The 52434-nt window shown below is 36.8% G+C and overlaps 1 protein-coding gene across 5 annotated transcripts; it reads right to left on the reverse strand.

The window, feature by feature from the left end:
* Positions 1–1600: 1600 nt before the first annotated feature.
* YTHDC1 (YTH N6-methyladenosine RNA binding protein C1) lies at positions 1601–40869 on the reverse strand. 5 transcript variants are annotated; one of them, XM_061145858.1, is made up of 17 exons: positions 40499–40869; positions 29553–29654; positions 29060–29181; positions 28297–28723; positions 23111–23200; positions 22595–22648; positions 21901–21995; positions 19669–19777; positions 19441–19558; positions 11551–11635; positions 10216–10382; positions 7605–7687; positions 6409–6445; positions 6273–6336; positions 6105–6167; positions 4432–4566; positions 1601–2599 (listed from the first exon to the last, which is right to left on the reverse strand). In XM_061145858.1, exons 1-17 carry the CDS (start codon positions 40524–40526, stop codon positions 2375–2377), a joined length of 2004 nt encoding a protein of 667 aa, XP_061001841.1. In that variant the 5' UTR covers positions 40527–40869; the 3' UTR covers positions 1601–2374. The 5 variants fall into 5 exon arrangements, with proteins under 5 accessions (XP_061001841.1, XP_061001838.1, XP_061001837.1 ...); XM_061145855.1 differs by having other exon boundaries at positions 6273–6312; positions 28853–29181; positions 40499–40868; XM_061145854.1 differs by having other exon boundaries at positions 28853–29181; positions 40499–40868.
* Between the last annotated feature and the right edge of the window lie 11565 nt (positions 40870–52434).

Genomic DNA, 52434 nt, shown 5'->3' on the forward strand with positions numbered 1-52434 from the left:
CAGCTCATCAATCTGGTGAGCATACTTCTTGGATGCAATGTTTTGCCGGGATCCAGAAAGCTGTAGTGGATCAGACTGACAACAGACCACCAGTAACCATGACCTTTTGGGGGTACAAGTTGGCTTTGGGAAGTGTTTTCGAGCTTCTTGGTCCAACCAAAGCTGATCGTCGCATAAAAGCCATGTTGAACTCAAGTTAGAAAATCGCTTGAATTTGCTTTTTGTCTAACATTTCTCTAGTCTAAATTAAACAGCAGTAAGTCTTTAGCAAAAACATAAAGCGAGAAATGTGCTAAAATGATGTATAACATGACCACATTTATTTAAGGATATATTTCAATATCAAACGACAAAGTTCAACAATGCAAAACCACAATTACTTTTGCACCAACCTAAATACTAATTGGGAGCGCATGGAAAAACATTATAAATGTCAGTAAGAATATGAAAGCAGCAAACTGACAGTTTTAAAAATTGTTCAACAGCAAAGTTCTTGTGTTCTTTTGACACTAATAAAATTATAAACATGATCTAGCACAGAATTATGACAGTGTATGAAAATGGAAAAATGTGATCAAACATGCAAATATCCCAAGTATTTAAATATTCAACATAACAAAGGCCAGAACGGTAACTTAAAATACAGCTGTTTCAGCCATCTTGGGTCCTGTGGAGGCCTGCTGGGAATAAGATGTCTAAAACGACAGATATGTCTGGAAGGCTGTGGTACAAGGCCATTTTGCTGGCTAAAGGCAGGGTCTATGGAACCATAGGGAGCACACAGCTCTGCTGAAAATTGTATATGCTTGGGATGAATTCTATCCAGGCAAGAGATGTGCTTATGTGTACAAAGCAGAGAACACCACAGTACCTCCTGACAGATAACCTAACAAAACCAGAGTAATCTGGAGAAAGATAACTCACGCTCATAGAAACAGTGGCATGGTTCATGCCAAATTCCAAAGCAACCTTCCTGCTACTGGACACAGAATCTGTGTGATGTTGCATCCTTCAAGTATTTAAACTTACTGAAAAGTAAATAAATAAAACGTGTGGATTTATGAAAAAAATTTTAAAATCTCTTACAGACTAGATTTTATACAGCTTGTTACTACTGAGAGGGATTAACGATCAACTTAAGTAACTATATGAGGGTTAATTTTAAAGGTGTATTTTAAAAGTAAAATAGGAAATAGATAACTTATCAAAGATGAACACAAAACCTGAAAAAACAAAATAATCCTGTAACCAAAGTAGATCCAAAAATGCTACCAAATGAATAAATATCTTAACCAAAATATCAATGAAATTCCACTGTGTACCATTAGTTCTTACATTAGAAACAAAAGTAAGCATTCATATATAATTGACTTAGGTTAAATCACTTTCGATAAAATATGCAAAAAAGACAAATGGGGTTCCCACAATTCTAAGCACAAAGCATTCTTTTATGTCCACTAATAGGTTGGTCAAAAAGTTCATTTGGGTCTTTCCATAATATCATATGGGAACACCCAAACAAACTTTTTAGCCAACCCATACATCATACACAAGAAAACAAACTTGCGTTCAGACAAGAATGAAACACAAGAGATAAGTGTCAATCTTTACCAATTTATTTTATACAAAACAGTAGCAATGTAGAATATGGGAATTATCTTCCGCTGCCACACACGCAAGTTGTGAACATTCCAAGCCAATGTATACAGTTTGGAGGAGAAGGCTAAACCAATAGCATCAACCATGCTACTGAACATAGGAATTTTTCCTATCTAAAAAGATTAAAAATTAGATAGCAATGTCTTCTTAATATTGCTCTCATCATTGAAGACGAAGAAAAATAAAAAGTGACTTAAGATTAAAAAAAGAGGGAAAGGAAGAAACCAAGAGGCTGCTACAACACTGCCATAGAGTCAAACCATCATACTTCAATATTTGCATACTTGATAGCAGCATTATTTTTACTGAACCGTGTGCAACTACATTTAGAAATACATCAAAGCAAAATATCATGGCAGTCATCAATCAAGATCCGAAAGAAAGAAAATGAACAAAAAATAACTCTAGGATGAACACCCTATAAGCAGATGAAGATTTACAGAGACTGAATCAGTATCTACATTCTTGGACTGTTCCATTCTGTCCCAATAAAAGTGTCAACTCAAATTGTCAACTTTGCATTTTTGGAGGATTTGAGTTTTTCCAGTTCTTATTATACTGCATGCTTGGAACAAAGAGGGTCATAATAAATCCTTCTACACAATGAACTTTAAGTAGACAGTTGAAAATAAATTTACTACTTGTAAACACACACAAAAAGAAAAATACAAGATTCTGTATCTTTAAACAATCAGTGCTTCCTTCCAAAAGCGCATTATCTCCTATATCTACCTCTCTCCCCTCGGTCTCTGTCCCGATCACATAATCGCTCTCTTTCTCTTTCTCTATCACGTCCTCTATCTCTCTCTCTGTCTCTTCTGTTATCTCTAGGGCGGTCTCGTTCTCGCTCCCGATCTCTTTCACGGGGTCTACTTCTCCGGCCACTGACAACAGCCTGTGTTCGACGAAGGAAATCATCCACCCTCATATCATAATCATGCTAGAAAAGGTAAGAAATGGATAAGGTATGTCAAAAATCAAACGGAATTTATAAGTCCATTTACGGTAATTATTGTCTGGTAGAGAGAAGAATCTAAAGAAATACCTTAATGCATTAATTCACAGAAAGCAATTTTGACACTGTTTAGAAAAAGGATTCTGATGTCATTAATTAGACACAACAGATGATTTACTCAGATCTCATTAAAAAAATCATTTCTTACAGTCAGTTTTCTATTTAATTTCTCTACCCAATCTCTTTACTAAGACTTATGCCAAAATAAACACCTAATGATGACCTTCAACCACATGATCAATAACGTCAATACATGCAGCCACCTATGCTAAATGTTTTTCTGCAACAGGTGGATTCTACTTAATTTTTCCTCCTTTGAGTTTACAAACTAAAGCAAACCAACTCCGCCCTCTAAAGGTGAAATTAGGAATTCTTCCATTCCTGATTTTCTTTCAAACTAAATCACTGTTAACAATTTATGGAACTTGACAGAATTTTTTTAAAAATATGCACTGCAGTTAAGATTGTGAAGTCTACTTCACACAGAGCCAATAATACACATAAGGCTGAGGAGGACAGTGAAGGGTAAGATAAGCAACTAAGTGAGGTGCAAGGCTGTCACGTGGCTACTACTAAGCTTGACCCCTGCTCTAGAGTTCCTCTTTCAGTTCTCAACTCATCTTTACTTACAGAACTTTGTTTCTTCAAAAGTCAGCTCTTATAGTTCAAATTTTCACACTACCTTTCATATATTTTCAAAATAAACGATTAAATAAATACTAAATATATTATACATATATATTAACCAGAAAGCTACTATATGATGGTGCATGAAGCACAACCTGTTAAAAAGGACAAAAATATTTTGGTAAAAGAGTCTCAGAAAAACTTCCTTTTTTGAAAATAATGTGATCATTTAAAAAAGGCATTTTTAAAAACACCACAACCTAGCTATTCCACTAAGATTTCATCATATATTGGCTGTGTACTTCTTTGAGTGGTGGGAAAAAAGAACAAACACTGCTAAAAGTCTAATGCTGTTCAGTTGTGAAGTCACGTCCAACTCCTTTTGTGACTCCATGAACTGCATGCAGCCTGCCAGGCTCCTCTGTCTACAGGCTTTTCCAGGCTAGAATACTGCAGTGGGCTGCCATTTACTTCTCCAGAAGTCTGTTAGAATTCTCAGATTGTTACTAAATATTAATGGTCCTAGTGTGACTTTATTTTGAAGGATTAATAACTTAATGAGATAAGGAAATAAATGACAGATGCAAGTATCTAAAAGATAGGAAACTACTGCTCTGATTGGTTCTCAGACATGCATGTTCTTCATCATGTGGGAAGATAAAAAGAAGTTTATGTGGCCCAGCAGAGTCATCATGTGTGTAGCATTTAATAAACAAACTCAGCCCAACTATTATATTGAAGACCCAGAAATATTAACTCAAAAATAATCCACTTAAATAACCAAAGGGATTAGCCTAAACAATCTGCAGTAGCAATATGAAACCATTATCTGTTAATCAACATAATCTGGCTGTTGTTCAGTCAGTAAGTCATGTCAGACTCTTTTTGACCCCATAGACTGCAGCATACCAGGCTTCCCTGTCCTTCACTATCTCCAGGAGCTTGCTCAAACTCATGTCCATTGAGTTGGGATGCCTTCCAACTATCTCATGCTCTGTCGCCCTTTTTCTCTTGCTCTCCAATTCTTCCCAATATCAGGGTCTTTTCCAGTAAGTCGGTGTCCCCCACATTTAAATTATCTACAGAATTGTAAGCAGCGCCCTCGCGCTTCTGCCTTCGCGTGCACTTACTACTCGCTTATCTCGGTATCTCGCCTCGTGCGGCACTGGGTGGTGTCCTGAGTAAGGGGGGTGCGCTTGAGGAGGCGGGGCATGGTGCTGATAGTACGGATGGTGTGGAGGCTGCTCCATTCCAGGATAAGGAGTCTAAAAAAGAGGACCATTTCCATAAGCATCTAAAAAACATCCTGTAACAAATCATTCTTAGAATTCCCCTATGCAAACCACCCATCCCAAAGAAAGAATCTACTCTGTTGAAGCTGTTTACTTTGATGACATTAACATTCTTTAAGACACCCTCTTTATTTGCTTGTTGAAAGAAAATGTGTGTAATCAACTCCTGAATACTTAAACTCCATCATCTAACATTTAACGTTTATACTTACATACCATATAAATACCACTAGAAATCAAAAGCCTATCCTATACAGTGATTACTATTGTCCAGGCACAGTCCTAAGCACAAGTCTCATTTAATCCCCACAGCAACCCTACAGATAGTAATAGAATTACAGGTAATAGTATTATTATCCCCACAGCAACCCTAAGATAGGTACTAATAGAATTATAGGTAATAGTATTATTATGTAATCCTAGTTTATAAAAAGGGAAATTGAAGCACCAAATAGTTAGGTCACTTGCTCAAATTCACACTGCTACTAAAGGGGGTAGAAGTTAGACACAACATCAGACATTCTGACTCTAGAATCAGTCATCTTAATACTATGCACAAATGTATTTAAAGAGCTAATGACTTTAAATGCAATTATAAAATGAATGATGGAAAATCAAGGTAGTTCTCCCTCTAGTTAGGGCCAAGATATTACTATTAAATATTTTTTAAATTTCATACTCTAGAGGAAAGAAAGAATTCATCTGTCTATATACAGTACCTTAAGTGAAACAAAAGTCAGATGAAAAGGCCACATTACAGGCAGCATTTTAAGATAAAAAGGTAAGAAACAATCAGAACAAATTAAACTTCCAAGTTGTTTTATTAGGAATTAATGCTTCAGCTATCTTTAATACCTTAAAATATACTCTAAGAAGAACATCCAGTTTTCTTAGAGAAAGAAAAAAATTAAAGTTTAGGAATAAGCTTTAGTTAACCTTATTTAATATAGAGAATTTACTGAATATCAGGGTCAGGCACTATGCTGAATTTAACATGTATTTTGCAAACTTAGCTTCTTGACAGTCCTACAAGGCTGACACTATTCCACTGCATTTTAAACTATACAAGCACAGGCATACGGTCCGATTTATTCACCAATGTGCACCCAGAGCAAACAGTGCCGTGCAAAGAGCAGGTGCTAAATAGTCTGATGAGTCAAAGAATGAATGGATGCCCGAATTTCACAGATAAGGAAAACTAAGACAAAAATGTATTATGAAACTTATCTAAAGTCAGAGTTGAGAAGGGAAGGTATTTGAACCCTGAAGTTTACACTACTAGCCACCACAATAATAAATCATAACATTTATCAACTAAGCCTCCACGATACAAATCCAACCATTCATAAGCCTTTACTTTAAAAACAGCATGCAATTTTACTTATCACCAAAGACATGTATTTTAAGTCTCTTAATGGGTAACTATAACAATCATACTCTAAGTAAGCATTCAAAACGTATGGAACTGCCAATGAAGTTATATAACTTGCAAAAACAGAATTAATACAAACCATTCCTTGCCAAGGTGGTGGTGGTCCCATGTTATGAAATTCCCTCACATAATCATTGTAGGACTAAAATGAAAGATGATAATGTCAATAAATAAAAAACCCAGAACTTACAAAATAAATCAGATACTGATTTTATGTGCATTAAATAAAAAAAAATTAAATGCTTACCCCATTTAAAAATACATCTCGGCGAACTCCTGAAAACCGTCTGTTGGGAATAAGATTTGTGAAACTAAATTCAGGTGGTTCATAAACTAGTTCCAAGAATGTAATTCAAAACTGAACAAAAATGAACCCAACTTACCTATCTACTTCCTGGTATCGTGGATCCTTTAAATACCCTGTTCAAACATCAAGCATTTTAGTATATCAAACTTATATTTTTTATTATGGCATCATAATTAAACCTTCCTTACCACTCATTTCAATTCTTCCCATGATATAATAGTGATGCTATTAAATGATGCTATTATCATACTGTTCCATTTTCAGATTTTCTTCTCAGATTACATGATAATTAGAAAGTAACTAAATAACTTACTGATATCACAGAATTATAAACTGTTAGAGGTTTGCATATGGATCTTCTAAATCCACACCCCAATTCTTGCTAGACAGAAATTTCTTCATGCTGCACCATAAGAAGGTAAGGACAGAGGAATTATCTTGAGGACACTGTAATAGGTCTTCCTTAAAACAAATGTTTACCTTCCACCTTGAGTATACATAAGCCTTGCTAAGTCAACCAAAGCTTTAAAAAATGCAAACTTAAGGGGAGAAAAACAAAATTAACAAAGGTTGTAAAAAGTAAAATATATACATTTTAAATGAAAGAACCATGGTAATCAGAGAAATATTCTCCCCTCTTCTTCTCATAAGGACTTAGTAAATTAAAATGTGAAAAAGTCTAAGTGGCCAAGTTACTAGGGAAAAATTTTACTTCTTCAGAATATCTCAGTTTGGAGAAGAATGAGGCTTATCAAGCCATCTGTCATGTAACAATGCTGTAATGCTCACTAACACCAACTTCCAAATGGTCTTATTTTTGTAAGTGTATTACTGACTTTTAAATAAATACCTTCTCTTGACTACAGTGTGCCTTTTTCAACTCCAGTAAGGGAAAGGTTAACTGAAAAGCTGTTTTTAGATTACAAACCAAGCATTTCCCATTCCTCTCTAAAAATATGAAAGTCAAACATGTTGTTATTTAGAAAAATATAGCATAATTTCAGTTTCCAATTAAAGCTTTCTACCACAGGAAATACTAAGTATCAAAGAGAATAAAAATCCTAGTAATAGTGTAAGATCATTGCTTTCCCTAACTACATTTAATCTTAAAACACAAGTGCAGTTTTCCATTTCTTGCAATTTCAGGTAATTAATAGCTGCATCCTAAAGTTTTCTCACTTTTAAAACTATAGGGTCATGACAGAAGATTCTGTGCTGCTGTTGTTTTTAATAATTTCAAGTCAAATATCTGCAGGATTATAAAATATTAACCTGGTCTCTGATGAAACTCAGGGGCATAGTCAATCCTTGGTTTCTTTCTGCTGTTATGAATATCATAATCTTCTGGTCGACGCCTACATAAATTAGACACATTAGAAATTAAACCAAAAACTGCTAGGAGAACAGCAAAGCAAGAGTTTCTGACAGAAATACGTACAAAGAAAAGCTCATTATTTCCTTTAAAATAACAGCCTCGTCTTTGGTGGACAAACATCTTAAAATCTCTAAATTTTAATTCCTCAAATTATCATACACCAATCCTTAGATGTATTGCTAGAAACATATTCTCTAATCCTTGTGTTATGATCAGACACTTAAAAGTAATCTGCTCAAAATACGTAAATAACATTTTAGTAATCTAAACAAAAGTAAATGAGCTACCCTTTTAAAGCTAATATAAATATCCAGTTTAACAATTAAAGCACTTTTCTGAATAAAGTCTTCATTCAGGTAAAAGAAAGGGGAAAAAAACCTCTCATCATTACACAACATGTAACCCTAAAATCTATATATTTAAACTTATTAATGTCATTTTAGGTTAAATCTAAAGAAAATTATGTATTTCTTAAATATTTTTCTTCTGCTTTGTACAAAATTATACTTTTCACATGATCATACAGAAAATTTGATACTTATTAAAAGTTGTTTTACAGGAAAGTTTTTAAAATGTTTAAATACTTTGAAAAACTAATTTCTAAAATTAATAACATTTACAAATTGTGGGAATTTTTTCCCAGAAACAATGCCTTAAAATAAACTGGCGAATAATGGGGCAGTTTTAACAGAGTTTCATAATACAAATTCAAAATGTATTCTTTAGAAGGTGAAATTTTACTATCTGCAGCAGGCTGCTCTTCACTATCTTTCATCTCAATGGTTAATGTAACTATTAAGGTTAACGTATATACATCATGAAATACACTTCATTTTACTTAGCATTTAATAAAGAGCTACACAAAATAAAAAACAAAATTTCAAGTTTTTTAAGGTAATAATAAATATATCTCTTTAACCTTACTGTCAACATCTCTGTAATAACCTGGGCGTCACTAGCTTTCCAGTTATTTCTGAATGTTTACTGCTTTCATAAACTTCTGCAACACAAGTTCACTCAAACTACAAAGCTGCAATAAACCCAAGCCCCCCAACATAATAAAAACAGTTGCATCTACAATAAATAAGACTAAGAAAATTAAAAACTGGTTTAAAAAATAAACATACCGCTTTCCTGTAGTTTGGGGAGTGCATTTACGACCGGTATAAAACATGATAGTAACAGTTCATAAAGTAGTCCAACTACTGACTGTAAGCTGTAAGCCACATACAAATATGGAGGCCCTGGCAGGCTTGAGAGGAGGAGTGGTGTAATAAGTATAGTTTACAGTCCATTGCAAATCTGAGGTAAAAACTTCACTTGTATGTGCTGTATTGCACTGGAAATCTCTTAGCTTAAAACTTCAAAAGACATCTTGGTGATCAGTCCTTTTAGGCCAAAAGTAAGGGGGCTCTGCCAGGTTTCCTCCTACCTACTTGACAGTGTCCTTCTTAAGCTCAAAGAAATGGGGACTCTTGTTGGATTATCTGTACCTACCACAGGATGTTTCCACCAAAAGGAAACTTAACCAAAGGTTTCATCCCATCAACCACACATCCAACAGTCTTTAGCAGAATATTTTAGATTTAGCTGTATGCAAATCTACTCAGGGGAAGGTGTTGGGTGAAGGGCTTAAATCAGTCCTTTGCAAAGACTTCTCCAATTCTGTAACAAGTTAAAACCCCTTTTCCTGGAAAATGCTGTTTAGTTCATAAAGTAGTGATCAACAACCATGGCGATCCTCTAAAAAACACTTTTAAGTCCACAGGTACTGCCAGCATCTGGAAAAGCTGTAAACAGACACAGCAACAGCCCTTCTTTTTGGTTTGTTGCCGGGTCTCCCAGGGCCACTTGATCCCCTTTGGAAAGAACCTACTGTTTTCAGAAGCTCAGCAAGATGTGTGAATTCACGGGGTACATGTTAGACAATATTGAGAATGGGGTTAACACATCACGATGATAAAATCTGAGATAGTCCCAACAATGCTCCTCTTGAATATCAAAATAACTTAAAATATTTTATCCTCTAATAAATGAGGCGTCATCTTCTGAAAAAATAATAGTGATCCTTTATAAAAGTCCCATATCTGATAAGGCTTATCCAGAGACACACCTGAAAGAAAAGGCTTTTTACAAAATATTAACAATTTTTGCAAATAAAGACTTCCTCCTCTTCCTCCTTTCTAGCCTGTTCTTAGCAACAAAGGCCTACCTTATTTCAATGGTATACATTGTATTATCAGATTACTATCTAATCTAAACTGGTTATCGCTCTTTAGCAGATAATTTTTTCTGCATAAGGAAAGATCCCCATTTTCCTCTTGAAAAATGACTGAGACCAAGGTGACCATCTGAAATCCTCAATGAAGCCACAAACTAGTCCATGCAGCTTGATTTGAGGATTTTCTCTTTCTTCTTTACCGCAGGACAAACTTTTGACGAATCACATTCCTCCATCATGTTATTCTGATATATGTGCCTATTATCAGTCCAAAGAACGTTTCTAACCTTCCCACATCCCGGACTGGTTCTCGACGGGATGGTCGTCCTCTTGATCGGGGCTGAGAATGCATTCTTCTCTTGTGACGCATTTTATGAATGACCTGATACAAGTCAATACTTTCATCAGGGGGAAATAGAAGACAAAGCTGGGTTCCACATTCAAGTTCAATTTCCTAGAATAAGAAAGCAGTAATTTAAAAAATGAAAAAAAGGAGAAACTTTTGATAGACTTTTTGTATTTTCCTGATGTACAGAACAAAAACAGGCTGACTTGGAGGTTTCCTTCCCAAGGCTGATGATCCCATGAGATTCCAATCAACTTCCTTGAAAGACTTTAAAAAACTTTTTTCAAAAGTGTTTCATGTATTTATGTAAGGGGAAAAATGGTTTCCCTGGTGGCTCAGATGGTAAAGAATCCGTTTGCAATGCAGGAGACCCGGGTTTGATCCCTGGGTTGGGAAAATACCCTGAAGGAGGGCATGGCAATTCCAGTATTCTTGCCCGGCGAATTCCCATGGAGAGAGGAACCTGGTGGGCTACAGTCCATGGGGTTGCAATCAGTGGGACACAACTGAGCGACTAAGCATAGCACAGAATCTCCAAGATTCTGTCACAGAATCTGTGACAGTCACCCTCTGTAACAAAGGAATATTTCTTTGTGCAAAATACATTAAGTACCAGGACGAAGTCATCCATCTTAATACAATGGAGAAAAAATGTTTAGTGTGTGTCAACAATTTTCAAGGTTATGAATTGCTAAATGCACTGAAATATATAAACAAGGGCAAACTAATCTATGGGCTTGGTATAATTTTTATTTTAAATTACCAATATTTTCACTTATGAGCAATAAAAACTGCGTTCAAAATTACATTTAGAAAACTAAGGGTCACAGGCCTAGGTTTATTTTAAATCACTGCACATTTTCAATTTCATTTGCAGACTCGACAACCTGCGTATACACATACTCATCTCCTTTTAATAAAGTTTTCCTCTATTCAGAAAACTTCAGTAAAGATATTAAGTGGCACTTCTAAAATGTATCAGAATCTGTTAAACAGCAATAATACAATGAAAAACCTAAACCTGATTTTTAAAATCATGCCAGTTCTCTTCAAAAACTTTTCCTTCAATTGTATAAATCAAGTACCATATAAATCTACCTTTCTACATTAATGGAGGTCATATCAGTCAGTCATAGTTACAGTAATCATAAACTCCAAATATTTTCCCCAATCATTCCCACAAATTCATTCAAAAATGGTTTTAAAATATCTTTCAATAAAGATTTCTGGAAGAGTGATTAAATATATGCTTTTAGAATCAATTAAAACAACAAACCTGTCCATCACGTCCAATCTTTACTGGCTTATGTTCATTCCAAGGATTGGTGAGATGAGCTGACTTAGTAAAGGGTAATTCACGCCTAAACACAAAGTGATATCAATTATATTCTTTTGCAGAATCCTTTAAAGATCTTATACTATGCTTTAGTAGTGAATTCCTATTAATCATGACTTGAATGCAACTAAATAAGATTGATAGAGATTATTTCCCAGAAACAAAGCCACATTCAGAGACACACTTAGCACATTCTCCTGTATTCTCAAAAAGGAAAAAAAAAAAGCTAGATATGCTTAAAAAAAATGAGCTAGGACACCAAGACAGTTCGGTCTCCCTCAACTTTTCTGAGCCTGAGTTTCTTCATCTTATAAATGTAAGGATAGCGCCACTCTCTTCAAACTTGTTTTAGGTAGCTTGCAAATGAAATAACTCATCAAATGTTTACATCTTACATCTATGTACTAAAAATCTTGTATTTTTTAATAACTGATCAATAAAGAGATGAACTTTAACCAGGCAGTTAATACCACATGAATACATGTCCCCTATCCTTGGTTCAAGACTGCTTTCCCAGATTCAAGTATCTTCCCCTTCTGCTAAAGCAGTATTCTCTACCACACATAGAACAGCTCTTGGTAATACAAAATTTTATACTTATAAATTTACATATTTGCATGTATTAATTATGCACTACCCCTCCTCTTACACTACAATGCTATACTTTATTTTTTAATTAATTAATTGGAGACTAATTACTTCACAATATTGTGGTTTTTGTCATACATCAACATGAATCAGCCACAGATGTACATGTCCTCCCAGCCTGAACCCACCTGCCACCTCCCTCCCCACCCCACCCCACCCCCTTCGGGTGGTCCGAGAGCACTTGCTTTGAGTACCCTCTTCATGTCTTCTATTTTACATATGGTAATATACATGTTTCAATGCTATTCTCTCAAATAATCCTGCCCTCCCCTTCTCCAACACAGACCAAAAGTCTGTTCTTTACACTGCTGCATCTTTTGCTGTCTTGCATATAGGGTCGTCATTACCATCTTTCGAAATTACATATATACACATTAATATACTGTATTGGTGTTTCTCTTTCTGACTTACTTCAGTCTATATTATAGGCTCCAGTTTCTGAGCCACAGGGCAAAATAGTCTTGCCAAGTTAAAAAAAAATACCCTTCATTTTTATATACCCTCCATTTTTATAGCACAACAATGAACATAAACATGACACGTAATAAATACCTGTTGCCAAAAAAATCAGAAATTAACATCATTCAATAATGTTTCATCTATTTGTGCATAAAGTAATGCCAAATTAAATAAATGCTTTAATTAAAGAACTATATCTACAATACAAATGAAACTGCTCAAAAGACATATAAAGATGAGTGAGATAAAAAACTTTCATTCCTAACCTTTTTTAAACAGCTTTCACCAAACAATAAATAAGCACATACAAGTATTTTGTAAAAAGAATGAGTACCATAAACAGAGTATAGAAATTTCACTTTTAATGTGAATGGTCATATTTATCTTGGCAAGCACGAAAGAAACAAATAAAAAATGTTTCCTGGAAAAGGTGGCATAAGGGATAAGCCTGAAAGAAAAGTGACTCGGGAAAAGTCATAGGTGGAAAGGTAAAGCAGAGACACTTCTGAAGCAATGAAAAGGACCTAAGCGAAGACATAATGGAGAAGAAAAATTACAAGCAAATGACCTGGTCCAGTGGACAAGCTATACAACCATTTACTTCTAGCCTCATGTGGATTTTCTTAAAGATGAATATTAAATACTCAAATTTTGGACTTTTTTAAACCTCAGAAAATATTTTTAAGATCTACTGGAAAAGATTAAAGTTACTTGGTGGGAATGCAAACTAGTACAGCCACTATGGAAAAGAGTGTGGAGATTTCTTAAAAAACTGGAAATAGAACTGCCATATGACCCAGCAATCCCACTTCTGGGCATACACACTGAGGAAACCAGATCTGAAAGAGACACGTGCACCCCAATGTTCATCGCAGCACTGTTTATAATAGCCAGGACATGGAAGCAACCTAGATGCCCATCAGCAGATGAATGGATAAGGAAGCTGTGGTACATATACACCATGGAATATTACTCAGCCGTTAAAAAGAATTCATTTGATTCAGTTCTAATGAGATGGATGAAACTGGAGCCCATTACACAGAGTGAAGTAAGCCAGAAAGATAAAGAACATTACAGCATACTAACACATATATGGAATTTAGAAAGATGGTAACGATAACCCTATATGCAAAACAGAAAAAGAGACACAGAAGTACAGAACAGACTTTTGGACTCTGTGGGAGAAGGTGAGGGTGGGATGTTTCGAAAGAACAGCATGTATACTATCTATGGTGAAACAGATCACCGGCCCAGGTGGGATGCACGAGACAAGTGCTCGGGCCTGGTGCACTGGGAAGACCCAGAGGAATCGCGTGGAGAGGGAGGTGGGAGGGGGGATCGGGATGGGGAACGCGTGTAACTCTATGGCTGATTCATATCAATGTATGACAAAACCCACTGAAATGTTGTGAAGTAATTAGCCTCCAACTAATAAAAAAATAAAAAAAAAAAAGAAAGATTAAAGTTACAAAGTGGCATGACATGTTGTGGTGGTGATGTGAATGTATGGGAGAAGTGAGCAATGAGTGGTGGAAATAAATGCCCACTAGGTACTACTAAAAGGCCTGAATCTTCATCTAAAAGACATCTTACCTCACACATCAAGAGTGGTTCAAGAGTGTATACAAACAAAAATATGTGTGTGCATATATACATCTATATACACAACCCCACCCTGCCACTTCAAGGAGGGCTGGGAGGAAACAGATCATTATTAAGCTAGGTTAAATCCATACCAAAGCCTAGAATATCCAGACACAGATCTATAGTTAAAAACTGTATTTTAATAGTTTCTTATATTTTTCTTCTGAATTGCCAGTTAAAAAGTTACAGAAAGGAATAACCTACAACCTTCCCTGGTGGCTCAGATGGTTGAGTCCACCTGCAATGCAGGAGACCCAGCTGGATTCTATCCCTGAGTCAGGAAGATTCCCTGCAGAAGGGAATGGCAACCTACTCCAATATTCTTGCCTGGAGTTCCTTGGACAGAGGAGCTTGGAGGGCTACAGTACATGGGGTTACAAACAGTTGGACACAACAGAGCAACTAACACTTTCACTTTCAACTACCCAAAGCACAGGAAGGTTGTTAAGTTATTACTGCACAGAATTATCACTGTTGTTTAAACATTAGCCATGGATTACCCTTGGTCCCAAAAAAAAGGCATTATGTTGAGTTGGTTGAGTCACTTGTGGTTAAAATTCTTTGGTGGCTCTTTGATGGCACTGGTTCTAACTAGATTCCAGAGACGTGTGCCCACTGTTTTGACAGATTAGTTAATCTCAGCCTGAATATCACAGGGAACTATGAGGCCTTAGGTAAAACAGGGCTCAGGTTAAAACTAAGAGAAATTGTACATCTGTGGTTATCACGATTATAGAGCAGGCATCCTGAAAGCTAGCTTTTGAGCAGACATGTAATGAAGAGGCCTACAGATGACTATCTCTACTGTGAGTATTCTAGGTAACATGGCAGTGATTCTCTACTTTAAGGAACTTAGTAAATGGGGCATATTTAACAAAAGAACATGACTGTACAAAGACTGTATGTACTAAATAGTTGGTCATTAATGCGAACAGGAATAGCAAAGAAACCATGAAAGCAAAGAGAAATAGGTTATTTGAAATGGATGTGATAGGGGTGAGATTAAAATATAGATTTAATTCTGATCAAATGATATTTTATAAATTTAGTCTTATTTTGATCTAACTCAGAGTGGCAACTTAAATGAGTGACTTTTTATGCATGCCTCCTTCCTTATTTGCTACCATGCACCATCTAGTCTTAAAAACTCAAGTGTGCCTACGGGGCTTCTGCAATGGCTCAGCGGTAAAGAATCCACCTGCAAATCAGAAGATACAGTAGATACAGGAGACTCAGGTTTGATCCCTGAGTTGGAAAGATCCCCTGGAGGAAATGGTTAACCCACTCCAATATTCTTGCTTGAAAAAAATCGTGTGGACAGAGGAGTCTGGCGGATTACAGTCCAAAAGGTTACGAAGAGTTGGACACACCTGAGTGAGTGAGCATGAGTGTGTGCATACAGGTTTGAGGTGCATGTCAGGATCCTACATTGTAATAATCAGAAACTACTAATGCAAGTGATCCAAGGACCACACCTAAAAAAAAACTCAGAGCCAGTTATTAAATCCAAAAGGCACTTAAATATAACTCTGGTAACTATCATATCTGATTTATATTTATTAAAGTTTAATCCTTTTAAACTGGATCATCGAAAAAGCAAGACAGTTCCAGAAAAACATTTATTTCTCCTTTATTGACTATGCCAAAGCCTTTGACTGTGTGGATCACAATAAACTATGGAAAATTCTGAAAGAGATGGGAATACCAGACCACCTGACCTGCCTCTTGAGAAACCTGTATGCAGGTCAGGAGGCAACAGTTAGAACTGGACATGGAACAACAGACTGGTTGTTGTTGGAAAAGGAGTATGTCAAGGCTGTATATTGTCACCCTGCTTATTTAACTTATAAGCAGACTACATCATGAGAAATGCTGGGCTGGAAGAAGCACAAGCTGTAATCAAGATTGCCGAGAGAAATATCAATAACCTCAGATATGCAGATGACACCACCCTTATGGCAGAAAGTGAAGAACTAAAGAGTCTCTTGATGAAAGTGATAGAGGAGAGTGAAAAAGTTGGATTAAAGTTCAACATTCAGAAAACTAAGATCACGGCATCTGGTCCCATCACCTCATGGCAAATAGATGGGGAAACAGTGGAAACAGTGGCTGACTATTTTTCGGGGGCTCCAAAATCACTCCAGATGGTGACTGCAGCCATGAAATTAAAAGACGCTTACTCCTTGGAAGGAAAGTTACGACCAACCTAGACAGCATATTAAAAAGCAGAGAGATTACTTTGTCAACAAAGGTCCATCTAGTCAAGGCTATGGTTTTTCCAGTAGTCATGTATGGATGTGAGAGTTGGACTATAAAGAAAGTTGAGCGCCAAAGAATTGATGCTTTTGAACTGTGGTGTTGCAGAAGAGGTTTGAGAGTTCCCTGGACTGCAAGGAGATCCAACCAGTCCATCCTAAAGGAGATCAGTCCTGGGTGTTCATTGGAAGGACTGATGTTGAAGCTGAAACTCCAATACTTTGGCCACCTGATGCGAAGAGCTAACTCAATGGAAAAGACCCTGATGCTGGGGAAAATTGAGGGTGGGAGGAGAAGGGGACGACACAGGATGAGATGGTTGGATGTCATCACCGACTCAATGGATATGAGTTTGGGTAGGCTCCGGGAGTTGGTGATGAACAGGGAGGCCTGGCGTGCTGCGGTTCATGGGGTTGCAAAGAGTTGGACACAGCTGACTGACTGAACTGGACTGAATCCTTTTAATACTAACAGTTAAAAGTAATTCTCATTTTATGTGGAAAACAGTTCAAATGACTTACCCAAGGAAATATCAGTGTAATAATGTCATGTGCCTCCTCAGAACTTTTAAGTACTATAAAATTACTCTTGAACATACTTGTGACTTTTTCTTTTTAAAGCTGTTTTTTAATTTAAAAATATTCTTTTCAGGTAATCCTTAAAACTTACTTAAAAATAAGAATTACTACCCAAAATTTTGCACAAACTGCTAGAAGGATGGACTATTTGAATTTGTACCTCTTCTGTTGCTAATATGAATAAGATAGTAAAACTGCTAGTAAGTCAATGAAGAAGAAAATGAGATAATAATCTGTGAATAAATTAATCTTCTAAAAGAGAAATTTCTTAATCACTAATTTGAAAATAAAAGTTAAATAAGTAATATCCAAAACAAAATTTGCTACCACCAATCTAAAACTGGGTAATTACTTTTCTTCTATTCCTAAGAAAGCATCATCTCCAAGTATCTTTCAGTTACATCAACAATGTCTCTAGTCATAAAACCACACTTAGCAAACCATTCCTCTGGCCTTTATCTATCAAAAAAATTATAAGTAAAAATGTCTTATCTCTAAGACTTGTCTTCCCTATAAACTACCACCAGATTTCTAAACTTTGTGATTTTGATTATGATTAATTTTAGAAATAAATTACTACATTTTAAAACCCTGGGTACAATGGAGTATAGGAATATTATCTATAGTCTCAACATGCTAACAATGCATTTCAATGTAATTATGTATCCTTTCATCTGTTACATCTTTCCATGTTACACGTATTACATTACAAACCATAATTTACTTAACCAATTTCCTATACAGGAGAATTTAGATTGTTTCTCATTTTTCCCTATAGAAAGAAATGATGGGATGAGTAATGGTGATATATTTATATGCATCTAACATTTTGCTATTCTATTAAATATCAACATAGTCTGCTGTATCACTGCCCATGCATTTTCATAGTTCTTCACTGTCCCAAAGTAAATAACTCCTTAGGCTGACCCACATTAATAATAATCTTTGCCTTTTGTTCTCTTTACTGACTCTGCTTCATTAAAAAGGTGGTTCCCTGTATCACCCAATATACCCCACCTCCTACCCCCAAGGTTTCTGATTTCATGGTTCTTCTCTGTATTAGTTCTTCTGTGTGTTAGTTTGCCTTCCTGAAAACAAATAGCATTTTTCCTTCTTATCCAATTCCTCTATCTCCCTCAAAATCCACCTAAGTCAACTTATAAAACTAAAAAATCCATATGGTCCCTTTCAGGTAATTCTTATTTAACTAAAATTAACTTTACAAGCAGAAGATCTGTGCATGCCAAGTTCACTTAAACAACTTGCTTTTCAGACTGTTGAAATACCTTTTTAGGCCCCAAGATGGAGTTATTCCTGCCCAAGGTGCCAACCAGCAAACTGAAAGTTAGGTGCCTTTCATGTCCCTGTAAGTGCTCCACATGACCAGAAATGCAGTATGTCCTGTTGGCCAATCCCCAAACACCCACTAAAGCTCTGGGCTTCCTCATCCCAAGCAAGGTTAACAATGTTACCCCACCCAATCAAATAATTTATTAGTATCTTTCTTGTTCATTATTATTTATCCTATAAAACCTTTCTGCCTTCACCCCAGCTGGCAGTTCCAGACAACAAACTGTCCATTTCCTGAAGTGTTAAGATTTTTTGCATTATCTAAACTGACTGCTTTAATCATTCTTTTAAAAACAATGTACAACCATTCAGTAAAGTCAAAAAAGTAGTAAATAACTCTGAGTTCAAAATAAGTCTATTTTTATAACAAACATTTAAATCTTAATTACTTCAGTTTCAAGGATCACAATGCTAACTAACATGACTTTGCTAACTTCCTTAAAAAACACTACCTGTTCACAACTAGTCACCCCCAAAATGTTACTTAGCCAAGCCAAAGAGTGACTATTTTCCCACTTTACAGTAATAAAATGCCAAGTTAAACCACTAAATATAAATGTTAAATAACATTTCAAGCAATTGTCTGATTCATAAATTTCTGCTATGTTACTAACACAGAGAACCAATGAAATACATAAAACTCTTAACTAAATCTTTGTCCTATGCACCTTAGATTATAAAGGTAGTGAACAAAGTATATAATGTTATTTTTACTTTCAACATTGTTAAATAAACCCCACAGATCCTAATCAGATTAGGAGTTAAGACCAAAAAAGGGAGAATAATTAGGATAATAAATTACAACTACATAACTGTGGAATGCTAATATTATCAACTGGTAGCCCATTCAAAACAAGGGCAATTTTAATTATCTACAGTGAAGTGTGCAATTTACCTGCAAATCCAATCAATTTTAAAGACACCTCCCAGCATTTTAGCACTCATTCCTGCTGGAAGTACCCAATGTATAGGAGATCCTCCATGATGTGATTCTGAAGAAAGTCTTGCAAATCCTAAGGGAATAAATTATAATATATTCATGCAAATATAATTAAATGTTTTTACATATCCAAAGTATTTTTACCTTGAAATTTCCCTTGAAAACTTAAGATTGAAATTTTACCTTGAAATTTTCCACTCTCTCTCACAGAAAATATTAAGATAACACTCCTTGCAGATCTGAATGCAACATTCAATTTCTTCTCATTTACAGGCAGTGTAGACCATACACCCTATATAAATAACGTGAAGATCACAGATTGTAATTAATGTACATCTTTTATGTTTCCAATTATATTTGCAAAAGACCAAGGCTACCAATAAGCTATTATGAATAAAGGTGCTATTTATCAGCAGTCAAAATAATACAATACTTGGGAAAAATATGGAGAAAATTAACCAAACTTAACAAAAACATTAAAACTACGAGTAAAACACATGAAAGCGAGAGGTGACCAAAACATATGAGCTAGAATTTTATACAATAAAAACAATCACCAACAGTTACTCTAAATTAGAACCATTTACTACCGGAAAAACATTTTGTTTGAAAGTGATTCACAATGTGTACATTTCTTCTTTAAAAACTGTGTCTAGACTTTCAATGGCTAAGTCAGAGGTCTCTCCTGGTAAATGTCACAGTGCACTCGAACATGTGTGTATTATTTTCAAATATCTCTTGACACTGATTTCTAACGTAATTCCACAGTGATAAGAGAACAGACAGTATGATTTCAATACCTTTAGACCATGAAATTTTTCACTTTGTTTTACATCCCTGGATATGTTCCAGTTGTCTCCTGGATTATAGTCTATGGGAACATGAACAGAATTTGTACCCTGCTATTGTAAGAAAACTGTATAAATCTTAATTGAATATGAATTGGTTCATAGTGCTTTTCAGGTCTACCATACCATTCTACTTTTGTATATTCACTCTATTAATTTGAGAGTTTGATACTGAAACTCCAACAAAAAAATCTTAATTCATCTACTTAAAAAGTTATCTGTAGTGGAATTATATATAACTTTGTTCTGTATTTTCCAATAAATGTGCTATCCTAGTTCAAATTTGAAAAAACAAAAACAAAGCTTGCTCAGGGACTTTCCTAGTGGTCCAGTGGTTAAGACTCTGTGCTTCCACTGCAGGGCACACAGGTTCAATCCCTGGTCAGAGAACTAAGATCCCACATGTTGTGCATCAGGGCCAAAAAAATTTTAATTTAAAAAATAAAATAAAAGTAAGTAAAATAAAAACTGCCTAATGATGAAAAAATATGTGAGTAAACCCCAGGGAAGAATTTCTATTAAATTTGAATCATTTCTCCTTTCAATTTAAGTTCAAATTTTCAAATACCAATAGTTTGAAGAGACTTGTGTTTTATGTAGAGCTGGAACACAGCTACCATTTACAAAGCATTTTAATCAATTCTTTCTTCATGAAAGATTAAGAGGCAGAATGGTAAAGTAAAGCAGAAGCTCCAATTCAGTTTGATCTGCTGATACATTCTAGATCTCATTCACACTAGATGCTTAAATACTTTTGGCTAAATCCACTCCAGCTTAGGAACAGAATAAATTTCCATTAGATAGCTCTTTGGCATATTATTCCTTCCATCTGTAAAATTTAATGGGTTAACCTCAAATCAGAAATAGAGGATGATCATTAATACTGACAGAAATATCTTTAAAAAATGTTTAGTTTTACCTTTCTTAAAGTCAGTAGAAACTGTCTTAAACCAAAAATATGAAAATATTGTAATAGTTTGTATAAAAAGTAGATGTATTTTACAGCAGAAACATTAGAAAACAATTAACCTTACAACATCTGACAGCAACCACGTATATCCCTTTTGTAAAGGCTAGGTGGGCCTGTAAACTGAGTCTTCTCTTTTCTTCAAAATCCAAGTGACCTTACTTTTAAAACCTCAAAGAGATTCTCCATAGAGGAACACCTTCTTTTCAAGAAAACCTCAAGGTGGAAAGCAAGCAGTAATATAAAACAAAAACTGGCACTAAAGAACCTTTTTAAAAAGTGTTGGTATAATAAACTAGCAACTTGAATAAAGAAACACAAAACTTGAACCACTTTTGCAGTACAATGTATAATGAAATATAGTCTTCAAATATTGAGTAATTTTACTTCTAAACTCATCTTCAGAAGATTTAAAAGAAAACTTAAAAGTTACTACTTGGTTGCTTAACCAGTAAAAAAGCAGACCCTGCAGGGCAACTGGGGGAAAGAGCTTTAAAGCTTTAATGAAAATTACAGTATCTCATCAAGTGATACTTAAGTCCACCTTCACAATTAAAATTTTCAAGGTTAGGATAGTTTCAACAGAACTGTTGCTAATACCTTAGCTTTGGCAAGGGACACATTCTCATGGTTGTTACTCTTTATGAGAAAAAATCTTGCATCCTGTAGAACATATTTGAGTTTACTGGTTTGATCTGAAAAAAAGAAATCCAAACTGATTAACCAGAGGCCATTGTCACATGTAGGAATTTAAGTTGTACTAACTGAACAAGCCCTCCGCAACCCAACTAAACTTTTAAAATTCATAATCACCCATTCAACCTGAAAAGCTAAGCCACAACATGTAGTAAAGCAAAGCTAAGAAAAGACACCAGCATTTTGCAAGAAGGCAAACCTAATATAGTAATGTTCTGATATATCAGATTCATATTTTGTGTGAAAATAGCTATAAATTTTATGGATTTTATCACATTAATCATTTAAAATTGTTAACAAGTTCTTATGCTATTAATATATATATATATATATCTTAAAATATACACACACACACACACACACACACCATCCACTCTGTCCAGAAACTAAGATAGCTTAAGATGTTTGCTATTTTTCTAAAAGATATGGCAGTAAAAAGTGAATATGGAGCTCTGTGTAAGACATTACTTTTTCCCCCTTTAATGCAATATATCAGAACATTACTACATTAAAACCAACTATTAATGGAGAACCAATAAGGAAAAATAATGACTTTAAGGCAGCATGCAATGAAAACAATTTCAAATTTAAATGATACCTTTTCGGACAGCACGAACGGAAGATGATAATTTCTCATGCTTCTTTTCTGAACCTGTATTTAGCCAAAGTACATTTGTTCAGATTGGGCTTTAATAGAGATAAGACAAAATTTCTACAGTCTTGTCACATAAAGTTCTCATTCAAGACAAATTATTCTTCCTGGCGCACCCACACACACAAAAAAAATACTTCTCAATGTGTACGAGTGTTTTGCTTTTTGGGTTGTTTGGATGTTTTTAAAAATATTTGAACAGTTTCTCACTCAGAAAACTAGTCACTGAATCATCATCTTCCAAGAAAAAAAAAAGTGAAATTCCACTTAAGCAGTAACAGAACAGGATTAAAATAATAAGAAAAAGCTTAGTTTCTTCTAGAATTATTACACTGAACATGCCAGAAATCAATACTAATGAACATCAACAAGTTCACGCTAAACTACAGCCTCCACACTTTTTACAGCAGATTACATTAGAATCAGTCAGATATGATCACAAATAAAAGTAAATGAGAATACCTGCATATGACTCTGATGCAGAGCTTCCACTTCTATCAAAAATAATAGGAGATATGCCTCTAGCTCTCTTTCTTTCCTTCTTTTTCTCATCTAAGAAAGAATTAAGACAAGATTTTTAAAAACATTACAATGTAAGTTAATCAAATAAGAATGTATCATCATGTCTGGATTTTCCCTAAGTATTACTCACTACTAACCTCTCCTGACCCACTTAACTTCCTCAGAACAAAGTGTGCCAATTCAGACACTGTTCAAAAGCTAAGCACATTTTTTATTTCTCCCACCAATTTTAATCAAATAAAAATACACAGCCGTTAATGAAAAACTACTTACCCTATATATAAAAGTCTTAAAAGTTTTAAAAGGGGGGAACAAGATTCTGCAAAGCAAACACTATTTTTCTTTCAATTAAATTTATGGTATTCCCTCACACCAGCCAGAAAGGCTGTCATCAAAAAATCCACAAATAATAAATGCTGGAGAGGGTGTGGGGAGAAGAGAAACCTCCTATACTTTTTTTTGAAATGCAAATTGGCACAGCCACTATGGAGAACAGTATGGAGGTTCCTTAAAAAAACATCTAGCTAGTATGACCCTGAATCCCACTCCTGGGCATATATCCGGAGAAAAATATGATCCAAAAAGATACGTACACCCCAATGTTCATCGCAGCACTGTTTACAATAGCCAAGACATGGAAGCAACATACAGTCCACCAACAGAAGAATGAATTAAGAATATGTGGTACATATATACAACGGAGTATTACGCAGCCATTAGAAAGAATGAGATAACGCCATTTCCAGCAACAGGGATGGACCGAAGAGAGTGTCATACTGAATGAAATCAGACCTAGAAAAACATCTTATGACATCCCTTATATGTGGGATTGAGAAAGAAATGATACAAAGAAACTTACAAAACAGAAACAGACTCACAGACTTCAAGAACCAACTTATGGTTGTGGGAGGGCGGGTGGGGATGAGGGGAAGGGATAGTTAGGGAACTTGGGATTGATATGTACATCCTGCTGTATTTAAAAGGGTAACCAACAAGGACCAACTGTATAGCAGAGTAGGTACTCTGATCAATGTTATGTGGCAGCCTGGATGGGAGGGGAATCTGGGGGAGAATGGATACATGTGTATTTATGGCTGAGTCCCTTCCTTGTCCTGAAACTATCACAACACTGTTAATCAGCTATACCCCAATAAAAAATACAGTTAAAAATTACAATGTCCCCTTCTATGCACCAAGTAACACTGTTTTAAGTCCTCTTTTTAAAAAGTTTACTATCATTCTTCAGCAAATTCCAAGTCTGATTTTGAGATGTCCAATGAACCCCCAGAACTCACAGGTTTTCAACTGTTCAAAAAAAAAAATTACACTGAACTCCCTTCTGGTTGCCACTGTTTACTTCTGTGTCTTCAAATACATTCTTTTTGACCATTTCCTTCCTGAATTACTGCTTATTTTCAAATTCAATTCAAAATTTATCTCTAAAATCTCAGTGATAGTCTGTATAGTGCTATTAAAAAGCTGAGAATCTTCAGTAGACAGAAAAGGTTTGCATTACTTATAAGAACAACTTCAGGCTTAATTTGAAACTTTATAAGCATAAAATGAAGACCTAAAATGCAATTAGGCTCTCCTGTCACTGTTTATCAGTATTTTAATTACATCATGATAAGCACCTTTAACTTTTCAGTTATGAAAAGGAATATGATGGGAGAAAATACATATACTTATTTTTATAAAAATAAGAGAATGTTGAAATGATAATCACTAATCTTTCATATAAACTTCTATTTCAAAAGCTTTAAATAGACTCTCTCCCTTAATCCTTATAACAAACTCGTGAGATACACAGTACCATTATTCTCACTGACAGAAGGGAAACCTCAACTCAGTGGTGTGGTTAGGGAACCTGGCCAGGGTCCCGTGGTTCCTGAGGGGCAGATCCTAGTTTCTAATTTGCAAGTACAAGCCAAGAGTTCTATTCTTAATAACAGAATAGAAAAGATATTTTACTACTGTTCCTGAAAGGGGATTCTAACTTTAAACTAGTTTAAAGAGGGAAAACTACAAGGTAATAAGTCCCTTTTAAGTAAGCATTTCCCCCCCTTGTAATTTACTACTAATACCTTCTCCAAATAAGATTGTTAACAAGAAGTTTATCAATGATGCTAACGTTTCTAACTCTGGGCAAACAGGAAAGGCAAGGCAGTACATACTGACACAGTTACAAAACCGAGCCCACTTAAAGCTAGCAACTGGGGAACATACTGATATTCATATAATTAGCTATAGAAAAAAGTATTCCTAGGCTTGCCAGCTTTGAATGAGACCTAACTTTCAAGTTTTAAAATCCTCTCCTTCATGGTAAACTGTAATACTTCAAAAGAAATTACACTGAAGTTTTAGTACAAAATAACTGAAAACCTCAACCAAACAGACGAGAAACAGGAGTTTTTGTCATATCCCAAATCTCTTTCTCATCATGTCTGTTTTGTTCACTGACTACACATTCTTATATAGCATCTAGCATACAGAAGGAACCGAATTCATTCAATCAATTGACATGCACATGAAGGAGACTAGAAAAATAAACTTTGTTTTAAGAAAATCATTCTAAATTATTTCTTTCAAAACGTCTAGCATGTTTCTTTTACTTTTTCCTATTTGAATAGTTAGAAAATCTAAGCATTACAGGGTTTCCCTGGTGGCTCAAATGGTCAAGAATCTGCCTGCAATGCAGAACACCCAAGTTCAATCCTAGATCAGGAAGATCCCCTGGAGAAAGGAATGGTAATCCACTCCAGTATTCTTTCCTGGAGAAAACCACGGACAGAGGAGCCTGGGGGGGCTACAGTCCAAGGGGTTGCAAAGAGTCGGACACAACTGAGTGACTAACACTTCCACTTCCAAACATTACACATTGATCACAAAGAATAATACAACTCCTACTGCTGTTTAAACATAATACTTGTACTAAAAAAATCTCTCACTAAGATGAGGCAGGAAAAATAACAGAAGCAGATCTTGCCCAACAATTTTTATATAATGTTAAATATTGTATTACCATGAAAAATCTCCAAGGAGTTTTTATCTTTTTTGTACAACTAACTTTCACTGTTCTTAAGTTTATGATCCCCTCTCCTGACTATTATTCTCAGATCAAAAAAACAGTCACCTAAAAAATAACTTTTAACAATCACCAACTGTGTCACTTTTACTATAAAAGAAGTTGCTAAAGTTCTGAGGAAAAAATGAGGTAAAATAAACTGGAATCTAGAAAATTCATGACAAGGAAACTAAACTGTCATCCTTTGTATTTAAAAACTGGTACCCCTCTTTTAAAGAGTTTCAGGTTCTTTTTCTTTCACAGTACTAGAAACTGTTCCGTGATAAAAATAATAATATCCTGCATACTAAATAGTCTTTAAGACAAGTCCCATGTAAGAGTTCTTCCAAAGAAAAGTCACAAAGCTTCCTTTAATAAGGAAAGTAAGAGTTCTAGGTATCTCTAACAATAAATCTCTTAACAGTTTTAATATCCAGGTTTTCTAAAAACCATTGGCTAGTATTCAATACAAAATATCTAATCCACAAAAAACATAAAAAGTATGAATAAATATCTTGCTAAGTGTTAGCATCTAGGAGCTTATTAAAAATACACACTATTGCAGGTCCAATCTATTTATACAATCTCCTTGGCATGCGTGTTTACTCGCTCGGTCGTGTCCAACTCGTTGCAACCCAACGGACTGCAGCCTGCCAGGCTCTTCTGTCCATGGCTTCTCCAGGAAAGAATACTGGAATGGGTAGCCATTCCCTTCTCCAAATAAGTCTCCCCTGTTTAACTTAAACAAGATAAACATTCAAGTCTAAGAAATATCATTCCTAATGTCAACACCAAAAAGAAGATTCCTACAATAAAATGTCCCCTACTTTTATTTTTTTACATTCTCCACAATAAATGAACATTCATACTTTCAATGAAATTTTTGTTCTCTATCCATTATCATAAATTATAAATGCATATCCCATCAGTCTGTGCAAAGTATGATGGAATAATAGTAATAGATTCCACAAGTTTTTTTTTGTATTAAACCCAACTACCCATCTGTTCAGTTTAACTCTTTAACCACCTCCAAAAACCTGTCTAACTCCCAAACCTAGAACTCTGATGAGTAAAAGGCCAGAAGCACTTCAGCTGCCAACTGGAGAATACCTGGCCATCTGCTCTAACATTTACACTATCAAGAATATAATTTACCAACAATGTACTACTAAAATGATAAAATTCTACAATGACATTGTAACTATCACATATATCAAAAGAATAGAACTTTTCTTGTATTCCAGTGTTTGTTACATTTGGCCTATGTAGCAGATCTGGTGGCACTTTTACATTAAGACAGCCATGGGACTATAATCATCATAGAGCGGCCAATGATCTTTAAGGACCCTGACCGCTCCTTGCTCTACCTTCTGAATTTCTCCCCAAAAGAGGGTTCCTTCAGCCTAGTGACTGCAACTATCTACCATTCCTACTTTAACTCTCCTGGGTCAGAGAAAGTGGCAAAGCATCTTTCTTCCCCAGTCTCTCCACAAGAATTTTATACTCTTTATTTTCCATCTAATACCTTTTACACCCAGCCCTCTGGAGGCATTGCCCCAGTCAACCCACAGGCATAAAAATAAAAGTTCATGCTCCCAAGAGAGAAACAAAGTTATTCTGATTTCTGTTGCCACATGATGGAAATCCAGAGGCATTTAACATGAAAATACTGTAATACCTAGCAGATAGATTCCATATGAATATACTTCAAGTACAGCAGTGTTTAAATAAGCTGGTGTTGACTAGTATGTAAATCTAAGAATTTATAACATTAAAACCTCAGATATATTTCCTTATTAGAGAAACAAATGCAGTAATGTGCATTTGCAATACAATCAATTTGGAGCTAAGAAACACCTTGACTAAGATATGTAAATCTTATTCAAGTGCATAATATATCCCAAAACACACTGTATTTAAAAAAAAAAAAAACAACACAGGACAGTCTTACTAACATCCCACATTGCCTCAAATTTCATAATTCAATTTTAAAATATTCCAGAAAAACACCAATCAGGTCAAGTAAAAAATAAAGACAAACTTTTACATTAAAAGTTAGTACCTGATCCATCTGTTCCTGAACCAGACCTGACGGACCCATCCGTGAAGGTAACAGATTCAGAATCAGAGTCGCTAGCCTCACTTCTAGTGTCATAGTCATTTCCCTCTTCCTTCTGGTCTCTCTCATCCTGTTCATATTCTTCTTCCTCCTCTTCCTCCTCCTCCTCTTCCTCCTCCTCCTCTTCTTCCTCCTCCTCCTCCTCGCCATCTTCATCCACCTCTTCATCTTCCTCTGCATCTTCTTCTACCTCTTCGTCTTCCTCCACATCTTCCACCCCCTCCTCCTCATTCTCAGTGTTGTTGCCTTGCTCATCAGAAGAACCACTGCTGCCAGTCTCGTGGTCAGAGCCATATTCTTCAGAGTTCACTTCCTCCTTAGAAGACTGGCTGGATCTGCTTGCACGTCTATCCACTTCAAGCCCAATTCTCTGATGTTTAAAGAAAAAGGGAATCAGCAGTCATACAACAGACAAGGTCAGAATGAATAAACAGTTCTAGCCTCAAAAAGAAATCAAAGAATTGCTTTCTGTTATTGTATCTGCAATAATATTTACTACCTCAGAATCATCTGGTGTAGGGGATTTGACCCTCCTTTCAGGATCCCTTTTCCGCAGACAAGTTTTGTCAGGCTGACTCTTATAAGGTTCTCTAGAGGCACTGCTTGACAAACGAATCTTCCGATCAGCTTCTAACCGCTTGTTTCTTTCAGATCTTTGATACTCCTCATTTTTATACTCTGTGACTGATTTTCCTTTTGTACTAACCATTCTTTTGTTATTGTTCACTGATGAGCTCAGTGGCTTAGAAATCAATTGTCTTGAATGAACAGAAGGCTTTTGTCGCTTTGTGTCAGTTGATTCCATTCGGTCACTTTTTCTTTTTGAACCTTAAAAATAACAAAAAAAAAAAAGTTTGGGTATTAAGACTTATTGCACCAAAGTTTAACAAGTAAACATATCAGAGAGGGAAAAAAAGCCTCATTTCTTTAAAATGTCTTCTGAAATATTTGTACTCCAAAGTTAATCATAGAGACTCTAAAACACAGCTTTCAAATACTGGAATAAATTCACTTATCTGAGACATTTCACATGTTTGAAAAAATATGTATTACTCTCTTTCACGTGGAATTGGGTACCACTGCTTGTTATGATTGTGCTTGTGGTGTTAAGTGCCTCAAGGAACAAGTACAAAAGAAAAGACTTAAGACATTTTTCTCTATGTACACTGTTATTTTAACAAAATAAACAGAAATCTTACCCTTTTTCTCATTTTTATCTTGTTCACTCTCTGGATTATAGAGTTCATCATCCTGTTCTGGTACTTCAGTCAAAATATCATCTAGAACATTAAGCTCTCCATCTGAAATCAAGGAAATTAAAAAGTAATAGGGAAAAATCATTACCATTAAGCATTTATTTTTGAGTACTTACTGTGAAGCCATTTAAGTATGAGAACTTAACCTTTAAGGAGCTTTTATTTCAGGATCAAGACACAATAATAATTCCTATAAAACCATATAAAGTAGAGGATATGATACAGAGCCCTGGTTTACAAAGTCTGGAGTATATATCCTATAGGGTATGAAAGGATACGCTGCTGCTGCTGCTGCTAAGTCACTTCAGCCGTGTCCGACTCTGTGTGACCCCACAGACGGTAGCCCACCAGGCTCCGCGTCCCCAGGATTCTCCAGGCAAGAACACTGGAGTGGGTTGCCATTTCCTTCCGGGGTACAAAAAGAAAAAGTGAGAACTTGTTTATTTGTGCGTCATCCTTTCATCTCTAGTTTTTGTCAACTGCTTTAAAATGTGCACAATAAAAAAATAATACAGGTGCATAACTTTTAAATAAACATATTTATCAAAGGGATTCCTAGGCAGCGCTAGTGGGTGCTAGTGGTAAAGAACTCGCCTGCCAATGCAGGAGATGTGAAGAGATTTGTGTTTGATCCCTGGGTCTGGAAGATCCCTGGGGGAAGGGCACGGCAACCCACTCAAGCATTCTTGCCCGCAGAATCCCATGGAGAAGAGGAGACTGGCAGGCTACAGTCCATGGGGTCACAAAGCATCAGACACAACTGAAGCGACAGCATGCATATTTACGGAAGATTGTGTACTTCAGGAAAAATACTTACTGATTACCATTTTACAATTCACAAACTCTGGCAGACTCCAGCTTAAACAAGTAATCAAAGTTAACATCACCCACAGGGTCAAATCAGTATCATGGACGCTGGTATGGCGCACTACTCATGGAACAATTCTGCAATATTCCTACGCAAAATGCAAAACCTAAACCTATACATAAGGAAACAAATACAAAACCAACCCAAGTTTAGAGGCATCCCAAAACATCAATATCATGAAATACAAACACTAAGAAAACACTTCAGATTAAAGGAGACTAAAAGATATGTGATACAGCACATGACCTGAGACTTAACTGGAAAAACTAGTGAAATCTAAATAAGGTCTGCAGACTGCAAGTATCAATGTTAGCTTCCTGATTTTGATAGTACTGCTGTTAAGTAAAAGAGAATTATACTTTTTAGAAAATACATATTTACATATTTAGGAGCAAAGAAGCATCATGTCTGCAACAGACAAAAGACGAAGTGTGAATGAATTAGAAAGACAAATATGGTAAAAATGTTAACGTGTGAAATGTGGTTGAAAAGCAAAAAAATCTTTGTGCTATCCCTACAGCTATCCTGTTGTCTGAAATAACATTGAAGCAGGTTAAAAGAAGAAAATTAGTGATGGGGTACATAACCAGAAACATTTGAGGCTGCTGGTTTGGACTATAAAAAGTGTAACTTGTCCAGACAAAGGAACCATTGACTGTAACTGATACTTTCAATGATCACAAAAACTTACAACTCAGTTTCATCATCCCATTCCCCCTTCATACCACCCCCATCCTGTCTAATGGGACAAAAAAATTCTCCGAAATACATGCAATTATGTTATTTACTACTTTAAACTGATCCCCCCCCCCACCCACCAAATAAGGCACTAAAGCTAATGGTTAACATTTTAAACACTAAGCATACAAGCATCAAAAATATCTTTACAGATTTAAGGTGCCGTAACAAGAGGTATAAAATCATAAAAACTGATGAGACAGGACAACTGGATCCATGGCTCCAGCCAAAAAGCAAAGCCCACTGAAAGTATAACAAGGTTTATTAACCTGAGGTCCTTGAACAGGTTAGATACAACTCAAATTTCCCCAAAGAGGGACAGAAGTCAGGGAATGAAGAGAACTAAAACAGATAATGTAGGTAAAATAAGAGGAAAAGCAAGGTGACACAGGATACAGAAAAAGAAACACATCTTCTGTACTTGGAGCCACAGTTGCTACTTAGAACACTGAAAATTATATATGCCTGAAACAGCATAGTAACTGATTTCTCTGAGCCATAAAAATGCTTCTCTGTACTTTACTATTTTTCTAAAATGAATATATACTATATGGACTACTTCCCTTTTTTTTTTTTTTTTTAATGTTACTGAAAACCAAGATATGTAAACCAAAAACGTTTCTCTCATCCTCTGAGTTCATGTTTTCACTGAAGAAAATCCCCTCGAAACCTGAATAGTGCAAACACAATTTTTGGATACTATATTATAAAAAAAGAATAAAAACATATGGTTTGATTTTTAGAAATCCATGTTTTTCAGATATTAAGCAATCCTTGGGTGAAAGTTCTCTAGTCAGTAAAAAAGTGAGTCCAACAAATTTTGAAAGATAAGACATCTGTAGAACCAAAAGAAAAAAAAAAAGAACTATGACATGAGAGCAAATAAGACAATTAGTACAGTGCTATCTAAATCTTTGCAAGAAATTGCTAGTTCTTGATTAGAAATATCCAACCAAAAGCTTGACCTAGTTACATGAAATTATATACTTTTATACATGCTAAATCTAACAGAGAAAGAAATAGTGTGAGGCTGATTGTATCAATTTAAATTTCAGACAGGCCCAAATCATGGTTTCCCTACAAAAAGGGTACTACTCTCTTTAAAAACTTTAATAATTTTATTAGACAAATCCAAAGATAAGTTGCAGTTTTAGAAAGTATCTCAAATTTTTAAAATACTAACCAATACTTGCTTTTCTAACATTTTATCACTTTCATACATGACACACATAAGGTATATTTTAGATAGACTACTTTGCAGATAAAGAAATAGAAACTCAGTTGTTCAAGTCAACACAAATTCACTTGTCTAGAGTTCAGGCTTTCTAAAATAGAGAGTTAAAAAAAAATAAAATATAGGGTTAAATTACATGTAAACAACAGAAGTACCTTTAAACAAAGTGTAAGAAAACAAAACTACAAAGCATCACTGAAAGGTTGGGTGCACTAGTAATTAATTTCAAATTAGTGCATCAGAAAGCTCTGTATCCCAAACATTGCAGCATCTTAAATTTACTTTAAGTTCAGCCATAATATCTTCATTTGATGTCTACAAATTTTTACCCATTTTATACTCTATGACAACAAAAATGTAACTGGTTTTATGACAAAATTGGCAAACTAAGACCTGCAGGACAAAATTCAGCCCACAGCCTATTTTTGACTGGCAAGACAAGAATGGTTTTGACATTTTTAAGGTTGTGTTTTTAAAAAAGAAAAGAATATATGACAAAGACCTTATGAGGCCTACAGAGCCTAAAATATTATTTTCTGACTTCCTGATATAAAAGATCGTATTTAAGTTACTTTTCTCCACCACTGAAACCGTTTATTTGTTGAAATATGATACAGACAAGATTTGTGTTTGGAAGCAAGAAAATCCAGGTCATCATTTAAAAGCTAGGTATCTTTGGGAAAGTCCCAATCTGAGCTCCAGTTTCTTCACCTCTGATAAGAGGCATTTAGAATAAAAAGATCACTGTTTGCGGGGGGGGGGGGGGGGGGGGGCAGCTATTTCTTCAGAAAGATCAAATAAAATGACAAGGGTATATAGCACACAAAATATGGTCCTGAATACAAAACAAAATTCTCTTTTCTCAATAACACAAATATATAAATATTCTGACTACTGCAGTAAATTTAACATGCTATCCCAAAACTTGGTGACTTAAAACAATACATTCATTCATTATTATTGCTTATGGTTCTGAGGCTCAACTAAAGTCTCGCATGTGGCTGCAGTTAAAGGCTGGCTAAAACCATCTGAAGGCTTGCTTATTCACACTAGCTGGGTAGATTCAAAACAACTGGGGCTCCTAGGGCATGCCTTTCAATGGCACTCTCTATCATGACAGCTTCAGCATAGGTCAACCTCTTTCATGGTGGTTTAGAGCTATAAAGATATATTAATACAGCCCAAAAGAAAAAGGGCCATAGTATTTTACGCAAAGACAATCATAAAAGTCTACTCAGGTTCAAAGAGAGGATCCAGGGACCCCAACTATTGCTGGAAGCAATGTTCCAAATACTTGGAAGCTATTATCCAAACTATCACCACTTGCTTAGTTTTGCTTATTTAATTATAAATGTAAGGTGTATTCTTAAAATAATGAGAGAGTATTGGGTTATAAAGCCAATAGACTGCTTTCTATGACCATTCATTGGCTAGAAAATGTACACTTTGTATGTATTTTAATTCATGTTTTTAATTTAAAATGAATTAGCTATAAAGGATTATTTTAGTAATCTCAGAAGTTACTACTATGAAAGATTAACCTACCCCTGGTACATCCTTTTGGGGAAGAAGAGAGAAAGTAACATTCACTGGTTCTCCAGTATGACTTTTTTTATGCTTTAAATCACTCGTTCTATCCTGAAATTTAACATTATTCTGCACAGTGATATGCACAAGTTCAATTTCTTCATAGTTTGACAGCAGCACCATAAGAATATTAGCAATAAAATGAACAAAGGTTAGCAGATGCCTGGTTAAGAATTCTATATAAAATATAACTCGAATGCAGCATTTCCTAATAGGATTGTTAGATGAATTTTATTTATTTAAAGATCTATTTATTTTTATTTTTTGGCTGTGGTGAGTCTTCACTGCACAAGGGCTACTCTTTTGTGGTACTTGAGTTTCTCATTGTGGTGGCTTCTCATTGCACAGGCCCTAGAGTTTGCGCTCAGGAGTGGTGGCGCATGGGCTTCTCATTGAGGTAGTGTCTCTTGTTGCGGAGCAGAAGCCCTAGGGCGCGAGGGCTTCAGCAGCTGCAGCACATGGGCTCAACAGTTGAGACTCCTGGGCTCTAGAGCACAGACTCAACAGTTACGGTACATGGGCTTAGCTGCTCTGTGGCATGTGGGATCTTTCCCAACCAAGGATAGAACCCGAGTCCCTTGCATTGCAAGGTGGATTCTTAACCACTGGACCACCAAGGAAGCCCCTCAAATGCAGCATTTAAAGTGCTTTATTTATTTTTTGAGAAATCTATATAGTCTTTAAAAAACTAAACAACACCCTTTTAAAGCCACAACAAAAAAATGAATTTTCCACAATATGTCGATGCAACAAAGTAACTCAAATGAAACACAAACAGTATTCCCATTTACAGTTAAACTTCAAATCCATTCAAAGTTATACACTAAGAGCCTGTAGAATGAATTTAGCTCTTGGATGCTTTGTTTTTGAAAGCTCCAAGGGTTTAAGTTCAGTTCAGTCGCTCAGTCGTGTTCGACTCTCTGCGACCCCATGAACCGCAGCACGCCAGGCCTCCCTGTCCATCACCAACTCCTGGAGTAAGAATATATATTCTACATTTTAAAAAAAGACTATCTGATCACTAGGGGCCCAGATTCTTACCTGAAAACTACCAGCTGGAGCAGTCCTGACAGTTTTTGGTAAAGACACAGACAAGGTAATTTATGTCAAAGTTTTCCATGAGACAATCTAGCTTTATGTTCTTTACATCAGGAAATTTACCAATATTTCCTGAACACAGACCATACTTACCCCTTTATTCTCTATTAACTCAATACCTGCTATTACCTATTGTATTAATTAAACAGGGCTTCCCTGGTGGTTCAGATGGTAAAGAATCTGCCAGCAATATGAAAGACGTGGGTTCCATCTCTGAGTTGGGAAGATCCCCTGGAGGAAGGCATGGCAATCCACTCCAGTATTCTTGTCTGGAGAATCCCCAAGGACAGAGGAGCCTAGTGGGCTACAGTCCATGGGGTCACAAAGAGTCAGACACAACTGAGCAACTAAGACACACACAGTTCAGTTGCTCAGTCCGACTCTCTGCGACACCATGGACTGCAGCACACCAGGTCCCCCTGTCCATCACCAACTCCTGGAGTTCACTCAAACTCATGTCCATTGCGTCGGTGATGCCATCCAACCATCTCCTTCTCTGTCGTCCCCTTCTCCTCCTGCCTTCAATCTTTCCTAGCATCAAGGTCTTTTTCAGTGAGTCAGTTCTTCTCATCAGGTGCCAAAGTATTGGGAGATTCAGCTTCAAAATCAGTCCTTCCAATGAATATTCAGGACTGATTTCCTTTAGGATGGACTGGTTGGATCTCCTTGCAGTCCAAGGGACTCTCAAGCGTTTTCTCCAACACCACTGTTCAAAAGCATCAATTCGTCGCCGCTCAGCTTTCTTTATAGTCCAACTCTCACACCCATACATGACTACTGCAAAAGTCATAGCTTTGCCTGTACTGACCTTTGTCAGTAATGTGTCTGCTTTTTAATATGCTGTGTAGGCTGGTCATAGCTTTTCTTCCAAAGAGCAAGCGTTTTTTAATTTCATGACTGCAATAGCCATCTGCAGTGAGTTTGGAGCCCAAGAAAATAAAGTCTGCCACTGTTTCCACTGTTTCTCCATCTATTTGCCACACAGACACATCTATTTGCCAAGACACACACACACTCTATTAAAAAAGCATTTTATCTGCCTGACCCTAGAATGCATATACCCATAACTCTTAACACAACACTGATATTAACTAAAAAAAATTTAAGGTTCAATTCAAGACACTGAAGTAACAGGAACACCAAACATGTATTTTTAGTACACAGGTTACCTTGTGAAAGAGTAGGAATGCTAAAGGGGACAAGCCTACTCAACTCCAGTGGATTCACTGTCTTAAGAGACATGCAAGTACCCTGTCAAATCTTATAAATTTTCAAGAGGATTTCCAAATTCAGATTTTTATTTGAATTGTCTGATTTTCACATACTCCTTGATTGAAAACAAAACAAAGCAGGCTGCTGCTAGCTTGATTCCTTTATGGAAATACAATCATCTGTGAATGTTTTGCATTCGCAATATATGATGTTCATATATGGAATTCATTATCATCACTGGTTAAGCAAGCATAATCTTATATTACCATCAAAAACTATTAACAAACTGAGTTTTGGGATAAATATACAGATCCACAATACAGGAAACAAAACAAAGAAAGAAAAAATTCACTGTTTTTAAGAGAATCTGTTCAAAACTGTCAGTCAACAAGGCTTGTCTTCTCTAGATGGGAGTATTTGTTTGGATAAGATAAAGGCAGAACTTTAAAATCTAACTGGCTTTCAAAGTAGTTTAACCTTTAGAAGGTTATGTATGGAACAAGTATTCCAAAAAGAAGCCCAATGAATTCAAGTACTGTGACTAAAATCTCACAGTTCTGAACCCAAATTTAGTACTCTTTCCACTCTACCAGAATTACACCTCAGCCTTGAAATTCCTGGCCTGAAAGGCCACAATCCTTAACTCCAGGGATATCTGTGTTGAAAATAATCTTTATTTGAGAAATGGTTTGTTTTTTGGACCCTGGAAGCTTCTGGGTCAGGAGATACAGAGTACTACTTATTTCAGGATCCAGGTTCAGACTAAGACCTTAAGTATTTAAAGGGAGGAAAAACTAAAAAAACCTGAGTGGTTAAATATATCGTGCATTTTGTGTCTAACACAGGGCACCAATACGTTACAGCTGCTATTTTAATTCAGCTAATACAGTTACAGCGGGGTTTGGAAATGGAGCAGCATTCCCTGCGCCTCCCATTCCATTTTGTTTTAGAGAAGACCAGTCTCTCAGTTAGTTATTTTTTTGTCATTCAAAATTGTCACTCTTCTAAAAGAAGAGACTTGGATTTCCCATCCGTCCAAACTTCCTGTCTTTCAAAAATCAAACAACTGAAGTCTATGGAGAGCATTTGTAGCTTTCTGTCCTACTTCTATTATGGATAAAACAAATATATTGGAATATCAAACATACTCTATGCTTTACAAAGCCCTAACTAAAGTGAACGAAGACTATCTAGCCCTAAGGACTTACTAGAGTGAAGACTAGTGTGTGTGTGTGTTACCAAATGCATATATTTGTATGTATTTGCATGACTGTATGTTATGTATAAACTGAGACACTCTTAACTTTGGACAGGAACAGCAAATATCACATAACTACTTTTTAATGAAGTCCAACCTTGAACTAATGATTTACAATTTTCTAAATCATTTATTCAAGGTCCTGAGACAATTACTGTACACCAGGAATCAGGTAAGCAAGACAGACATATTCCTGGCCCTCATGGAGCTTCCAGTTGGGTAACACACAAAAAACATGTTACTTTTTAAAGTGGTACCTCATAATCCACATTTTAGACATATTAAACTTGTGTAACTGTTCTTCAGAAAAAACTTTTTAAGAACTTAAGAAATAAACTGCAAAAATGTTTATACAGAAAAACGGCAAATAACATTCGATAATAATACCAACATTTCAACATCTTCCAAATCTCCATTTTGGATAATCGCCACAGGAATTAAGCAAGCAATTTCTCCAATTACAGACTTGGGCTTTCAGGTACAGGTATTACAGAAGCATTTATAGAAGATAATGTCTGCTTATTATATAGCTAATGTGCAAAGCCCAATAATACAAGGGGTTTATGACCAAAAGTTTAACTGTTCCTTTATTACAGCAAATTTTTGCAACTTAATTTCTTATCAAGATCTTACACGACTTATAGATCTTTAAAGAAAGGCCTGAGGTTTGTGACATGTCTAAGATTCTCACAGGGCTTATCTTTACAGTTTCTTAATGTTTCATACAAGACAACTGATAACAATAAGTACTGAGCTGCTCATTTTTCCTTGTTCAATGTGAACACAAAGTCAAGTATTAATTCTAATTCTAGCTCTTTTCCAGCTGTTTGACAAATATCAAGAAAGTAAGACACCCTAGGCCTCAGTTTCCTTATTTGCAAAGTAGGCTATTCTAGAAATCTTCCCATTTCAAAATTAAATAAGCAACTCCAGTGGGTATGTATCTGCTAGCTTTCCCAGTAAACTACAATCTTAAACTGTAAGATAAGCACTTTTAGCATAAATTTTGAAATAAGCTGAATTATGGAAATTAAGTTTTTAAAAACTACACAAATGTGAGGCCTTTCAAAAGCTGGACAATTTATCCTAAGTATTGCTCATAGGTGGCATTACTACTTCCCAGTAAGTGACAAAATTCCTGTAGACAGACATTTTCACCTCTAAATCCATTTCTAAAGCAAAAAATTCAATACAGCAGCTACTCTTTTTCCTCGTGTACAACTGTGTCTACTCCATAACTGACACAACTATTTTCATCTTGAGACAAGGAACTCTTGAGAAGCACTGAGTTTTACTCATTTTTTTTATCTAGCTCATCTCACATACCACAACCACCACCACCCCCCGCCCCCCCACACACAGCTCATAGATTACACTCTTGAAACAATCGTTGACTGAGTTAATTCTTACTGATTAAAATCATCTATTTACTACTACTACACTTCTAATTAAAAGCAGTTTGTTTTATTCACTAACATCCTGCAATCTTATGATCACATTCCTTCTGGATTTCTCAAAAGGAGGAGAGAGGATTTTCAGGGCTCAATTAAGGAAGGAAAATTAAACAACTAAAACCTAATCAATCCCATGATTGAATTCCTTCTGGATTTCTCAAAAGGAGGGGAGAGGATTTTAAGGACTCATTTAAGGAAGGAAAATTCAACTACTAAACCCAGTCACCATCTCCCGCTTTAAGCAGGAGCAGTTAGTTATCTTAAACATATTCCCACCCAGTCCAATTCCCAAGGTCGCCCCTATCCCTAGAACAGTTCACTGATTTTTCCAGTTCAGTAACTCTTCCTTCTTCTAAGGAGCAAAATTAGAGATCACAAATCTAATGGAACTTGACTCTACAGTCCATTTAACAAATTGCTCCCCTCGCCAAGTTAATTAGCCATACAAAAGGGTAGATCCGAGAAATACAGGGCAGCAGCTGGCTATATGTGTGTGTGTGTGTGTGTGTGTGTGTATATATATATATATATATATATATTTTTTTAATAATCAGCTATATCCTTCCCAAAACTATTACAGTAATCTTAGGGTTGTAAAAAACCTTAACGCACCACCCAGTCTAGACCACTCTTCAGACTTGTATTGATTCTGGATCTACATTAACATTTCTAGGCCCCGGAAGGCCAGTATTTCAAAAGACCTGACATTTCATTCTGGCAACATCAGTTCCTCCCAAACTTCAAAGCAACTGTATCCCTCCGACTCTCTACAAATTAATTTATTTGTTCCTAGTTACCCTCCAGGAACTACGCAAAACATGTGTCTTTCAGAATAGCGGCCAAGATTTTTTCTGCCTGGCCTGAACCACATAATCATCTTTTCAAACATTACCTTTCCCAAAGTAAGTAAATATGTAACCAAACAGGCCATTCCTGCCACTGCCTATTTAACAGGAACAGCCAGAAATTACTTGTCGACATTTCCCCGGACTAATCATCTATCTATACCACGTCTTAAACATCCTTACTTACTAAACTACCAGCTTTAATCGTGGCATTAAGGGCTTTCGAAAATCTAACAGAAAAGACTGTTCTCAAAATACGCACTACCTCCGCATAATACTACCAGAAAATAAACCCAAGGGCCTGCAACTCAGAAGAGGCCTTCTCTCAGCCGCGCCCAGGACGGATAAACGTTACGTGAAGAAGGAAATTAGGATCAAAGAAAAAATCCAAGACTAGATGAAGTGTTAGGTCACGGGGAGACCGAGGACGAAAGGGCAGGCCTGGTCTTTGCCAGTGAGTCCGAGTGTCTCCATGGGGCGACCAGCTCCGCGCGGAGCAAGCTAACCTCCTCAACCCCCAACTCACAACGACGACCACGGTTCGGGCGACCACTCCAGAGCCCAGACTCCGCCCGTCACCTTTCTCCGCACTAACCTTTCTCCTCTCGGCTGTCGGCCGCCATTGCTCCCCTCTTGTTTCCGCTGCTGCTGCTGCGACCGCCGCCGCCGCTTCGAGACGACTCGCGCGGGCGCCGCAGCCGCGGCAGCAAAACAGGCGCGTCCGTCAGTCCGTCCGCTGGGCTGCGCGCTCCGCACCGTGGCCTCTACACTTACCCTTCCCGATTCACCCTTTCTCCCCGCTTCTTCCCTTTCTCTCTTTTCCCCTTCCCTCCTTTCACTCTAGCCACCCACAGCTTAGGCCCAGCCTTCCCGTTGGGGCTTAGAGACGGGAGGGGGGGAAAGGCGGGGGGCTGGGGGAAGGGAAACAGATGGCGACGGCGGGCGGCGCTAAAATGGAGCCTGCTTCCTGCGTGAAACAATCCAGCTCCCGAAGTGCCCTGCGCTGTTTACGCTACGTTCCTCCCTGGGAACGTCACAGTGCGGAGAGGGGCGAGGAGGCGGGACGGGCGAGGGAACGTGACGTAACGTCCGCACGTCGTGCCGCCTCCCGCAACCCGGAAGTCTCTGGAATGAGTTTCATTTCTAGTGATGAAGTATTCGAGGTTACATGCTACCCTGCGTACTCCCTGGTTTGTCAGTTTTCTCACCTGAAGCGCCTATTAAAGTACCTTCCAGCTTCAAGACAAAGATGCTTCCTGTCTCTCCGCGGGACTCCTCATTCAGTTCTGAAAATTGAAGGCTTATTTAGGAAAAGTCGCGGCCAGTCCCTTTGCGGCCATCACTTTCTACACTCAGTACAGGATGTACTTTCTAATTTGGTGCTGGAGGCTTACCGAAAGGCAGCGCAGGATGCGATGAGCTCACTTGTAACAAAAACCTACTAGTTTTGTTTTTTACTGGGGAAAGGAATTACATTGTATTTTAAAATAGCTTTGTAAGTCACATAAATTTGATTTAAACATGTATCGAGGTCCTAGGGTACACAGTTGAGTTAAACAGACTTGAGAAATTAAAACTACGAGAGTGACCAAAAGTCATTTTACATGATAGAGTAAGATCTTCGAGGACACTTGCTTAAAGTTCATTTTCAAAGGGATGAAAATGTAATTTTGCTTCACTGTTCCATAACTGAGTTTACAAGGGAAAGACATTTGAACGCAAAAAAAAGTAACATTGTTAAAATATAAAATCAAACTAATGACAAATTTAAAGAAAGATCTATGCTGCCTTGTTCTTTGATTGACCTTGATTGTTTTCTCTCTTCAAGGAGTTAGTTTATGTTCTACTGAGGAAGACAAAACATAAGTAAAAAAATTAAAAATCATGATGAAGTCTATGAAAGAAACAAAAAGCTAATATGGCAAGGCAGAGGGGATAGGTGAAGGCTTTTTATATAAAGTCCTGAGGAGGTGAAGTTGAGACTGATAGGCAGCAAAAGGTGGAGATAAGGGTCTTCCAGGCAGAGACCAGCACAACGAAAGGCTCTGATCAGGAAAGAGGCCTTGGTGTGGTCAAGGATCTGCAGAGAACATCACTTAGCTACCACCCAGATAATGAGTGAGAACAACTGGCTGAGATAATGCTTGAGAAACAGGCCACATCTTTAGGAGTAAGGGCCTAATCAGGACCCAACCAGAAACAAAAGCAGCTCAGTATCTACAGAGAGACGTAATTTCAGGGGTGAGCCCACTGGAGGGAGAAGATGGAAAACACCTTTGGCTTTCCACAGATCCACACCTATAAAATGTGAAAAGAAGCCAACACAAGTTCAAGATGAGCAGCACACCTAAGAGGAAGACAGCAAAATCTTAAACATCTCTGAAACATTTTCCACAATGTTTACTATTAAATCAGACCAGGGCCAGGTCCTATAGAACAGGTTGCAAACTGGTGCCTCCTAACCTAAGACATCTTGATCCATCAGTGTTTGTGTGCTTTTATTAAAGCTTAATTCCTTTAATTGGGGCATACACTTTACAGTAAGACTGTTCCTCCACCATCCCTCTCAACTGCCTTACCTTTGACCAGTGTTACTGACTGAAGTATATATCTATGAAGTGTGTGGATTTAGGAAAAAAAAAAATGGTAGTTGGATTCTGTTGCCCTGGGAAGGTCATGTAGAGTGAAGAGTAAAGGAAACTCAGTACAGAGTCTTAGAGAATATCAATAAAGGGAATATGCAATAGGAACCTAGAACATCTTGTCATATTAGAAAGGAGTAATCAGAGAATGCTAGGGCCCTATCAAACTATGAGGCATTTTGAGCAGCTATAAAGACAAAACTGCAGTGGACTGAAATATACCAAATATGTTTAAATCCTTGAATTCATCATAGTTCAAAAAAATCTATCAGTCCCCTTTGGGTGATGCTAGGGAACCAGTTCATTATTTTGAAAATTAGTAAACAAGAGAAGTTACCATCTAACCTGTCTTTCTAATTAGAACTGTATCTCATGGTTATCAGGCAAGTAGTTGATGAAAGAAAGTTTCTCTTTAGGGAGGTATTCAAGCTAATATGTGTCCAGGGCGAACCGATGTTAGAAGTTAGGACATCATCATTTTATAACCATGAATGAGATAAACAGATCAAGACATGTTATTAATGGTTGCTAATTTGTATAACAGAAAGACTAAAACCAAGGCCCAGAATGAGCCACAAGAGGAAACAAAATGTGGAAGTTGAGTCTTCCATATTATAAAAGGTTAAAAAACATAAATATGCAACCTACAGAAGTTCAAGGTGATTAGCCTTCATATGACTGCAGCCCTAATCTGACCTCAATTTCCTGAGCCAGAACTACCCAGCTAAGTGGTTCTGAAATTCCTGACCCACAGAAATGACAAAAGATAATAAAGTTTGTTTTTGAATCCACTAAACTTGAGGATATGTTGTTACATGGCACTTAGAGAAGTAATATAAAATGCCATATGTTAAAAATCAATTCTATTTCTAAATATAGCAACACACAATTGGAAAATAAAATTTAAAAACATTTATAATAGCATTAAAAATATAAAATACTTAAGAATACTGAAAACTATAAAACAGTGTTGACAGAAAATTAAAGAAGACGTAAATAAATAAAAAGATACTTATCATGAAGGACTCACTATTGATGTCAACCCTCCCTGAGTTGATCAATAAATTCAAAGCAGTCTCATTCAAAATCCCAGTAGAGGTTCTTAAAAGAAATTGACAAGTGAAATTAAATTCATAGGGAAGTGAAAATGACCTAGAAGAGTCAAAATAATTTTGGAAAACAAGAACAATTTGGAGGATTAGCACTACCTGACTTCAACACTTATCATAAAACACATAGTAACACAGTGTGGTAAAGTAAGACAGATGGATTAATAGATCAGTAAAGTATGATGTAATCATACCTAAGCATGGAATACAGAATTAAATGTATAGATAATTTGTGTTATATTCATATACAGTTATATAATACAGAATTAAAAATGAATAAGAACTACATCTAAAACATGGTTAAATTTCAAAAACATGATGTTAAGTGAAATGGGAGCTTTCAAATTGCTATGGTAATATTGTTTAAATGTTAAAAACACATAAAAAGTAATGTATTATTTTATACAGAAATAATGTATGAAAAATACAAAATTATAGACCAGAAGTAATCTTCAAAAGAGTGTTAATTTCTGGGATGTGAGGAAGGAATAGAACTGAGAAGGGGTACAAGGAGGATTTAATGCTCATCAGATATGCTTTATTTAAAGACAAGAAATACCTGAAATACATGTCAAAGCAATGGCATTAATACATGTCACATTAGATATTAGTTATTAATAATTAAGACATTAATAGCATGTCATACATGAGGGTTACACTACTGTCTTCAGTGTCTTTGAAATATTTCATTTTTAAAAATTACATATGAGGAATTTTAGGCAAATTTCTAAATTGAACTTATCATTGAACACATCATGCAATTGAGTTTAAAATAGTTGCTCAATGCAGTAAAGAAGCCGAGCCTCCCGCTGCCATTGTCTCTTGGCCTTTTCCACTAGAGGCCTTGTTTCTGCTCATTCTGAAGAGTTTGATGCAGATGAGAACATTTCCTATTTCTAAATAAGTGCATGTAGATGAGAGGAAAGCAGGAGATAGAGTCTGTATCCTTTACTGAAATGCTTATCTGGACTTCCAGATGCATAAAGCCTAGCGTGCCTTCACCTTCCACCCTCTTTTCTATTTACTGCCTGCCTGAGTGCCTCTGTAAACTACTATGTGAGCTAATTTAATAGGACCTGATTTGATGCTCCTGCCTCTGTATTTTCCCATCTTCACCTATGCCTGGTAAGGATAAGGTATCTTTATAAAATAATACATCAAAAAGTTAAGTATAACTGAGACTTCCCTGGTGGTCCACTAGTTAAGAATCCTCCTTGCAGTGCAGGGGACCTGGGTTCAATCCCTGGTTGGGGAACTAAGATCCCACATGATGAGGAGCAACTAAACACGGTGAGCCACAACTACTGAACCTGTATGCCTCATCGAAAGATCTCTCGTGATGTAATAAAAACCTGACGCTGCTAATGCTGCTGCTAAGTCACTTCAGTCGTGTCCGACTCTATGCAACACCATAGACGGCAGCCCACCAGGTTCCCCCATCCCTGGGATTCTCCAAGCAAGAACACTGGAGTGGGTTGCCATTTCCTTCTCCAATGCATGAAAGTGAAAAGTGAAAGTGAAGTCGCTCAGTCGTGTCGGACTCTTAGCGACCACATGGACTGCAGCCTACCAGGCTCTTCCATCCATGGGATTTTCCAGGCAAGAGTACTGAAGTGGGGTGCCATTGCCTTCTCCGAAAAACCTGACGCAGTTAAATACAAATATATACATCTATTTTAAAAGGGATTTCCCTGGTGGCTGAGATGGTTAAGAATCTGCCTGCAATGCCGGAGACCTGGATTCGATCCCTGGGTTGGGAAGATCCCTTGGAGAAGGGAATGGATACCCACTCCAGTATTCTAGCCTAGAGAATTCCATGGGCAGAGGAGCCTGGTGGGCTAAATAGTCCATGAGGCAGCAAAAAGTCAGACACAAATGAGTTACTAATGCACATACATACACACATATTTAAAAAAACAAGTTTAATAAAATAAGAAAATACAATATTAGGAGAGCTACAACAGCTTTAAGATGACTAAGTTCTAGGATCTAATGTACAGCATGGTGACTATAGTTAATAGTACCATATTTTACACATGCTTGTAATTTTCTTAAAGGCTAGATTTTAAGTATTCTCACTACACCAAAGGGAAAAAAAGTTACTATAACTATGTGAACCGATAGAGATGTATATTAACTTGATTGTGGGAATCATTTCATAGTATACATGGATGTGTGTGTGCTAAGTTGCTTAGTCATGTCTGACTCTTTGCCACCCTATGGACTGTAGCCCACCAGACTCCTCTGTCCATGGGATTCTCCAAGCAAGAATATTGGAGAGGGTTGCCATGCTCTCCTCCAGGGAATCTTCCTGACCCAGAACTAAACCTGGGTCTCCTGCATTGCAGGCAGATTCTTTACCATCTCAGCCACCAGGGAATGTAACCCTATAAAGGAAAACTATGTATTTATTTGTATATTGGGCTTTCCAGGTGGTGCTAGTGGTAAAGAATCCACCTGCTAATGCAGGAGACATAAGAGATGCTGGTTCAATTCCTGGGTAGGGAAGATTCCCTGGGGAAGGAAATGGCACCCCACTCCAGTATTCCTGCCTGGAGAATCCCATGAAAAGATGAGTCTGGCAGGCTATGATTCATGGGGTCCCAAAGAGTTGAACATGACTGAGCATCTGAGCACAAACATTTATATATTCCTTTTTTTTCTTTTTTAATATATCATCCAGCCTGTCTCAGGTAATCACTGTCTGCCCTGTAGTCCCACGACACTTGCTGTTCTCATTGCGGTTACTTGTTAACACGGCTATGCAAACTGCTATCTAGCTATCCAAACTCACAGTCATCTCTTAGCAGTAACAACCTTAAAACTGCCATCTTATTTTTTGAACCAACTATACTTCAATTTATTTTCAATTTTTGGGCTTCCTTGCTGGCTCAGAAGGTAAAGAGTCTGCCTGTAGTGCAGGAGACCCAGGTTTGATTCCTGGGTCAGGAAGATCCCGTGGAGAAGGAAATAGCAACCCACTCCAATATTCTTGCCTGGAAAATCCCATGGACAGAGGAGTCTGGCAGGCTACAGTCCATGAGTTTGCAAAGAGTCGGACATGACTGAGCAACTTCACTTTATACTTCAATTAATTTTTTTTTTAAACTGTAGAAGCATCAATTGTATTATCAATTGTATAACAGTTAGTTTGAAGGAACTTGTCTTCTAGTACAATAGAAGGAGATAATAAAGGGTTTTGATTCCTTTAATTGGTGGTGAGCTGGCAGATATTTAGCAACCAGCTCTCCAGAAGGAAAAACTATCTTTGTAGTGTTTGCCCTTTTCTATGGTATAGATAATTCCATCATGACCTATTTCAAGCTACCAAAGTAACACCATATCATGAACAAAGTGATATGTTCAGTTGAAAATCGTGCAGTAACACAATTGTGTAGTATTTTCACCACACAGATGCAATAGATAAAAATATAAATAAGCTCAAGAACAGAGACAATATTAACTTTTAGTTGAAAGAATTAAAGTGGTGAGTTTTGAAATTTATTACTTTTGTTTTTAAAATCATCTATTGACAACTTTTTGTTCAGTATTGATAAATTGTGTCCAACTCTTTGTGACCCCATGGACTGCAGCATGCCAGGAGTCTTCCCTGTCTTTCACCATCTCCTGGAATTTGCTCAAACTCAAGTCCATTGAGTCGGTGATGCCATCCAACCATCTCATCGTCTACCACCTCCTTGTCCTCCCGCCCTCAAATCTTTCCCAGCTTAGGGTCTTTGCCAATGAGTCAGTTTGTCACATCAGGTAGTCAAAGTACTGGAGCTCCAGCATCAGTCCTTTGAATGAATATTTAGGGTTGATTTCCTTTAGAATTGATTCATTTGATCTCCTTGTTGTCCAAGGGACTCTCAAGGGTCTTCTCCAGCAGTACAACTAGAAAGCATCAATTCTTTGGCGCTCAGCTTCTTTATGGTTCAGCTCCCACACCTATACGTGACTACTGGAAAAACATAGCTCTGACTAGACAGACCTTTGGCGGTCAAATGATGTCTCCACTTTTTAATATGTTGTCTAGGTTTGTCATAGCTCTTCTTCCAAGGAGTAAGTATTTTTAATTTCATGGCAGGAGCCACCTTCCACAGTGATTTTGGAGCCCAAGAAAATAAAATCTGTCATTGCTTCTACTTTTTCCCCTTCTATTTGCCATGAAGAGATGGGACCTGATGCCCTGATCTCAGTTTTTTGAATGTTGAGTTTTAAGCCAGCTTTCTCACTCTCCTCTATGACCCTCAACAAGAGGCTCTTTAGTTCCTTTTGCTTTCTGCCATGAGAGTGCTAGTGTCTGCATATCTGAGGTTGTTGATATTTCTCCCAGCAATCTTGATTCCAGGTTGTGATTCATCCAGCCTGGCATTTCGCATGATGTTCTCTGCATAAAGTTAAATAAACATGGTGATAATATACAGTCTTGACAGACTCCATATATAATCTAATTTTAAATAATCCCTTTGTTTAACAACCAGCTTGCAAAATTTCTGAAAATCTCACAGTTGGCTCTTGTATAAGGGCTTCCCAGGTGGCTCAGTGGTAAAGAATCTGCCTGCCAATGCAGGGGATGCAGGTTCAATCCCTGGGTCAGGAAGATTCCCTAGAGTGGGAAATGGCAACCCATTCTAGTTTTCTTGCCTGGAAAACCCCACGGATAGAGGAACCTGGCAGGCTACAGTCCATAGGGTTGCAAAGAGTTGGCCATGAGTGAGTGACTGAGCACATGCACACAAGTCATTATAAGCCAGTTCCAGCAAACCACTGCCCTCACGTATACAGCTCCCAGTGGCCATATCTGTATAATGTCATGGTCGCTCAGGGCCACAGGTGGTGCGAGTAGGATTTAGGAGTGAATTTAGACCAAGGATCATTTTCTGTGTGTGACTGAAGCTATAATTAACACTTGAATATTTGAACTAATCACCATAATGTGGACTGAGTAGAAGGTAAGACTGATCTTCTAATAAGGAAGAAATGCAAAGGGGAAGCAGAAAAGGAAAATACCCATTGTGGTTGTCTTACAGCATTCTAGTTTTCAGCTGCAATTCTTTCTGAGACTTGGCTGCATTTTATCCTTGCATTTGGACAGATAATCTTACCTTTGTGAAATTAATTAAACGAGGAAGTCATTATACTGAGATGGCTCTAACACCATAGGGGCTGATGTAAGCCAACCAAATCCTAAGCCTGTAAATGTCTCAAGGTTATGAAATCAAATCACTAAGTGCAACCCATCACAAATAACCAACTAGGCCTTAAGCTATAGCCAGTTAAATATTTTCCTTTCTTTGCTTCTATGCTTTCTTATATAAAGTATTTCCCCTGACTCTTTTCAGCCAAGTGCTTCTAACTACTTGCAGTTTGAATCTATTTTTTGCTCAAATAAACTAAGGATTTTTAATTTGCCTCAGTTTATCTTTTTACATTGGTGACAATGCAAAAGAGTACAGCCATCGGAAGGCAGTTTGTCTATTTCCTACAAAATTAAACATACTCTTACTATAGGGTCCAGCAATCATCCTTCTTGGTTTTTACCCAAAGGAGTTGACAATTAATGCCCAAAGAAAAACCTGCACATGGATGTTTATAGTAACTTTATTCATAATTGCCAAAGTGTGAAAGCAAACAAGATATTCCTCATAAGTAAATGGATGAACAAACTATGGTACATCCAGACAATGGACATTATTGATCAGCACTGTAAAAGATGAGCTATTAAGCATGAAAAGATACAGAGGATCTTAAATGCGTGTTAGTAAGAGAAAGAAGCTAATCTGAAAAGACTACCTACTGTATGACCCCATATACATTCTGGAAAAGAAAACTATGGAGACAGTAAAAAGATCATTAAAAGATCAGTGGCTATCAGGGGTTGAAGGTAGGGAAAGGATGAATAGGTGGATCAGAGAGGATTTTTAGGGCAGTGAAATTACTCTGTCTGAAACTGTAATGATGGATACATGTCATTATACTAATATACTTGTCCAAACCCAAAGAATGTACAACACTGAAGATTTGCTTAAGATAAACTATGGACTTTGAGTGATTATGATGTTTCAGTATAGATTCATCAATTATAACAATTACCACTCTGGTGGGGAATGTTAATAATGGGAAACACTATGCATGTGTGTGGGCAGGGGTTAAACAGAAACCTCTATACCTTCCTCTCAATGTTACTATGCACCTAAAACTACTCTAAAAATAATAATGTCATCTTAGGGACTTCCCTGGTGGCCCAGCAGCTAAGACTTCATGCTGCCAAAGCAGGGGGCCCAGGTTTGATCCCTGGTTGGGGAAATGGATCCCACATGCCACAGCTAAGGCCCAGTGCAGTCAAATAAATTTTTTTTTCATTTATTTTTATTAGCTGCAGGAAATAAATATTTTTTTAAAAAATTATAATAAAGTCTTAAGATAACTGGGACAGTTTTAGTTGGGTAAGTTTGTGCCAGACTTTCTGAAATACCTTTCAGGTCAAATTTCCAGGAACATTTTAGAAATTCTGTGGACTAACTAGAACAATCCTACTGTTCTAGTTGTAGTGACTGAACCACAGTCTAGTAGTGACTGCAGTCACTACTTTCGTAAATGTGTGACTAGGATATCAACACAAACGGTGCTCCTGTACATCATTGCTTCCATCCAAACTGACTCATTCGACCGGAACAACCAGTTTGCATGCCAGTGCAAGCAGAGAAAGGAGAAATGAAAAGGAATAGAATGAAAGGCATTTAAAAGGTAAGTAGTTACATTTATGCTTTAAGTGAATGCATTTGTTTTTCAAGGGCTACCATCTTTTGGAGAAAGAAAAACAAGACAGAAAACAAATCCTGGAATATGTACAGGATTTCTGCAAGAAATCTACTCTGTCTTCCTATCTCCATTTTAAGCCTTAGTTTTATCCAAAACTTAAGTAGCCGAACCTACTTCCTCCCCTTCTTGCCTCTTTGGATTTCTTCCACAAGTATTTATTGTACATCTGTTACACAGCAAGTACTGCCCAAGACATTGGTTTTTGTCCCAAACTACAGAGTCTGAACTTGACCCTCTTGATCTAGAGTTCTCAAAGTATACTGTGCATAGGATTCATAAGGAAAATTTATTGAAAATATAGATTCCTGGCCTTGAACCCAGAAATCAGATTCAGGGGGAACTTGACATTTTAACAGGCATCTTGAGTGACTGATGGGAATAACATGATTGGATCATTTTAAATATGATAACTCTATCAACTTCTCTATGCATTTAGTAATTTGGTTTTTGATGGGCCTGAGTCTACAAATTTTTCTCTCTTTAAGAACTCTGGAATCAGTCTCTCTGTTATAATCCAGACTCTGCCACTTAGCTATTGATTAAATTAACCCCTTTCTGTTCTGTGTCCTAATGTGGGAATCAGAATACAGTATCTGCCTCAAAGAGTTACCTTTCAGATTTAGCAAGTAAAGCGTGTGTGGCCTTAGAGCAGTAAGCACTTAAAAAATGGAAGTCCTTATTGTTGTTCTTGTCATTACTGATAGTAGTTTTACCACAGTTTTATTTTTTAGAGGGAAGAAGAGTAGGACATACTTCCCTGCTGGCTCAGAAGGTAGAGAATCTGCCTGAAATGTGCGAGAACCAGGTTTGATTCCTGGGTTGGGAATATCCCCTGGAGAAGGGAATAGCAACCCGCTCCAGTATTCTTGCCTGGAGAATCCAATGGACAGAGGAACCTGGTGGGCTACAGTCCATGGGGTCGCAATGAGTTAGACACGACTGAGTGACTCACACACTAACACATCTAACAGTCACCTCGTTTAATTAATTTAACACAAGAGAACAAGCAGAAAAACCACCTATAAATTGTTCAGAAAAAAATTAAACCTACCCTCCACATTCCTTCTCTCTCCCAAGAATTAGATGAGCAAAAACAACATGGAGGAGAGCAGGATTTCTACCATTTATGTGGTTTTTAGCCAAATTTGTTTGAATGATACAGGACAGACAGGTACCTAAAAATAAATGCTTTTATTGGAAAGAGTGGTACAGCAACAGAATTGTGGCTTAGCTGAAAAGCAGAAGGGAACTCTTTTAAAGGACTGTGTTTAAAAAAATCATTTTTAATTTTCCTACAACCACGTTCAGTTGTTAGCTCTTAAAGCTATAGAGGGACTTTAAGTGAACAGCTTTTGAGGCAAATGATCAAGCTATAAAAAATGAACGATTGAGACCTAAAAATAAAATTACAGAATTTACTCCTATGTGATCAAATTTTGACCATGTAATTTTTAAATTGATGTGTGTCGTATTCCATCGTATGAATGAGCTATCGGCTATGGTTGCATACCATTCTATCTGGCCCAAGTAGGAGAAATTTATTACCCGATATTAGATGGCTTAAACTCTGGCATCCAGGAGCTTCCGAGAAGGACTTCCACTCACCAGAACCACACCGCCAACCCTTACTCCCAAGTAGCATTGCCATTAGGAAGCCATCAAAGCGCGAGGTTGTGGGCTACAGAACAATACAGGATCCGCCAGGGTTCGCAGCATTAAAACCAGGCTCTGCCGCACTCAGGCGTTCACTGATCCTTGGTCTCTGACTGGCAGATCCTAAACCCATCCCAACCGCAACAGCTAGGGTATCTGGGAAATGTAGTTTTTACTTTCCAACTTCGAAGGCACAGAAAGAATACTAGAAGCAGACAGGAATGCAAGTAGAACATTGTTATAATTTACTTAAATTCCTTAAATTTTAGATTTTTAGGTTGTTACATATTTTTCTCTTTGAT

Source organism: Dama dama, chromosome 6 (assembly GCF_033118175.1).
Source record: "Dama dama isolate Ldn47 chromosome 6, ASM3311817v1, whole genome shotgun sequence".
Classification (NCBI taxonomy): domain Eukaryota; kingdom Metazoa; phylum Chordata; class Mammalia; order Artiodactyla; family Cervidae; genus Dama; species Dama dama.

Excerpts from the sequence above, each read along its gene's own strand:
- YTHDC1 (XM_061145854.1), bottom strand. The coding sequence starts at position 40,526 with ATGGCGGCCGACAGCCGAGAGGAGAAAG. Across the intron at positions 19,778-21,900 it reads TGTCCCTTGCCAAAGCTAAG|GGTGTATGGTCTACACTGCC; the intron begins GTATTAGCAACA and ends TTATTTATATAG. Across the intron at positions 6,337-6,408 it reads CGATACCAGGAAGTAGATAG|TTTCACAAATCTTATTCCCA; the intron begins GTAAGTTGGGTT and ends ACCTGAATTTAG.